The following is a 71,052-nucleotide window of genomic DNA, read 5'->3' as shown; positions in this document are numbered from 1 at the left end:
GGTCCGAGCCACACATCTCACCCCATCCTGGATTCCCCTAGGTCTCTAGTTTTCAGAAATGCACAGGTTTGGTAGGTTTCCCTAAGTGGCGGCTGAGCTACAGGCCAAAATCTACAGGTAGGCACTTTGCAAAAAACACCTCTGTTTTCTTTCAAAAAATTGGATGTGTCTTCGTTGCGCTTTGGGGCGTTTCCTGTCGCGGGCGCTAGGCCTACCCACACAAGTGAGGTATCATTTTTATCGGGAGACTTGGGGGAACGCTGGGTGGAAGGAAATTTGTGGCTCCTCTCAGATTCCAGAACTTTCTGCCACAGAAATGTGAGGAACATGTGTTTTTTTAGCCAAATTTTGAGGTTTGCAAAGGATTCTGCGTAACAGAACCTGGTCCGAGCCACACAACTCACCCCATCTTGGATTCCCCTAGGTCTCTAGTTTTCAGAAATGCACAGGTTTGGTAGGTTTCCCTAGGTGGCGGCTGAGCTACAGGCCAAAATCTACAGGTAGGCACTTTGCAAAAAACACCTCGGTTTTCTTTAAAAAAATTGGATGTGTCCTCGTTGCGCTTTGGGGCGTTTCCTGTCGCGGGCGCTAGGCCTACCCACACAAGTGAGGTATCATTTTTATCGGGAGACTTGGGGGAACGCTGGGTGGAAGGAAATTTGTGGCTCCTCTCAGATTCCAGAACTTTCTGCCACAGAAATGTGAGGAACATGTGTTTTTTTTAGCCAAATTTTGAGGTTTGCAAAGGATTCTGGGTAACAGAACCTGGTCCGAGCCACACAAGTTACCCCATCTTGGATTCCCCTTGGTCTCTAGTTTTCAGAAATGTGCAGGTTTGGTAGGTTTCCCTAGGTTCCGGCTGAGCTACAGGCCAAAATCTACAGGTAGGCACTTTGCAAAAAACACCTCTGTTTTCTTTCAAAAATGTGGATGTGTCCACGTTGCGCTTTGGGGCGTTTCCTGTCGCGGGCGCTAGGCCTACTCACACAAGTGAGGTATCATTTTTATCGGGAGACGTGGGGGAACGCTGGGTGGAAGGAAATTTGTGGCTCCTCTCAGATTCCAGAACTTTCTGCCACAGAAATGTGAGGACCATGTGTTTTTTTAGCCAAATTATGAGGTTTGCAAAGGATTCTGGGTAACAGAACCTGGTCCGAGCCACACAAGTCACCCCATCTTGGATTCCCCTAGTTCTCTAGTTTTCAGAAATGCACAGGTTTGGTAGGTTTCCCTAGGTGGCGGCTGAGCTAGAGGCCAAAATCTACAGGTAGGCACTTTGCAAAAAACACCTCTGTTTACTTTAAAAAAATTGGATGTGTCCTCGTTGCGCTTTGGGGCGTTTCCTGTCGCGGGCGCTAGGCCTACCCACACAAGTGAGGTATCATTTTTATCGGGAGACTTGGGGGAACGCTGGGTGGAAGGAAATTTGTGGCTCCTCTCAGATTCCAGAACTTTCTGCCACAGAAATGTGAGGAACATGTGTTTTTTTTAGCCAAATTTTGAGGTTTGCAAAGGATTCCTGGTAACAGAACCTGGTCCGAGCCACACAAGTTACCCCATCTTGGATTCCCCTAGGTCTCTAGTTTTCAGAAATGCGCAGGTTTGGTAGGTTTCCCTAGGTTCCGGCTGAGCTACAGGCCAAAATCTACAGGTAGGCACTTTGCAAAAAACACCTCTGTTTTCTTTCAAAAATGTGGATGTGTCCACGTTGCGCTTTGGGGCGTTTCCTGTCGCGGGCGCTAGGCTACTCACACAAGTGAGGTATCATTTTTATCGGGAGACGTGGGGGAACGTTGGGTGGAAGGAAATTTGTGGCTCCTCTCAGATTCCAGAACTTTCTGCCACAGAAATGTGAGGACCATGTGTTTTTTTAGCCAAATTATGAGGTTTGCAAAGGATTCTGGGTAACAGAACCTGGTCCGAGCCACACAAGTCACCCCATCTTGGATTCCCCTAGTTCTCTAGTTTTCAGAAATGCACAGGTTTGGTAGGTTTCCCTAGGTGGCGGCTGAGCTACAGGCCAAAATCTACAGGTAGGCACTTTGCAAAAAACACCTCTGTTTTCTTTCAAAAATGTGGATGTGTCCACGTTGCGCTTTGGGGCGTTTCCTGTCGCGGGCGCTAGGCCTACCCACACAAGTGAGGTATCATTTTTATCGGGAGACGTGGGGGAACGCTGGGTGGAAGGAAATTTGTGGCTCCTCTCAGATTCCAGAACTTTCTGCCACAGAAATGTGAGGAACATGTGTTTTTTTAGCCAAATTTTGAGGTTTGCAAAGGATTCTGCGTAACAGAACCTGGTCCGAGCCACACAAGTCACCCCATCTTGGACTCCCCTAGGTCTCTAGTTTTTAGAAATGCACAGGTTTGGTAGGTTTCCCTAGGTGCCGGCTGAGCTACAGGCCAAAATCTACAGGTAGGCACTTTGTAAAAAACACCTCTGTTTTCTTTCAAAAATGTGGATGTGTCCACGTTGCGCTTTGGGGCGTTTCCTGTCGCGGGCGCTAGGCCTACCCACACAAGTGAGGTATCATTTTTATCGGGAGACTTGGGGGAACGCTGGGTGGAAGGAAATTTGTGGCTCCTCTCAGATTCCAGAACTTTCTGCCACAGAAATGTGAGGAACATGTGTTTTTTTAGCCAAATTTTGAGGTTTGCAAAGGATTCTGCGTAACAGAACCTGGTCCGAGCCACACAACTCACCCCATCTTGGATTCCCCTAGGTCTCTAGTTTTCAGAAATGCACAGGTTTGGTAGGTTTCCCTAGGTGGCGGCTGAGCTACAGGCCAAAATCTACAGGTAGGCACTTTGCAAAAAACACCTCTGCTTTATTTAAAAAAATTGGATGTGTCCACGTTGCGCTTTGGGGCGTTTCCTATCGCGGGCGCTAGGCCTACCCACACAAGTGAGGTATCATTTTTATCGGGAGACTTGGGGGAACGCTGGGTGGAAGGAAATTTGTGGCTCCTCTCAGATTCCAGAACTTTCTGCCACAGAAATGTGAGGAACATGTGTTTTTTTAGCCAAATTTTGAGGTTTGCAAAGGATTCTGCGTAACAGAACCTGGTCCGAGCCACACAAGTCACCCCATCTTGGACTCCCCTAGGTCTCTAGTTTTTAGAAATGCACAGGTTTGGTAGGTTTCCCTAGGTGCCGGCTGAGCTACAGGCCAAAATCTACAGGTAGGCACTTTGCAAAAAACACCTCTGTTTTCTTTCAAAAATGTGGATGTGTCCACGTTGCGCTTTGGGGCGTTTCCTGTCGCGGGCGCTAGGCCTACCCACACAAGTGAGGTATCATTTTTATCGGGAGACGTGGGGGAACGCTGGGTGGAAGGAAATTTGTGGCTCCTCTCAGATTCCAGAACTTTCTGCCACAGAAATGTGAGGAACATGTGTTTTTTTAGCCAAATTTTGAGGTTTGCAAAGGATTCTGCGTAACAGAACCTGGTCCGAGCCACACAAGTCACCCCATCTTGGACTCCCCTAGGTCTCTAGTTTTTAGAAATGCACAGGTTTGGTAGGTTTCCCTAGGTGCCGGCTGAGCTACAGGCCAAAATCTACAGGTAGGCACTTTGCAAAAAACACCTCTGTTTTCTTTCAAAAATGTGGATGTGTCCACGTTGCGCTTTGGGGCGTTTCCTGTCGCGGGCGCTAGGCCTACCCACACAAGTGAGGTATCATTTTTATCGGGAGACGTGGGGGAACGCTGGGTGGAAGGAAATTTGTGGCTCCTCTCAGATTCCAGAACTTTCTGCCACAGAAATGTGATTAACATGTGTTTTTTTTAGCCAAATTTTGAGGTTTGCAAAGGATTCTGGGTAACACAACCAGGTCTGAGCTACACAAGTCACCCCATCTTGGATTCCCCTAGGTCTCTAGTTTTCAGAAATGCACAGGTTTGGTAGGTTTCCCTAGGTGGCGGCTGAGCTACAGGCCAAAATCTACAGGTAGGCACTTTGCAAAAAACACCTCTGTTTTCTTACAAAAATGTGGATGTGTCCACGTTGCGCTTTGGGGCGTTTCCTGTCGCGGGCGCTAGGCCTACCCACACAAGTGAGGTATCATTTTTATCGGGAGACGTGGGGGAACGCTGGGTGGAAGGAAATTTGTGGCTCCTCTCAGATTCCAGAACTTTCTGCCACAGAAATGTGAGGAACATGTGTTTTTTTAGCCAAATTTTGAGGTTTGCAAAGGATTCTGGGTAACAGAACCTGGTCCGAGTCACACAACTCACCCCATCTTGGATTCCCCTAGGTCTCTAGTTTTCAGAAATGCACAGGTTTGGTAGGTTTCCCTAGGTGGCGGCTGAGCTACAGGCCAAAATCTACAGGTAGGCACTTTGCAAAAAACACCTCTGTTCTCTTTCAAAAAATTGGATGTTCCACGTTGCGCTTTGGGGCGTTTCCTGTCGCGGGTGCTAGGCCTACCCACACAAGTGAGGTATCATTTTTATCGGGAGACTTGGGGGAACGCTGGGTGGAAGGAAATTTGTGGCTCCTCTCAGATTCCAGAACTTTCTGCCACAGAAATGTGAGGAAAATTGGATGTTCCACGTTGCGCTTTGGGGCGTTTCCTGTCGCGGGTGCTAGGCCTACCCACACAAGTGAGGTATCATTTTTATCGGGAGACTTGGGGGAACGCTGGGTGGAAGGAAATTTGTGGCTCCTCTCAGATTCCAGAACTTTCTGCCACAGAAATGTGAGGAACATGTGTTTTTTTAGCCAAATTTTGAGGTTTGCAAAGGATTCTCTGTAACAGAAACTGGTCCGAGCCACACATCTCACCCCATCCTGGATTCCCCTAGGTCTCTAGTTTTCAGAAATGCACAGGTTTGGTAGGTTTCCCTAGGTGGCGGCTGAGCTACAGGCCAAAATCTACAGGTAGGCACTTTGCAAAAAACACCTCTGTTTTCTTTCAAAAAATTGGATGTGTCTTCGTTGCGCTTTGGGGCGTTTCCTGTTGCGGGCGCTAGGCCTACCCACACAAGTGAGGTATCATTTTTATCGGGAGACTTGGGGGAACGCTGGGTGGAAGGAAATTTGTGGCTCCTCTCAGATTCCAGAACTTTCTGCCACAGAAATGTGAGGAACATGTGTTTTTTTAGCCAAATGTTAAGGTTTGCAAAGGATTCTGCGTAACAGAACCTGGTCCGAGCCACACAACTCACCCCATCTTGGATTCCCCTAGGTCTCTAGTTTTCAGAAATGCACAGGTTTGGTAGGTTTCCCTAGGTGGCGGCTGAGCTACAGGCCAAAATCTACAGGTAGGCACTTTGCAAAAAACACCTCGGTTTTCTTTAAAAAAATTGGATGTGTCCTCGTTGCGCTTTGGGGCGTTTCCTGTCGCGGGCGCTAGGCCTACCCACACAAGTGAGGTATCATTTTTATCGGGAGACTTGGGGGAACGCTGGGTGGAAGGAAATGTGTGGCTCCTCTCAGATTCCAGAACTTTCTGCCACAGAAATGTGAGGAACATGTGTTTTTTTTAGCCAAATTTTGAGGTTTGCAAAGGATTCTGGGTAACAGAACCTGGTCCGAGCCACACAAGTTACCCCATCTTGGATTCCCCTAGGTCTCTAGTTTTCAGAAATGCGCAGGTTTGGTAGGTTTCCCTAGGTTCCGGCTGAGCTACAGGCCAAAATCTACAGGTAGGCACTTTGCAAAAAACACCTCTGTTTTCTTTCAAAAATGTGGATGTGTCCACGTTGCGCTTTGGGGCGTTTCCTGTCGCGGGCGCTAGGCCTACTCACACAAGTGAGGTATCATTTTTATCGGGAGACGTGGGGGAACGCTGGGTGGAAGGAAATTTGTGGCTCCTCTCAGATTCCAGAACTTTCTGCCACAGAAATGTGAGGACCATGTGTTTTTTTAGCCAAATTATGAGGTTTGCAAAGGATTCTGGATAACAGAACCTGGTCCGAGCCACACAAGTCACCCCATCTTGGATTCCCCTAGTTCTCTAGTTTTCAGAAATGCACAGGTTTGGTAGGTTTCCCTAGGTGGCGGCTGAGCTAGAGGCCAAAATCTACAGGTAGGCACTTTGCAAAAAACACCTCTGTTTTCTTTAAAAAAATTGGATGTGTCCTCGTTGCGCTTTGGGGCGTTTCCTGTCGCGGGCGCTAGGCCTACCCACACAAGTGAGGTATCATTTTTATCGGGAGACTTGGGGGAACGCTGGGTGGAAGGAAATTTGTGGCTCCTCTCAGATTCCAGAACTTTCTGCCACAGAAATGTGAGGAACATGTGTTTTTTTTAGCCAAATTTTGAGGTTTGCAAAGGATTCTGGGTAACAGAACCTGGTCCGAGCCACACAAGTTACCCCATCTTGGATTCCCCTAGGTCTCTAGTTTTCAGAAATGCGCAGGTTTGGTAGGTTTCCCTAGGTTCCGGCTGAGCTACAGGCCAAAATCTACAGGTAGGCACTTTGCAAAAAACACCTCTGTTTTCTTTCAAAAATGTGGATGTGTCCACGTTGCGCTTTGGGGCGTTTCCTGTCGCGGGCGCTAGGCCTACTCACACAAGTGAGGTATCATTTTTATCGGGAGACGTGGGGGAACGCTGGGTGGAAGGAAATTTGTGGCTCCTCTCAGATTCCAGAACTTTCTGCCACAGAAATGTGAGGACCATGTGTTTTTTTAGCCAAATTATGAGGTTTGCAAAGGATTCTGGGTAACAGAACCTGGTCCGAGCCACACAAGTCACCCCATCTTGGATTCCCCTAGTTCTCTAGTTTTCAGAAATGCACAGGTTTGGTAGGTTTCCCTAGGTGGCGGCTGAGCTACAGGCCAAAATCTACAGGTAGGCACTTTGCAAAAAACACCTCTGTTTTCTTTCAAAAAATTGGATGTGTCCACGTTGCGCTTTGGGGCGCTTCCTATCGCGGGCGCTAGGCCTACCCACACAAGTGAGGTATCATTTTTATCGGGAGACTTGGGGGAACGCTGGGTGGAAGGAAATTTGTGGCTCCTCTCAGATTCCAGAACTTTCTGCCACAGAAATGTGAGGAACATGTGTTTTTTTAGACAAATTTTGAGGTTTGCAAAGGATTCTCTGTAACAGAAACTGGTCCGAGCCACACATCTCACCCCATCTTGGATTCCCCTAGGTCTCTAGTTTTCAGAAATGCACAGGTTTGGTAGGTTTCCCTAGGTGGCGGCTGAGCTACAGGCCAAAATCTACAGGTAGGCACTTTGCAAAAAACACCTCTGTTTTCTTTCAAAAAATTGGATGTGTCTTCGTTGCGCTTTGGGGCGTTTCCTGTCGCGGGCGCTAGGCCTACCCACACAAGTGAGGTATCATTTTTATCGGGAGACTTGGGGGAACGCTGGGTGGAAGGAAATTTGTGGCTCCTCTCAGATTCCAGAACTTTCTGCCACAGAAATGTGAGGAACATGTGTTTTTTTAGCCAAATTTTGAGGTTTGCAAAGGATTCTGCGTAACAGAACCTGGTCCGAGCCACACAACTCACCCCATCTTGGATTCCCCTAGGTCTCTAGTTTTCAGAAATGCACAGGTTTGGTAGGTTTCCCTAGGTGGCGGCTGAGCTACAGGCCAAAATCTACAGGTAGGCACTTTGCAAAAAACACCTCTGCTTTATTTAAAAAAATTGGATGTGTCCACGTTGCGCTTTGGGGCGTTTCCTATCGCGGGCGCTAGGCCTACCCACACAAGTGAGTTATCATTTTTATCGGGAGACTTGGGGGAACGCTGGGTGGAAGGAAATTTGTGGCTCCTCTCAGATTCCAGAACTTTCTGCCACAGAAATGTGAGGAACATGTGTTTTTTTAGCCAAATTTTGAGGTTTGCAAAGGATTCTGCGTAACAGAACCTGGTCCGAGCCACACAAGTCACCCCATCTTGGACTCCCCTAGGTCTCTAGTTTTTAGAAATGCACAGGTTTGGTAGGTTTCCCTAGGTGCCGGCTGAGCTACAGGCCAAAATCTACAGGTAGGCACTTTGCAAAAAACACCTCTGTTTTCTTTCAAAAATGTGGATGTGTCCACGTTGCGCTTTGGGGCGTTTCCTGTCGCGGGCGCTAGGCCTACCCACACAAGTGAGGTATCATTTTTATCGGGAGACGTGGGGGAACGCTGGGTGGAAGGAAATTTGTGGCTCCTCTCAGATTCCAGAACTTTCTGCCACAGAAATGTGAGGAACATGTGTTTTTTTAGCCAAATTTTGAGGTTTGCAAAGGATTCTGCGTAACAGAACCTGGTCCGAGCCACACAAGTCACCCCATCTTGGACTCCCCTAGGTCTCTAGTTTTTAGAAATGCACAGGTTTGGTATGTTTCCCTAGGTGCCGGCTGAGCTACAGGCCAAAATCTACAGGTAGGCACTTTGCAAAAAACACCTCTGTTTTCTTTCAAAAATGTGGATGTGTCCACGTTGCGCTTTGGGGCGTTTCCTGTCGCGGGCGCTAGGCCTACCCACACAAGTGAGGTATCATTTTTATCGGGAGACGTGGGGGAACGCTGGGTGGAAGGAAATTTGTGGCTCCTCTCAGATTCCAGAACTTTCTGCCACAGAAATGTGATTAACATGTGTTTTTTTTAGCCAAATTTTGAGGTTTGCAAAGGATTCTGGGTAACACAACCAGGTCTGAGCTACACAAGTCACCCCATCTTGGATTCCCCTAGGTCTCTAGTTTTCAGAAATGCACAGGTTTGGTAGGTTTCCCTAGGTGGCGGCTGAGCTACAGGCCAAAATCTACAGGTAGGCACTTTGCAAAAAACACCTCTGTTTTCTTTCAAAAATGTGGATGTGTCCACGTTGCGCTTTGGGGCGTTTCCTGTCGCGGGCGCTAGGCCTACCCACACAAGTGAGGTATCATTTTTATCGGGAGACGTGGGGGAACGCTGGGTGGAAGGACATTTGTGGCTCCTCTCAGATTCCAGAACTTTCTGCCACAGAAATGTGAGGAACATGTGTTTTTTTAGCCAAATTTTGAGGTTTGCAAAGGATTCTGGGTAACAGAACCTGGTCCGAGTCACACAACTCACCCCATCTTGGATTCCCCTAGGTCTCTAGTTTTCAGAAATGCACAGGTTTGGTAGGTTTCCCTAGGTGGCGGCTGAGCTACAGGCCAAAATCTACAGGTAGGCACTTTGCAAAAAACACCTCTGTTCTCTTTCAAAAAATTGGATGTTCCACGTTGCGCTTTGGGGCGTTTCCTGTCGCGGGCGCTAGGCCTACCCACACAAGTGAGGTATCATTTTTATCGGGAGACTTGGGGGAACGCTGGGTGGAAGGAAATTTGTGGCTCCTCTCAGATTCCAGAACTTTCTGCCACAGAAATGTGAGGAAAATGTGTTTTTTTAGCCAAATTTTGAGGTTTGCAAAGGATTCTGGGTAACAGAACCAGGTCTGAGCCACACAAGTCACCCCATCTTGGATTCCCCTAGGTCTCTAGTTTTCAGAAATGCACAGGTTTGGTAGGTTTCCCTAGGTGGCGGCTGAGCTACAGGCCAAAATCTACAGGTAGGCACTTTGCAAAAAACACCTCTGTTTTCTTTCAAAAAATTGGATGTGTCCACGTTGCGCTTTGGGGCGCTTCCTATCGCGGGCGCTAGGCCTACCCACACAAGTGAGGTATCATTTTTATCGGGAGACTTGGGGGAACGCTGGGTGGAAGGAAATTTGTGGCTCCTCTCAGATTCCAGAACTTTCTGCCACAGAAATGTGAGGAACATGTGTTTTTTTAGCCAAATTTTGAGGTTTGCAAAGGATTCTCTGTAACAGAAACTGGTCCGAGCCACACATCTCACCCCATCCTGGATTCCCCTAGGTCTCTAGTTTTCAGAAATGCACAGGTTTGGTAGGTTTCCCTAGGTGGCGGCTGAGCTACAGGCCAAAATCTACAGGTAGGCACTTTGCAAAAAACACCTCTGTTTTCTTTCAAAAAATTGGATGTGTCTTCGTTGCGCTTTGGGGCGTTTCCTGTCGCGGGCGCTAGGCCTACCCACACAAGTGAGGTATCATTTTTATCGGGAGACTTGGGGGAACGCTGGGTGGAAGGAAATTTGTGGCTCCTCTCAGATTCCAGAACTTTCTGCCACAGAAATGTGAGGAACATGTGTTTTTTTAGCCAAATTTTGAGGTTTGCAAAGGATTCTGCGTAACAGAACCTGGTCCGAGCCACACAACTCACCCCATCTTGGATTCCCCTAGGTCTCTAGTTTTCAGAAATGCACAGGTTTGGTAGGTTTCCCTAGATGGCGGCTGAGCTACAGGCAAAAATCTACAGGTAGGCACTTTGCAAAAAACACCTCGGTTTTCTTTAAAAAAATTGGATGTGTCCTTGTTGCGCTTTGGGGCGTTTCCTGTAGCGGGCGCTAGGCCTACCCACACAAGTGAGGTATCATTTTTATCGGGAGACTTGGGGGAACGCTGGGTGGAAGGAAATTTGTGGCTCCTCTCAGATTCCAGAACTTTCTGCCACAGAAATGTGAGGAACATGTGTTTTTTTTAGCCAAATTTTGAGGTTTGCAAAGGATTCTGGGTAACAGAACCTGGTCCGAGCCACACAAGTTACCCCATCTTGGATTCCCCTAGGTCTCTAGTTTTCAGAAATGCGCAGGTTTGGTAGGTTTCCCTAGGTTCCGGCTGAGCTACAGGCCAAAATCTACAGGTAGGCACTTTGCAAAAAACACCTCTGTTTTCTTTCAAAAATGTGGATGTGTCCACGTTGCGCTTTGGGGCGTTTCCTGTCGCGGGCGCTAGGCCTACTCACACAAGTGAGGTATCATTTTTATCGGGAGACGTGGGGGAACGCTGGGTGGAAGGAAATTTGTGGCTCCTCTCAGATTCCAGAACTTTCTGCCACAGAAATGTGAGGACCATGTGTTTTTTTAGCCAAATTATGAGGTTTGTAAAGGATTCTGGGTAACAGAACCTGGTCCGAGCCACACAAGTCACCCCATCTTGGATTCCCCTAGTTCTCTAGTTTTCAGAAATGCACAGGTTTGGTAGGTTTCCCTAGGTGGCGGCTGAGCTAGAGGCCAAAATCTACAGGTAGGCACGTTTGCAAAAAACACCTCTGTTTTCTTTAAAAAAATTGGATGTGTCCTCGTTGCGCTTTGGGGCGTTTCCTGTCGCGGGCGCTAGGCCTACCCACACAAGTGAGGTATCATTTTTATCGGGAGACTTGGGGGAACGCTGGGTGGAAGGAAATTTGTGGCTCCTCTCAGATTCCAGAACTTTCTGCCACAGAAATGTGAGGAACATGTGTTTTTTTTAGCCAAATTTTGAGGTTTGCAAAGGATTCTGGGTAACAGAACCTGGTCCGAGCCACACAAGTTACCCCATCTTGGATTCCCCTAGGTCTCTAGTTTTCAGAAATGCGCAGGTTTGGTAGGTTTCCCTAGGTTCCGGCTGAGCTAGAGGCCAAAATCTACAGGTAGGCACGTTTGCAAAAAACACCTCTGTTTTCTTTAAAAAAATTGGATGTGTCCTCGTTGCGCTTTGGGGCGTTTCCTGTCGCGGGCGCTAGGCCTACCCACACAAGTGAGGTATCATTTTTATCGGGAGACTTGGGGGAACGCTGGGTGGAAGGAAATTTGTGGCTCCTCTCAGATTCCAGAACTTTCTGCCACAGAAATGTGAGGAACATGTGTTTTTTTAGCCAAATTTTGAGGTTTGCAAAGGATTCTGCGTAACAGAACCTGGTCCGAGCCACACAACTCACCCCATCTTGGATTCCCCTAGGTCTCTAGTTTTCAGAAATGCACAGGTTTGGTAGGTTTCCCTAGGTGGCGGCTGAGCTACAGGCCAAAATCTACAGGTAGGCACTTTGCAAAAAACACCTCTGTTTTCTTTCAAAAATGTGGATGTGTCCACGTTGCGCTTTGGGGCGTTTCCTGTCGCGGGCGCTAGGCCTACCCACACAAGTGAGGTATCATTTTTATCGGGAGACTTGGGGGAACGCTGGGTGGAAGGAAATTTGTGGCTCCTCTCAGATTCCAGAACTTGTTACCACAGAAATGTGAGGAACATGTGATTTTTTAGCCAAATTTTGAGGTTTGCAAAGGATTCTGGGTAACAGTACCTGGTCCGAGCCACACAAGTCACCCCATTTTGGATTCCCCTAGGTCTCTAGTTTTCAGAAATGCACAGGTTTGGTATGTTTCCCTAGGTGCCGGCTGAGCTACAGGCCAAAATCTACAGGTAGGCACTTTGCAAAAAACACCTCTGTTTTCTTTCAAAATATTGTATGTGTCCACGTTGCGCTTTGGGGCATTTCCTGTCGCGGGCGCTAGGCCTACCCACACAAGTGAGGTATCATTTTTATCGGGAGACTTGGGGGAACGCTGGGTGGAAGGAAATTTGTGGCTCCTCTCAGATTCCAGAACTTTCTGCCACAGAAATGTGAGGAAAATGTGTTTTTTTAGCCAAGTTTTGAGGTTTGCAAAGGATTCTGGGTAACAGAACCAGGTCTGAGCCACACAAGTCACCCCATCTTGGATTCCCCTAGGTCTCTAGTTTTCAGAAATGCACAGGTTTGGTAGGTTTCCCTAGGTGGCGGCTGAGCTACAGGCCAAAATCTACAGGTAGGCACTTTGCAAAAAACACCTCTGCTTTATTTCAAAAAATTGGATGTGTCCACGTTGCGCTTTGGGGAGTTTCCTATCGCGGGCGCTAGGCCTACCCACACAAGTGAGGTATCATTTTTATCGGGAGACTTGGGGGAACGCTGGGTGGAAGGAAATTTGTGGCTCCTCTCAGATTCCAGAACTTTCTGCCACAGAAATGTGAGGAACATGTGTTTTTTTAGCCAAATTTTGAGGTTTGCAAAGGATTCTGTGTAACAGAACCTGGTCCGAGCCACACAAGTCACCCCATCTTGGACTCCCCTAGGTCTCTAGTTTTTAGAAATGCACAGGTTTGGTAGGTTTCCCTAGGTGCCGGCTGAGCTACAGGCCAAAATCTACAGGTAGGCACTTTGCAAAAAACACCTCTGTTTTCTTTAAAAAATGTGGATGTGTCCACGTTGCGCTTTGGGGCGTTTCCTGTCGCGGGCGCTAGGCCTACCCACACAAGTGAGGTATCATTTTTATCGGGAGACGTGGGGGAACGCTGGGTGGAAGGAAATTTGTGGCTCCTCTCAGATTCCAGAACTTTCTGCCACAGAAATGTGAGGAACATGTGTTTTTTTTAGCCAAATTTTGAGGTTTGCAAAGGATTCTGGGTAACACAACCAGGTCTGAGCTACACAAGTCACCCCATCTTGGATTCCCCTAGGTCTCTAGTTTTCAGAAATGCACAGGTTTGGTAGGTTTCCCTAGGTGGCGGCTGAGCTACAGGCCAAAATCTACAGGTAGGCACTTTGCAAAAAACACCTCTGTTTTCTTTCAAAAATGTGGATGTGTCCACGTTGCGCTTTGGGGCGTTTCCTGTCGCGGGCGCTAGGCCTACCCACACAAGTGAGGTATCATTTTTATCGGGAGACGTGGGGGAACGCTGGGTGGAAGGAAATTTGTGGCTCCTCTCAGATTCCAGAACTTTCTGCCACAGAAATGTGGGGAACATGTGTTTTTTTAGCCAAATTTTGAGGTTTGCAAAGGATTCTGGGTAACAGAACCTGGTCCGAGTCACACAACTCACCCCATCTTGGATTCCCCTAGGTCTCTAGTTTTCAGAAATGCACAGGTTTGGAAGGTTTCCCTAGGTGACGGCTGAGCTACAGGCCAAAATCTACAGGTAGGCACTTTGCAAAAAACACCTCTGTTTTCTTTCAAAAAATTGGATGTTCCACGTTGCGCTTTGGGGTGTTTCCTGTCGCGGGCGCTAGGCCTACCCACACAAGTGAGGTATCATTTTTATCGGGAGACTTGGGGGAACGCTGGGTGGAAGGAAATTTGTGGCTCCTCTCAGATTCCAGAACTTTTTGCCACAGAAATGTGAGGAAAATGTGTTTTTTTAGCCAAATTTTGAGGTTTGCAAAGGATTCTGGGTAACAGAACCAGGTCTGAGCCACACAAGTCACCCCATCTTGGATTCCCCTAGGTCTCTAGTTTTCAGAAATGCACAGGTTTGGTAGGTTTCCCTAGGTGGCGGCTGAGCTACAGGCCAAAATCTACAGGTAGGCACTTTGCAAAAAACACCTCTGTTTTCTTTCAAAAAATTGGATGTGTCCACGTTGCGCTTTGGGGCGCTTCCTATCGCGGGCGCTAGGCCTACCCACACAAGTGAGGTATCATTTTTATCGGGAGACTTGGGGGAACGCTGGGTGGAAGGAAATTTGTGGCTCCTCTCAGATTCCAGAACTTTCTGCCACAGAAATGTGAGGAACATGTGTTTTTTTAGCCAAATTTTGAGGTTTGCAAAGGATTCTCTGTAACAGAAACTGGTCCGAGCCACACATCTCACCCCATCTTGGATTCCCCTAGGTCTCTAGTTTTCAGAAATGCACAGGTTTGGTAGGTTTCCCTAGGTGGCGGCTGAGCTACAGGCCAAAATCTACAGGTAGGCACTTTGCAAAAAACACCTCTGTTTTCTTTCAAAAATGTGGATGTGTCCACGTTGCGCTTTGGGGCGTTTCCTGTCGCGGGCGCTAGGCCTACCCACACAAGTGAGGTATCATTTTTATCGGGAGACTTGGGGGAACGCTGGGTGGAAGGAAATTTGTGGCTCCTCTCAGATTCCAGAACTTGTTACCACAGAAATGTGAGGAACATGTGATTTTTTAGCCAAATTTTGAGGTTTGCAAAGGATTCTGGGTAACAGTACCTGGTCCGAGCCACACAAGTCACCCCATTTTGGATTCCCCTAGGTCTCTAGTTTTCAGAAATGCACAGGTTTGGTATGTTTCCCTAGGTGCCGGCTGAGCTACAGGCCAAAATCTACAGGTAGGCACTTTGCAAAAAACACCTCTGTTTTCTTTCAAAATATTGTATGTGTCCACGTTGCGCTTTGGGGCATTTCCTGTCGCGGGCGCTAGGCCTACCCACACAAGTGAGGTATCATTTTTATCGGGAGACTTGGGGGAACGCTGGGTGGAAGGAAATTTGTGGCTCCTCTCAGATTCCAGAACTTTCTGCCACAGAAATGTGAGGAAAATGTGTTTTTTTAGCCAAGTTTTGAGGTTTGCAAAGGATTCTGGGTAACAGAACCAGGTCTGAGCCACACAAGTCACCCCATCTTGGATTCCCCTAGGTCTCTAGTTTTCAGAAATGCACAGGTTTGGTAGGTTTCCCTAGGTGGCGGCTGAGCTACAGGCCAAAATCTACAGGTAGGCACTTTGCAAAAAACACCTCTGCTTTATTTCAAAAAATTGGATGTGTCCACGTTGCGCTTTGGGGCGTTTCCTATCGCGGGCGCTAGGCCTACCCACACAAGTGAGGTATCATTTTTATCGGGAGACTTGGGGGAACGCTGGGTGGAAGGAAATTTGTGGCTCCTCTCAGATTCCAGAACTTTCTGCCACAGAAATGTGAGGAACATGTGTTTTTTTAGCCAAATTTTGAGGTTTGCAAAGGATTCTGCGTAACAGAACCTGGTCCGAGCCACACAAGTCACCCCATCTTGGACTCCCCTAGGTCTCTAGTTTTTAGAAATGCACAGGTTTGGTAGGTTTCCCTAGGTGCCGGCTGAGCTACAGGCCAAAATCTACAGGTAGGCACTTTGCAAAAAACACCTCTGTTTTCTTTAAAAAATGTGGATGTGTCCACGTTGCGCTTTGGGGCGTTTCCTGTCGCGGGCGCTAGGCCTACCCACACAAGTGAGGTATCATTTTTATCGGGAGACGTGGGGGAACGCTGGGTGGAAGGAAATTTGTGGCTCCTCTCAGATTCCAGAACTTTCTGCCACAGAAATGTGAGGAACATGTGTTTTTTTAGCCAAATTTTGAGGTTTGCAAAGGATTCTGTGTAACAGAACCTGGTCCGAGCCACACAAGTCACCCCATCTTGGACTCCCCTAGGTCTCTAGTTTTTAGAAATGCACAGGTTTGGTAGGTTTCCCTAGGTGCCGGCTGAGCTACAGGCCAAAATCTACAGGTAGGCACTTTGCAAAAAACACCTCTGTTTTCTTTAAAAAATGTGGATGTGTCCACGTTGCGCTTTGGGGCGTTTCCTGTCGCGGGCGCTAGGCCTACCCACACAAGTGAGGTATCATTTTTATCGGGAGACGTGGGGGAACGCTGGGTGGAAGGAAATTTGTGGCTCCTCTCAGATTCCAGAACTTTCTGCCACAGAAATGTGAGGAACATGTGTTTTTTTTAGCCAAATTTTGAGGTTTGCAAAGGATTCTGGGTAACACAACCAGGTCTGAGCTACACAAGTCACCCCATCTTGGATTCCCCTAGGTCTCTAGTTTTCAGAAATGCACAGGTTTGGTAGGTTTCCCTAGGTGGCGGCTGAGCTACAGGCCAAAATCTACAGGTAGGCACTTTGCAAAAAACACCTCTGTTTTCTTTCAAAAATGTGGATGTGTCCACGTTGCGCTTTGGGGCGTTTCCTGTCGCGGGCGCTAGGCCTACCCACACAAGTGAGGTATCATTTTTATCGGGAGACGTGGGGGAACGCTGGGTGGAAGGAAATTTGTGGCTCCTCTCAGATTCCAGAACTTTCTGCCACAGAAATGTGGTGAACATGTGTTTTTTTAGCCAAATTTTGAGGTTTGCAAAGGATTCTGGGTAACAGAACCTGGTCCGAGTCACACAACTCACCCCATCTTGGATTCCCCTAGGTCTCTAGTTTTCAGAAATGCACAGGTTTGGTAGGTTTCCCTAGGTGACGGCTGAGCTACAGGCCAAAATCTACAGGTAGGCACTTTGCAAAAAACACCTCTGTTTTCTTTCAAAAAATTGGATGTTCCACGTTGCGCTTTGGGGTGTTTCCTGTCGCGGGCGCTAGGCCTACCCACACAAGTGAGGTATCATTTTTATCGGGAGACTTGGGGGAACGCTGGGTGGAAGGAAATTTGTGGCTCCTCTCAGATTCCAGAACTTTCTGCCACAGAAATGTGAGGAAAATGTGTTTTTTTAGCCAAATTTTGAGGTTTGCAAAGGATTCTGGGTAACAGAACCAGGTCTGAGCCACACAAGTCACCCCATCTTGGATTCCCCTAGGTCTCTAGTTTTCAGAAATGCACAGGTTTGGTAGGTTTCCCTAGGTGGCGGCTGAGCTACAGGCCAAAATCTACAGGTAGGCACTTTGAAAAAAACACCTCTGTTTTCTTTCAAAAAATTGGATGTGTCCACGTTGCGCTTTGGGGCGCTTCCTATCGCGGGCGCTAGGCCTACCCACACAAGTGAGGTATCATTTTTATCGGGAGACTTGGGGGAACGCTGGGTGGAAGGAAATTTGTGGCTCCTCTCAGATTCCAGAACTTTCTGCCACAGAAATGTGAGGAACATGTGTTTTTTTAGCCAAATTTTGAGGTTTGCAAAGGATTCTCTGTAACAGAAACTGGTCCGAGCCACACATCTCACCCCATCTTGGATTCCCCTAGGTCTCTAGTTTTCAGAAATGCACAGGTTTGGTAGGTTTCCCTAGGTGGCGGCTGAGCTACAGGCCAAAATCTACAGGTAGGCACTTTGCAAAAAACACCTCTGTTTTTTTTCAAAAAATTGGATGTGTCTTCGTTGCGCTTTGGGGCGTTTCCTGTCGCGGGCGCTAGGCTTACCCACACAAGTGAGGTATCATTTTTATCGGGAGACTTGGGGGAACGCTGGGTGGAAGGAAATTTGTGGCTCCTCTCAGATTCCAGAACTTTCTGCCACAGAAATGTGAGGAACATGTGTTTTTTTAGCCAAATTTTGAGGTTTGCAAAGGATTCTGCGTAACAGAACCTGGTCCGAGCCACACAACTCACCCCATCTTGGATTCCCCTAGGTCTCTAGTTTTCAGAAATGCACAGGTTTGGTAGGTTTCCCTAGGTGGCGGCTGAGCTACAGGCCAAAATCTACAGGTAGGCACTTTGCAAAAAACACCTCTGTTTTCTTTCAAAAAATTGGATGTGTCCTCGTTGCGCTTTGGGGCGTTTCCTGTCGCGGGCGCTAGGCCTACCCACACAAGTGAGGTATCATTTTTATCGGGAGACTTGGGGGAACGCTGGGTGGAAGGAAATTTGTGGCTCCTCTCAGATTCCAGAACTTTCTGCCACAGAAATGTGAGGACCATGTGTTTTTTTAGCCAAATTATGAGGTTTGCAAAGGATTCTGGGTAACAGAACCTGGTCCGAGCCACACAAGTCACCCCATCTTGGATTCCCCTAGTTCTCTAGTTTTCAGAAATGCACAGGTTTGGTAGGTTTCCCTAGGTGGCGGCTGAGCTAGAGGCCAAAATCTACAGGTAGGCACTTTGCAAAAAACACCTCTGTTTTCTTTCCAAAAATTGGATGTGTCCACGTTGCGCTTTGGGGCGTTTCCTGTCGCGGGCGCTAGGCCTACCCACACAAGTGAGGTATCATTTTTATCGGGAGACTTGGGGGAACGCTGGGTGGAAGGAAATTTGTGGCTCCTCTCAGATTCCAGAACTTTTTGCCACAGAAATGTGAGGAAAATGTGTTTTTTTAGCCAAATTTTGAGGTTTGCAAAGGATTCTGGGTAACAGAACCAGGTCTGAGCCACACAAGTCATCCCATCTTGGATTCCCCTAGGTCTCTAGTTTTCAGAAATGCACAGGTTTGGTAGGTTTCCCTAGGTGGCGGCTGAGCTACAGGCCAAAATCTACAGGTAGGCACTTTGCAAAAAACACCTCTGTTTTCTTTCAAAAAATTGGATGTGTCCACGTTGCGCTTTGGGGCGCTTCCTATCGCGGGCGCTAGGCCTACCCACACAAGTGAGGTATCATTTTTATCGGGAGACTTGGGGGAACGCTGGGTGGAAGGAAATTTGTGGCTCCTCTCAGATTCCAGAACTTTCTGCCACAGAAATGTGAGGAACATGTGTTTTTTTAGCCAAATTTTGAGGTTTGCAAAGGATTCTCTGTAACAGAAACTGGTCCGAGCCACACATCTCACCCCATCTTGGATTCCCCTAGGTCTCTAGTTTTCAGAAATGCACAGGTTTGGTAGGTTTCCCTAGGTGGCGGCTGAGCTACAGGCCAAAATCTACAGGTAGGCACTTTGCAAAAAACACCTCTGTTTTCTTTCAAAAAATTGGATGTGTCTTCGTTGCGCTTTGGGGCGTTTCCTGTCGCGGGCGCTAGGCCTACCCACACAAGTGAGGTATCATTTTTATCGGGAGACTTGGGGGAACGCTGGGTGGAAGGAAATTTGTGGCTCCTCTCAGATTCCAGAACTTTCTGCCACAGAAATGTGAGGAACATGTGTTTTTTTAGCCAAATTTTGAGGTTTGCAAAGGATTCTGCGTAACAGAACCTGGTCCGAGCCACACAAGTCACCCCATCTTGGACTCCCCTAGGTCTCTAGTTTTTAGAAATGCACAGGTTTGGTAGGTTTCCCTAGGTGCCGGCTGAGCTACAGGCCAAAATCTACAGGTAGGCACTTTGCAAAAAACACTTCTGTTTTCTTTCAAAAATGTGGATGTGTCCACGTTGCGCTTTGGGGCATTTCCTGTCGCGGGCGCTAGGCCTACTCACACAAGTGAGGTATCATTTTTATCGGGAGACGTGCGAGAACGCTGGGTGGAAGGAAATTTGTGGCTCCTCTCAGATTCCAGAACTTTCTGCCATAGAAATGTGAGGACCATGTGTTTTTTTAGCCAAATTATGAGGTTTGCAAAGGATTCTGGGTAACAGAACCTGGTCCGAGCCACACAAGTCACCCCATCTTGGATTCCCCTAGTTCTCTAGTTTTCAGAAATGCACAGGTTTGGTAGGTTTCCCTAGGTGGCGGCTGAGCTAGAGGCCAAAATCTACAGGTAGGCACTTTGCAAAAAACACCTTTGTTTTCTTTCAAAAAATTGGATGTGTCCACGTTGCGCTTTGGGGCGTTTCCTGTCGCGGGTGCTAGGCCTACCCACACAAGTGAGGTATCATTTTTATCGGGAGACTTGGGGGAACGCTGGGTGGAAGGAAATTTGTGGCTCCTCTCAGATTCCAGAACTTGTTGCCACAGAAATGTGAGGAACATGTGATTTTTTAGCCAAATTTTGAGGTTTGCAAAGGATTCTGGGTAACAGTACCTGGTCCGAGCCACACAGTCACCCCATTTTGGATTTCCCTAGGTCTCTAGTTTTCAGAAATGCACAGGTTTGGTATGTTTCCCTAGGTGCCGGCTGAGCTACAGGCCAAAATCTACAGGTAGGCACTTTCCAAAAAACACCTCTGTTTTCTTTCAAAATATTGTATGTGTCCATGTTGCGCTTTGGGGCATTTCCTGTCGCGGGCGCTAGGCCTACCCACACAAGTGAGGTATCATTTTTATCGGGAGACTTGGGGGAACGCTGGGTGGAAGGAAATTTGTGGCTCCTCTCAGATTCCAGAACTTTCTGCCACAGAAATGTGAGGAAAATGTGTTTTTTTAGCCAAGTTTTGAGGTTTGCAAAGGATTCTGGGTAACAGAACCAGGTCTGAGCCACACAAGTCACCCCATCTTGGATTCCCCTAGGTCTCTAGTTTTCAGAAATGCACAGGTTTGGTAGGTTTCCCTAGGTGGCGGCTGAGCTACAGGCCAAAATCTACAGGTAGGCACTTTGCAAAAAACACCTCTGTTTTATTTCAAAAAATTGGATGTGTCCACGTTGCGCTTTGGGGCGTTTCCTATCGCGGGCGCTAGGCCTACCCACACAAGTGAGGTATCATTTTTATCGGGAGACTTGGGGGAACGCTGGGTGGAAGGAAATTTGTGTCTCCTCTCAGATTCCAGAACTTTCTGCCACAGAAATGTGAGGAACATGTGTTTTTTTAGCCAAATTTTGAGGTTTGCAAAGGATTCTGGGTAACAGAACCTGGTCCGAGCCACACAAGTCACCCCATCTTGGATTCCCCTAGTTCTCTAGTTTTCAGAAATGCACAGATTTGGTAGGTTTCCCTAGGGGGCGGCTGAGCTAGAGGCCAAAATCTACAGGTAGGCACTTTGCAAAAAACACCTCTGTTTTCTTTCAAAAAATTGGATGTGTCCACGTTGCGCTTTGGGGCGTTTCTTGTCGCGGGTGCTAGGCCTACCCACACAAGTGAGGTATCATTTTTATCAGGAGACTTGGGGGAACGCTGGGTGGAAGAAAATTTGTGGCTCCTCTCAGATTCCAGAACTTTCTGCCACAGAAATGTGAGGAAAATGTGTTTTTTTTAGCCAAGTTTTGAGGTTTGCAAAGGATTCTGGGTAACAGAACCAGGTCTGAGCTACACAAGTCACCCCATCTTGGATTCCCCTAGGTCTCTAGTTTTCAGAAATGCACAGGTTTGGTAGGTTTCCCTAGGTGGCGGCTGAGCTACAGGCCAAAATCTACAGGTAGGCACTTTGCAAAAAACACCTTTGTTTTCTTTTAAAAAATTGGATGTGTCCACGTTGCGCTTTGGGGCGTTTCCTGTCGCGGGTGCTAGGCCTACCCACACAAGTGAGGTATCATTTTTATCGGGAGACTTGGGGGAACGCTGGGTGGAAGGAAATTTGTGGCTCCTCTCAGATTCCAGAACTTGTTGCCACAGAAATGTGAGGAACATGTGATTTTTTAGCCAAATTTTGAGGTTTGCAAAGGATTCTGGGTAACAGTACCTGGTCCGAGCCACACAAGTCACCCCAATTTGGATTCCCCTAGGTCTCTAGTTTTCAGAAATGCACAGGTTTGGTATGTTTCCCTAGGTGCCGGCTGAGCTACAGGCCAAAATCTACAGGTAGGCACTTTGCAAAAAACACCTCTGTTTTCTTTCAAAATATTGTATGTGTCCACGTTGCGCTTTGGGGCATTTCCTGTCGCGGGCGCTAGGCCTACCCACACAAGTGAGGTATCATTTTTATCGGGAGACTTGGGGGAACGCTGGGTGGAAGGAAATTTGTGGCTCCTCTCAGATTCCAGAACTTTCTGCCACAGAAATGTGAGGAAAATGTGTTTTTTTAGCCAAGTTTTGAGGTTTGCAAAGGATTCTGGGTAACAGAACCAGGTCTGAGCCACACAAGTCACCCCATCTTGGATTCCCCTAGGTCTCTAGTTTTCAGAAATGCACAGGTTTGGTAGGTTTCCCTACGTGGCGGCTGAGCTACAGGCCAAAATCTACAGGTAGGCACTTTGCAAAAAACACCTCTGCTTTATTTTAAAAAATTGGATGTGTCCACGTTGCGCTTTGGGGCGTTTCCTATCGCGGGCGCTAGGCCTACCTACACAAGTGAGGTATCATTTTTATCGGGAGACTTGGGGGAACGCTGGGTGGAAGGAAATTTGTGGCTCCTCTCAGATTCCAGAACTTTCTGCCACAGAAATGTGAGGAACATGTGTTTTTTTAGCCAAATTTTGAGGTTTGCAAAGGATTCTGCGTAACAGAACCTGGTCCGAGCCACACAAGTCACCCCATCTTGGACTCCCCTAGGTCTCTAGTTTTTAGAAATGCACAGGTTTGGTAGGTTTCCCTAGGTGCCGGCTGAGCTACAGGCCAAAATCTACAGGTAGGCACTTTGCAAAAAACACCTCTGTTTTCTTTCAAAAATGTGGATGTTTCCACGTTGCGCTTTGGGACGTTTCCTGTCGCGGGCGCTAGGCCTACCCACACAAGTGAGGTATCATTTTTATCGGGAGACGTGGGGGAACGCTGGGTGGAAGGAAATTTGTGGCTCCTCTCAGATTCCAGAACTTTCTGCCACAGAAATGTGAGGAACATGTGTTTTTTTAGCCAAATTTTGAGGTTTGCAAAGGATTCTGCGTAACAGAACCTGGTCCGAGCCACACAAGTCACCCCATCTTGGACTCCCCTAGGTCTCTAGTTTTTAGAAATGCACAGGTTTGGTAGGTTTCCCTAGGTGCCGGCTGAGCTACAGGCCAAAATCTACAGGTAGGCACTTTGCAAAAAACACCTCTGTTTTCTTTCAAAAATGTGGATGTGTCCACGTTGCGCTTTGGGGCGTTTCCTGTCGCGGGCGCTAGGCCTACCCACACAAGTGAGGTATCATTTTTATCGGGAGACGTGGGGGAACGCTGGGTGGAAGGAAATTTGTGGCTCCTCTCAGATTCCAGAACTTTCTGCCACAGAAATGTGAGGAACATGTGTTTTTTTTAGCCAAATTTTGAGGTTTGCAAAGGATTCTGGGTAACACAACCAGTTCTGAGCTACACAAGTCACCCCATCTTGGATTCCCCTAGGTCTCTAGTTTTCAGAAATGCACAGGTTTGGTAGGTTTCCCTAGGTGGCGGCTGAGCTACAGGCCAAAATCTACAGGTAGGCACTTTGCAAAAAACACATCTGTTTTCTTTCAAAAATGTGGATGTGTCCACGTTGCGCTTTGGGGCGTTTCCTGTCGCGGGCGCTAGGCCTACCCACACAAGTGAGGTATCATTTTTATCGGGAGACGTGGGGGAACGCTGGGTGGAAGGAAATTTGTGGCTCCTCTCAGATTCCAGAACTTTCTGCCACAGAAATGTGAGGAACATGTGTTTTGTTAGCCAAATTCTGAGGTTTGCAAAGGATTCTGGGTAACAGAACCTGGTCCGAGTCACACAACTCACCCCATCTTTCATTCCCCTAGGTCTCTAGTTTTCAGAAATGCACAGGTTTGGTAGGTTTCCCTAGGTGGCGGCTGAGCTACAGGCCAAAATCTACAGGTAGGCACTTTACAAAAAACACCTCTGTTTTCTTTCAAAAAATTGGATGTGTCCACGTTGCGCTTTGGGGCGCTTCCTATCGCGGGCGCTAGGCCTACCCACACAAGTGAGGTATCATTTTTATCGGGAGACTTGGGGGAACGCTGGGTGGAAGGAAATTTGTGGCTCCTCTCAGATTCCAGAACTTTCTGCCACAGAAATGTGAGGAACATGTGTTTTTTTAGCCAAATTTTGAGGTTTGCAAAGGATTCTCTGTAACAGAAACTGGTCCGAGCCACACATCTCACCCCATCTTGGATTCCCCTAGGTCTCTAGTTTTCAGAAATGCACAGGTTTGGTAGGTTTCCCTAGGTGGCGGCTGAGCTACAGGCCAAAATCTACAGGTAGGCACTTTGCAAAAAACACCTCTGTTTTCTTTCAAAAAATTGGATGTGTCTTCGTTGCGCTTTGGGGCGTTTCCTGTCGCGGGCACTAGGCCTACCCACACAAGTGAGGTATCATTTTTATCGGGAGACTTGGGGGAACGCTGGGTGGAAGGAAATTTGTGGCTCCTCTCAGATTCCAGAACTTTCTGCCACAGAAATGTGAGGAACATGTGTTTTTTTAGCCAAATTTTGAGGTTTGCAAAGGATTCTGCGTAACAGAACCTGGTCCGAGCCACACAACTCACCCCATTTTGGATTCCCCTAGGTCTCTAGTTTTCAGAAATGCACAGGTTTGGTAGGTTTCCCTAGGTGGCGGCTGAGCTACAGGCCAAAATCTACAGGTAGGCACTTTGCAAAAAACACCTCTGCTTTATTTAAAAAAATTGGATGTGTCCACGTTGCGCTTTGGGGCGTTTCCTATCGCGGGCGCTAGGCCTACCCACACAAGTGAGGTATCATTTTTATCGGGAGACTTGTGGGAACGCAGGGTGGAAGGAAATTTGTGGCTCCTCTCAGATTCCAGAACTTTCTGCCACAGAAATGTGAGGAACATGTGTTTTTTTAGCCAAATTTTGAGGTTTGCAAAGGATTCTGCGTAACAGAACCTGGTCCGAGCCACACAAGTCACCCCATCTTGGACTCCCCTAGGTCTCTAGTTTTTAGAAATGCACAGGTTTGGTAGGTTTCCCTAGGTGCCGGCTGAGCTACAGGCCAAAATCTACAGGTAGGCACTTTGCAAAAAACACCTCTGTTTTCTTTCAAAAATGTGGATGTGTCCACGTTGCGCTTTGGGGCGTTTCCTGTCGCGGGCGTTAGGCCTACCCACACAAGTGAGGTATCATTTTTATCGGGAGACGTGGGGGAACGCTGGGTGGAAGGAAATTTGTGGCTCCTCTCAGATTCCAGAACTTTCTGCCACAGAAATGTGATTAACATGTGTTTTTTTTAGCCAAATTTTGAGGTTTGCAAAGGATTCTGGGTAACACAACCAGGTCTGAGCTACACAAGTCACCCCATCTTGGATTCCCCTAGGTCTCTAGTTGTCAGAAATGCACAGGTTTGGTAGGTTTCCCTAGGTGGCGGCTGAGCTACAGGCCAAAATCTACAGGTAGGCACTTTGCAAAAAACACCTCTGTTTTCTTTCAAAAATGTGGATGTGTCCACGTTGCGCTTTGGGGCGTTTCCTGTCGCGGGCGCTAGGCCTACCCACACAAGTGAGGTATCATTTTTATCGGGAGACGTGGGGGAACGCTGGGTGGAAGGAAATTTGTGGCTCCTCTCAGATTCCAGAACTTTCTGCCACAGAAATGTGAGGAACATGTGTTTTTTTAGCCAAATTTTGAGGTTTGCAAAGGATTCTGGGTAACAGAACCTGGTCCGAGTCACACAACTCACCCCATCTTGGATTCCCCTAGGTCTCTAGTTTTCAGAAATGCACAGGTTTGGTAGGTTTCCCTAGGTGGCGGCTGAGCTACAGGCCAAAATCTACTGGTAGGCACTTTGCAAAAAACACCTCTGTTTTCTTTCAAAAAATTGGATGTTCCACGTTGCGCTTTGGGGCGTTTCCTGTCGCGGGCGCTAGGCCTACCCACACAAGTGAGGTATCATTTTCATCGGGAGACTTGGGGGAACGCTGGGTGGAAGGAAATTTGTGGCTCCTCTCAGATTCCAGAACTTTCTGCCACAGAAATGTGAGGAAAATGTGTTTTTTTAGCCAAATTTTGAGGTTTGCAAAGGATTCTGGGTAACAGAACCAGGTCTGAGCCACACAAGTCACCCCATCTTGGATTCCCCTAGGTCTCTAGTTTTCAGAAATGCACAGGTTTGGTATGTTTCCCTAGGTGCCGGCTGAGCTACAGGCCAAAATCTACAGGTAGGCACTTTGCAAAAAACACCTCTGTTTTCTTTCAAAATATTGTATGTGTCCACGTTGCGCTTTGGGGCATTTCCTGTCGCGGGCGCTAGGCCTACCCACACAAGTGAGGTATCATTTTTATCGGGAGACTTGGGGGAACGCTGGGTGGAAGGAAATTTGTGGCTCCTCTCAGATTCCAGAACTTTCTGCCACAGAAATGTGAGGAAAATGTGTTTTTTTAGCCAAGTTTTGAGGTTTGCAAAGGATTCTGGGTAACAGAACCAGGTCTGAGCCACACAAGTCACCCCATCTTGGATTCCCCTAGGTCTCTAGTTTTCAGAAAGGCACAGGTTTGGTAGGTTTCCCTAGGTGGCGGCTGAGCTACAGGCCAAAATCTACAGGTAGGCACTTTGCAAAAAACACCTCTGTTTTATTTCAAAAAATTGGATGTGTCCACGTTGCGCTTTGGGGCGTTTCCTATCGCGGGCGCTAGGCCTACCCACACAAGTGAGGTATCATTTTTATCGGGAGACTTGGGGGAACGCTGGGTGGAAGGAAATTTGTGGCTCCTCTCAGATTCCAGAACTTTCTGCCACAGAAATGTGAGGAACATGTGTTTTTTTAGCCAAATTTTGAGGTTTGCAAAGGATTCTGCGTAACAGAACCTGGTCCGAGCCACACAAGTCACCCCATCTTGGACTCCCCTAGGTCTCTAGTTTTTAGAAATGCACAGGTTTGGTAGGTTTCCCTATGTGCCGGCTGAGCTACAGGCCAAAATCTACAGGTAGGCACTTTGCAAAAAACACCTCTGTTTTCTTTCAAAAATGTGGATGTGTCCACGTTGCGCTTTGGGGCGTTTCCTGTCGCGGGCGCTAGGCCTACCCACACAAGTGAGGTACCATTTTTATCGGGAGACGTGGGGGAACGCTGGGTGGAAGGAAATTTGTGGCTCCTCTCAGATTCCAGAACTTTCTGCCACAGAAATGTGAGGAACATGTGTTTTTTTTAGCCAAATTTTGAGGTTTGCAAAGGATTCTGGGTAACAGAACCTGGTCCGAGCCACACAAGTTACCCCATCTTGGATTCCCCTAGGTCTCTAGTTTTCAGAAATGCGCAGGTTTGGTAGGTTTCCCTAGGTTCCGGCTGAGCTACAGGCCAAAATCTACAGGTAGGCACTTTGCAAAAAACACCTCTGTTTTCTTTCAAAAATGTGGATGTGTCCACGTTGCGCTTTGGGGCGTTTCCTGTCGTGGGCGCTAGGCCTACTCACACAAGTGATTTATCATTTTTATCGGGAGACGTGGGGGAACGCTGGGTGGAAGGAAATTTGTGGCTCCTCTCAGATTCCAGAACTTTCTGCCACAGAAATGTGAGGACCATGTGTTTTTTTAGCCAAATTATGAGGTTTGCAAAGGATTCTGGGTAACAGAACCTGGTCCGAGCCACACAAGTCACCCCATCTTGGATTCCCCTAGTTCTCTAGTTTTCAGAAATGCACAGATTTGGTAGGTTTCCCTAGGGGGCGGCTGAGCTAGAGGCCAAAATCTACAGGTAGGCACTTTGCAAAAAACACCTCTGTTTTCTTTCAAAAAATTGGATGTGTCCACGTTGCGCTTTGGGGCGTTTCTTGTCGCGGGTGCTAGGCCTACCCACACAAGTGAGGTATCATTTTTATCAGGAGACTTGGAGGAACGCTGGGTGGAAGAAAATTTGTGGCTCCTCTCAGATTCCAGAACTTTCTGCCACAGAAATGTGAGGAAAATGTGTTTTTTTTAGCCAAGTTTTGAGGTTTGCAAAGGATTCTGGGTAACAGAACCAGGTCTGAGCTACACAAGTCACCCCATCTTGGATTCCCCTAGGTCTCTAGTTTTCAGAAATGCACAGGTTTGGTAGGTTTCCCTAGGTGGCGGCTGAGCTACAGGCCAAAATCTACAGGTAGGCACTTTGCAAAAAACACCTCTGTTTTCTTTAAAAAAATTGGATGTGTCCACGTTGCGCTTTGGGGCGTTTCCTGTCGCGGGTGCTAGGCCTACCCACACAAGTGAGGTATCATTTTTATCGGGAGACTTGGGGGAACGCTGGGTGGAAGGAAATTTGTGGCTCCTCTCAGATTCCAGAACTTGTTGCCACAGAAATGTGAGGAACATGTGATTTTTTAGCCAAATTTTGAGGTTTGCAAAGGATTCTGGGTAACAGTACCTGGTCCGAGCCACACAAGTCACCCCATTTTGGATTCCCCTAGGTCTCTAGTTTTCAGAAATGCACAGGTTTGGTATGTTTCCCTAGGTGCCGGCTGAGCTACAGGCCAAAATCTACAGGTAGGCACTTTGCAAAAAACACCTCTGTTTTCTTTCAAAATATTGTATGTGTCCACGTTGCGCTTTGGGGCATTTCCTGTCGCGGGCGCTAGGCCTACCCACACAAGTGAGGTATCATTTTTATCGGGAGACTTGGGGGAACGCTGGGTCGAAGGAAATTTGTGGCTCCTCTCAGATTCCAGAACTTTCTGCCACAGAAATGTGAGGAAAATGTGTTTTTTTAGCCAAGTTTTGAGGTTTGCAAAGGATTCTGGGTAACAGAACCAGGTCTGAGCCACACAAGTCACCCCATCTTGGATTCCCCTAGGTCTCTAGTTTTCAGAAATGCACAGGTTTGGTAGGTTTCCCTAGGTGGCGGCTGAGCTACAGGCCAAAATCTACAGGTAGGCACTTTGCAAAAAACACCTCTGCTTTATTTAAAAAAATTGGATGTGTCCACGTTGCGCTTTGGGGCGTTTCCTGTCGCGGGCGCTAGGCCTACCCACACAAGTGAGGTATCATTTTTATCGGGAGACGTGGGGGAACGCTGGGTGGAAGGAAATTTGTGGCTCCTCTCAGATTCCAGAACTTTCTGCCACAGAAATGTGAGGAACATGTGTTTTTTTAGCCAAATTTTGAGGTTTGCAAAGGATTCTCTGTAACAGAAACTGGTCCGAGCCACACATCTCACCCCATCTTGGATTCCCCTAGGTCTCTAGTTTTCAGAAATGCACAGGTTTGGTAGGTTTCCCTAGGTGGCGGCTGAGCTACAGGCCAAAATCTACAGGTAGGCACTTTGCAAAAAACACCTCTGTTTTCTTTCAAAAAATTGGATGTGTCTTCGTTGCGCTTTGGGGCTTATCCTGTCGCGGGCGCTAGGCCTACCCACACAAGTGAGGTATCATTTTTATCGGGAGACTTGGGGGAACGCTGGGTGGAAGGAAATTTGTGGCTCCTCTCAGATTCCAGAACTTTCTGCCACAGAAATGTGAGGAACATGTGTTTTTTTAGCCAAATTTTGAGGTTTGCAAAGGATTCTGCGTAACAGAACCTGGTCCGAGCCACACAACTCACCCCATCTTGGATTCCCCTAGGTCTCTAGTTTTCAGAAATGCACAGGTTTGGTAGGTTTCCCTAGGTGGCGGCTGAGCTACAGGCCAAAATCTACAGGTAGGCACTTTGAAAAAACACCTCTGTTTTCTTTCAAAAAATTGGATGTGTCCTCGTTGCGCTTTGGGGCGTTTCCTGTCGCGGGCGCTAGGCCTACCCACACAAGTGAGGTATCATTTTTATCGGGAGACTTGGGGGAACGCTGGGTGGAAGGAAATTTGTGGCTCCTCTCTGATTCCAGAACTTTCTGCCACAGAAATGTGAGGAACATGTGTTTTTTTTAGCCAAATTATGAGGTTTGCAAAGGATTCTGGGTAACAGAACCTGGTCCGAGCCACACAAGTTACCCCATCTTGGATTCCCCTAGGTCTCTAGTTTTCAGAAATGCGCAGGTTTGGTAGGTTTCCCTAGGTGGCCGCTGAGCTACAGGCCAAAATCTACAGGTAGGCACTTTGCAAAAAACACCTCTGTTTTCTTTCAAAAAATTGGATGTTCCACGTTGCGCTTTGGGGCGTTTCCTGTCGCGGGCGCTAGGCCTACCCACACAAGTGAGGTATCATTTTCATCGGGAGACTTGGGGGAACGCTGGGTGGAAGGAAATTTGTGGCTCCTCTCAGATTCCAGAACTTTCTGCCACAGAAATGTGAGGAAAATGTGTTTTTTTAGCCAAATTTTGAGGTTTGCAAAGGATTCTAGGTAACAGAACCAGGTCTGAGCCACACAAGTCACCCCATCTTGGATTCCCCTAGGTCTCTAGTTTTCAGAAATGCACAGGTTTGGTAGGTTTCCCTAGGTGGCGGCTGAGCTACAGGCCAAAATCTACAGGTAGGCACTTTGCAAAAAACACCTCTGTTTTCTTTCAAAAAATTGGATGTGTCCACGTTGCGCTTTGGGGCGCTTCCTATCGCGGGCGCTAGGCCAACCCACACAAGTGAGGTATCATTTTTATCGGGAGACTTGGGGGAACGCTGGGTGGAAGGAAATTTGTGGCTCCTCTCAGATTCCAGAACTTTCTGCCATAGAAATGTGAGGACCATGTGTTTTTTTAGCCAAATTATGAGGTTTGCAAAGGATTCTGGGTAACAGAACCTGGTCCGAGCCACACAAGTCACCCCATCTTGGATTCCCCTAGTTCTCTAGTTTTCAGAAATGCACAGGTTTGGTAGGTTTCCCTAGGTGGCGGCTGAGCTAGAGGCCAAAATCTACAGGTAGGCACTTTGCAAAAAACACCTTTGTTTTCTTTCAAAAAATTGGATGTGTCCACGTTGCGCTTTGGGGCGTTTCCTGTCGCGGGTGCTAGGCCTACCCACACAAGTGAGGTATCATTTTTATCGGGAGACTTGGGGGAACGCTGGGTGGAAGGAAATTTGTGGCTCCTCTCAGATTCCAGAACTTGTTGCCACAGAAATGTGAGGAACATGTGATTTTTTAGCCAAATTTTGAGGTTTGCAAAGGATTCTGGGTAACAGTACCTGGTCCGAGCCACACAGTCACCCCATTTTGGATTTCCCTAGGTCTCTAGTTTTCAGAAATGCACAGGTTTGGTATGTTTCCCTAGGTGCCGGCTGAGCTACAGGCCAAAATCTACAGGTAGGCACTTTCCAAAAAACACCTCTGTTTTCTTTCAAAATATTGTATGTGTCCATGTTGCGCTTTGGGGCATTTCCTGTCGCGGGCGCTAGGCCTACCCACACAAGTGAGGTATCATTTTTATCGGGAGACTTGGGGGAACGCTGGGTGGAAGGAAATTTGTGGCTCCTCTCAGATTCCAGAACTTTCTGCCACAGAAATGTGAGGAAAATGTGTTTTTTTAGCCAAGTTTTGAGGTTTGCAAAGGATTCTGGGTAACAGAACCAGGTCTGAGCCACACAAGTCACCCCATCTTGGATTCCCCTAGGTCTCTAGTTTTCAGAAATGCACAGGTTTGGTAGGTTTCCCTAGGTGGCGGCTGAGCTACAGGCCAAAATCTACAGGTAGGCACTTTGCAAAAAACACCTCTGTTTTATTTCAAAAAATTGGATGTGTCCACGTTGCGCTTTGGGGCGTTTCCTATCGCGGGCGCTAGGCCTACCCACACAAGTGAGGTATCATTTTTATCGGGAGACTTGGGGGAACGCTGGGTGGAAGGAAATTTGTGTCTCCTCTCAGATTCCAGAACTTTCTGCCACAGAAATGTGAGGAACATGTGTTTTTTTAGCCAAATTTTGAGGTTTGCAAAGGATTCTGGGTAACAGAACCTGGTCCGAGCCACACAAGTCACCCCATCTTGGATTCCCCTAGTTCTCTAGTTTTCAGAAATGCACAGATTTGGTAGGTTTCCCTAGGGGGCGGCTGAGCTAGAGGCCAAAATCTACAGGTAGGCACTTTGCAAAAAACACCTCTGTTTTCTTTCAAAAAATTGGATGTGTCCACGTTGCGCTTTGGGGCGTTTCTTGTCGCGGGTGCTAGGCCTACCCACACAAGTGAGGTATCATTTTTATCAGGAGACTTGGGGGAACGCTGGGTGGAAGAAAATTTGTGGCTCCTCTCAGATTCCAGAACTTTCTGCCACAGAAATGTGAGGAAAATGTGTTTTTTTTAGCCAAGTTTTGAGGTTTGCAAAGGATTCTGGGTAACAGAACCAGGTCTGAGCTACACAAGTCACCCCATCTTGGATTCCCCTAGGTCTCTAGTTTTCAGAAATGCACAGGTTTGGTAGGTTTCCCTAGGTGGCGGCTGAGCTACAGGCCAAAATCTACAGGTAGGCACTTTGCAAAAAACACCTTTGTTTTCTTTTAAAAAATTGGATGTGTCCACGTTGCGCTTTGGGGCGTTTCCTGTCGCGGGTGCTAGGCCTACCCACACAAGTGAGGTATCATTTTTATCGGGAGACTTGGGGGAACGCTGGGTGGAAGGAAATTTGTGGCTCCTCTCAGATTCCAGAACTTGTTGCCACAGAAATGTGAGGAACATGTGATTTTTTAGCCAAATTTTGAGGTTTGCAAAGGATTCTGGGTAACAGTACCTGGTCCGAGCCACACAAGTCACCCCAATTTGGATTCCCCTAGGTCTCTAGTTTTCAGAAATGCACAGGTTTGGTATGTTTCCCTAGGTGCCGGCTGAGCTACAGGCCAAAATCTACAGGTAGGCACTTTGCAAAAAACACCTCTGTTTTCTTTCAAAATATTGTATGTGTCCACGTTGCGCTTTGGGGCATTTCCTGTCGCGGGCGCTAGGCCTACCCACACAAGTGAGGTATCATTTTTATCGGGAGACTTGGGGGAACGCTGGGTGGAAGGAAATTTGTGGCTCCTCTCAGATTCCAGAACTTTCTGCCACAGAAATGTGAGGAAAATGTGTTTTTTTAGCCAAGTTTTGAGGTTTGCAAAGGATTCTGGGTAACAGAACCAGGTCTGAGCCACACAAGTCACCCCATCTTGGATTCCCCTAGGTCTCTAGTTTTCAGAAATGCACAGGTTTGGTAGGTTTCCCTACGTGGCGGCTGAGCTACAGGCCAAAATCTACAGGTAGGCACTTTGCAAAAAACACCTCTGCTTTATTTTAAAAAATTGGATGTGTCCACGTTGCGCTTTGGGGCGTTTCCTATCGCGGGCGCTAGGCCTACCTACACAAGTGAGGTATCATTTTTATCGGGAGACTTGGGGGAACGCTGGGTGGAAGGAAATTTGTGGCTCCTCTCAGATTCCAGAACTTTCTGCCACAGAAATGTGAGGAACATGTGTTTTTTTAGCCAAATTTTGAGGTTTGCAAAGGATTCTGCGTAACAGAACCTGGTCCGAGCCACACAAGTCACCCCATCTTGGACTCCCCTAGGTCTCTAGTTTTTAGAAATGCACAGGTTTGGTAGGTTTCCCTAGGTGCCGGCTGAGCTACAGGCCAAAATCTACAGGTAGGCACTTTGCAAAAAACACCTCTGTTTTCTTTCAAAAATGTGGATGTTTCCACGTTGCGCTTTGGGACGTTTCCTGTCGCGGGCGCTAGGCCTACCCACACAAGTGAGGTATCATTTTTATCGGGAGACGTGGGGGAACGCTGGGTGGAAGGAAATTTGTGGCTCCTCTCAGATTCCAGAACTTTCTGCCACAGAAATGTGAGGAACATGTGTTTTTTTAGCCAAATTTTGAGGTTTGCAAAGGATTCTGCGTAACAGAACCTGGTCCGAGCCACACAAGTCACCCCATCTTGGACTCCCCTAGGTCTCTAGTTTTTAGAAATGCACAGGTTTGGTAGGTTTCCCTAGGTGCCGGCTGAGCTACAGGCCAAAATCTACAGGTAGGCACTTTGCAAAAAACACCTCTGTTTTCTTTCAAAAATGTGGATGTGTCCACGTTGCGCTTTGGGGCGTTTCCTGTCGCGGGCGCTAGGCCTACCCACACAAGTGAGGTATCATTTTTATCGGGAGACGTGGGGGAACGCTGGGTGGAAGGAAATTTGTGGCTCCTCTCAGATTCCAGAACTTTCTGCCACAGAAATGTGAGGAACATGTGTTTTTTTTAGCCAAATTTTGAGGTTTGCAAAGGATTCTGGGTAACACAACCAGTTCTGAGCTACACAAGTCACCCCATCTTGGATTCCCCTAGGTCTCTAGTTTTCAGAAATGCACAGGTTTGGTAGGTTTCCCTAGGTGGCGGCTGAGCTACAGGCCAAAATCTACAGGTAGGCACTTTGCAAAAAACACATCTGTTTTCTTTCAAAAATGTGGATGTGTCCACGTTGCGCTTTGGGGCGTTTCCTGTCGCGGGCGCTAGGCCTACCCACACAAGTGAGGTATCATTTTTATCGGGAGACGTGGGGGAACGCTGGGTGGAAGGAAATTTGTGGCTCCTCTCAGATTCCAGAACTTTCTGCCACAGAAATGTGAGGAACATGTGTTTTGTTAGCCAAATTCTGAGGTTTGCAAAGGATTCTGGGTAACAGAACCTGGTCCGAGTCACACAACTCACCCCATCTTTCATTCCCCTAGGTCTCTAGTTTTCAGAAATGCACAGGTTTGGTAGGTTTCCCTAGGTGGCGGCTGAGCTACAGGCCAAAATCTACAGGTAGGCACTTTACAAAAAACACCTCTGTTTTCTTTCAAAAAATTGGATGTGTCCACGTTGCGCTTTGGGGCGCTTCCTATCGCGGGCGCTAGGCCTACCCACACAAGTGAGGTATCATTTTTATCGGGAGACTTGGGGGAACGCTGGGTGGAAGGAAATTTGTGGCTCCTCTCAGATTCCAGAACTTTCTGCCACAGAAATGTGAGGAACATGTGTTTTTTTAGCCAAATTTTGAGGTTTGCAAAGGATTCTCTGTAACAGAAACTGGTCCGAGCCACACATCTCACCCCATCTTGGATTCCCCTAGGTCTCTAGTTTTCAGAAATGCACAGGTTTGGTAGGTTTCCCTAGGTGGCGGCTGAGCTACAGGCCAAAATCTACAGGTAGGCACTTTGCAAAAAACACCTCTGTTTTCTTTCAAAAAATTGGATGTGTCTTCGTTGCGCTTTGGGGCGTTTCCTGTCGCGGGCACTAGGCCTACCCACACAAGTGAGGTATCATTTTTATCGGGAGACTTGGGGGAACGCTGGGTGGAAGGAAATTTGTGGCTCCTCTCAGATTCCAGAACTTTCTGCCACAGAAATGTGAGGAACATGTGTTTTTTTAGCCAAATTTTGAGGTTTGCAAAGGATTCTGCGTAACAGAACCTGGTCCGAGCCACACAACTCACCCCATTTTGGATTCCCCTAGGTCTCTAGTTTTCAGAAATGCACAGGTTTGGTAGGTTTCCCTAGGTGGCGGCTGAGCTACAGGCCAAAATCTACAGGTAGGCACTTTGCAAAAAACACCTCTGCTTTATTTAAAAAAATTGGATGTGTCCACGTTGCGCTTTGGGGCGTTTCCTATCGCGGGCGCTAGGCCTACCCACACAAGTGAGGTATCATTTTTATCGGGAGACTTGTGGGAACGCAGGGTGGAAGGAAATTTGTGGCTCCTCTCAGATTCCAGAACTTTCTGCCACAGAAATGTGAGGAACATGTGTTTTTTTAGCCAAATTTTGAGGTTTGCAAAGGATTCTGCGTAACAGAACCTGGTCCGAGCCACACAAGTCACCCCATCTTGGACTCCCCTAGGTCTCTAGTTTTTAGAAATGCACAGGTTTGGTAGGTTTCCCTAGGTGCCGGCTGAGCTACAGGCCAAAATCTACAGGTAGGCACTTTGCAAAAAACACCTCTGTTTTCTTTCAAAAATGTGGATGTGTCCACGTTGCGCTTTGGGGCGTTTCCTGTCGCGGGCGTTAGGCCTACCCACACAAGTGAGGTATCATTTTTATCGGGAGACGTGGGGGAACGCTGGGTGGAAGGAAATTTGTGGCTCCTCTCAGATTCCAGAACTTTCTGCCACAGAAATGTGATTAACATGTGTTTTTTTTAGCCAAATTTTGAGGTTTGCAAAGGATTCTGGGTAACACAACCAGGTCTGAGCTACACAAGTCACCCCATCTTGGATTCCCCTAGGTCTCTAGTTTTCAGAAATGCACAGGTTTGGTAGGTTTCCCTAGGTGGCGGCTGAGCTACAGGCCAAAATCTACAGGTAGGCACTTTGCAAAAAACACCTCTGTTTTCTTTCAAAAATGTGGATGTGTCCACGTTGCGCTTTGGGGCGTTTCCTGTCGCGGGCGCTAGGCCTACCCACACAAGTGAGGTATCATTTTTATCGGGAGACGTGGGGGAACGCTGGGTGGAAGGAAATTTGTGGCTCCTCTCAGATTCCAGAACTTTCTGCCACAGAAATGTGAGGAACATGTGTTTTTTTAGCCAAATTTTGAGGTTTGCAAAGGATTCTGGGTAACAGAACCTGGTCCGAGTCACACAACTCACCCCATCTTGGATTCCCCTAGGTCTCTAGTTTTCAGAAATGCACAGGTTTGGTAGGTTTCCCTAGGTGGCGGCTGAGCTACAGGCCAAAATCTACTGGTAGGCACTTTGCAAAAAACACCTCTGTTTTCTTTCAAAAAATTGGATGTTCCACGTTGCGCTTTGGGGCGTTTCCTGTCGCGGGCGCTAGGCCTACCCACACAAGTGAGGTATCATTTTCATCGGGAGACTTGGGGGAACGCTGGGTGGAAGGAAATTTGTGGCTCCTCTCAGATTCCAGAACTTTCTGCCACAGAAATGTGAGGAAAATGTGTTTTTTTAGCCAAATTTTGAGGTTTGCAAAGGATTCTGGGTAACAGAACCAGGTCTGAGCCACACAAGTCACCCCATCTTGGATTCCCCTAGGTCTCTAGTTTTCAGAAATGCACAGGTTTGGTATGTTTCCCTAGGTGCCGGCTGAGCTACAGGCCAAAATCTACAGGTAGGCACTTTGCAAAAAACACCTCTGTTTTCTTTCAAAATATTGTATGTGTCCACGTTGCGCTTTGGGGCATTTCCTGTCGCGGGCGCTAGGCCTACCCACACAAGTGAGGTATCATTTTTATCGGGAGACTTGGGGGAACGCTGGGTGGAAGGAAATTTGTGGCTCCTCTCAGATTCCAGAACTTTCTGCCACAGAAATGTGAGGAAAATGTGTTTTTTTAGCCAAGTTTTGAGGTTTGCAAAGGATTCTGGGTAACAGAACCAGGTCTGAGCCACACAAGTCACCCCATCTTGGATTCCCCTAGGTCTCTAGTTTTCAGAAAGGCACAGGTTTGGTAGGTTTCCCTAGGTGGCGGCTGAGCTACAGGCCAAAATCTACAGGTAGGCACTTTGCAAAAAACACCTCTGTTTTATTTCAAAAAATTGGATGTGTCCACGTTGCGCTTTGGGGCGTTTCCTATCGCGGGCGCTAGGCCTACCCACACAAGTGAGGTATCATTTTTATCGGGAGACTTGGGGGAACGCTGGGTGGAAGGAAATTTGTGGCTCCTCTCAGATTCCAGAACTTTCTGCCACAGAAATGTGAGGAACATGTGTTTTTTTAGCCAAATTTTGAGGTTTGCAAAGGATTCTGCGTAACAGAACCTGGTCCGAGCCACACAAGTCACCCCATCTTGGACTCCCCTAGGTCTCTAGTTTTTAGAAATGCACAGGTTTGGTAGGTTTCCCTATGTGCCGGCTGAGCTACAGGCCAAAATCTACAGGTAGGCACTTTGCAAAAAACACCTCTGTTTTCTTTCAAAAATGTGGATGTGTCCACGTTGCGCTTTGGGGCGTTTCCTGTCGCGGGCGCTAGGCCTACCCACACAAGTGAGGTACCATTTTTATCGGGAGACGTGGGGGAACGCTGGGTGGAAGGAAATTTGTGGCTCCTCTCAGATTCCAGAACTTTCTGCCACAGAAATGTGAGGAACATGTGTTTTTTTTAGCCAAATTTTGAGGTTTGCAAAGGATTCTGGGTAACAGAACCTGGTCCGAGCCACACAAGTTACCCCATCTTGGATTCCCCTAGGTCTCTAGTTTTCAGAAATGCGCAGGTTTGGTAGGTTTCCCTAGGTTCCGGCTGAGCTACAGGCCAAAATCTACAGGTAGGCACTTTGCAAAAAACACCTCTGTTTTCTTTCAAAAATGTGGATGTGTCCACGTTGCGCTTTGGGGCGTTTCCTGTCGTGGGCGCTAGGCCTACTCACACAAGTGATTTATCATTTTTATCGGGAGACGTGGGGGAACGCTGGGTGGAAGGAAATTTGTGGCTCCTCTCAGATTCCAGAACTTTCTGCCACAGAAATGTGAGGACCATGTGTTTTTTTAGCCAAATTATGAGGTTTGCAAAGGATTCTGGGTAACAGAACCTGGTCCGAGCCACACAAGTCACCCCATCTTGGATTCCCCTAGTTCTCTAGTTTTCAGAAATGCACAGATTTGGTAGGTTTCCCTAGGGGGCGGCTGAGCTAGAGGCCAAAATCTACAGGTAGGCACTTTGCAAAAAACACCTCTGTTTTCTTTCAAAAAATTGGATGTGTCCACGTTGCGCTTTGGGGCGTTTCTTGTCGCGGGTGCTAGGCCTACCCACACAAGTGAGGTATCATTTTTATCAGGAGACTTGGAGGAACGCTGGGTGGAAGAAAATTTGTGGCTCCTCTCAGATTCCAGAACTTTCTGCCACAGAAATGTGAGGAAAATGTGTTTTTTTTAGCCAAGTTTTGAGGTTTGCAAAGGATTCTGGGTAACAGAACCAGGTCTGAGCTACACAAGTCACCCCATCTTGGATTCCCCTAGGTCTCTAGTTTTCAGAAATGCACAGGTTTGGTAGGTTTCCCTAGGTGGCGGCTGAGCTACAGGCCAAAATCTACAGGTAGGCACTTTGCAAAAAACACCTCTGTTTTCTTTAAAAAAATTGGATGTGTCCACGTTGCGCTTTGGGGCGTTTCCTGTCGCGGGTGCTAGGCCTACCCACACAAGTGAGGTATCATTTTTATCGGGAGACTTGGGGGAACGCTGGGTGGAAGGAAATTTGTGGCTCCTCTCAGATTCCAGAACTTGTTGCCACAGAAATGTGAGGAACATGTGATTTTTTAGCCAAATTTTGAGGTTTGCAAAGGATTCTGGGTAACAGTACCTGGTCCGAGCCACACAAGTCACCCCATTTTGGATTCCCCTAGGTCTCTAGTTTTCAGAAATGCACAGGTTTGGTATGTTTCCCTAGGTGCCGGCTGAGCTACAGGCCAAAATCTACAGGTAGGCACTTTGCAAAAAACACCTCTGTTTTCTTTCAAAATATTGTATGTGTCCACGTTGCGCTTTGGGGCATTTCCTGTCGCGGGCGCTAGGCCTACCCACACAAGTGAGGTATCATTTTTATCGGGAGACTTGGGGGAACGCTGGGTCGAAGGAAATTTGTGGCTCCTCTCAGATTCCAGAACTTTCTGCCACAGAAATGTGAGGAAAATGTGTTTTTTTAGCCAAGTTTTGAGGTTTGCAAAGGATTCTGGGTAACAGAACCAGGTCTGAGCCACACAAGTCACCCCATCTTGGATTCCCCTAGGTCTCTAGTTTTCAGAAATGCACAGGTTTGGTAGGTTTCCCTAGGTGGCGGCTGAGCTACAGGCCAAAATCTACAGGTAGGCACTTTGCAAAAAACACCTCTGCTTTATTTAAAAAAATTGGATGTGTCCACGTTGCGCTTTGGGGCGTTTCCTGTCGCGGGCGCTAGGCCTACCCACACAAGTGAGGTATCATTTTTATCGGGAGACGTGGGGGAACGCTGGGTGGAAGGAAATTTGTGGCTCCTCTCAGATTCCAGAACTTTCTGCCACAGAAATGTGAGGAACATGTGTTTTTTTAGCCAAATTTTGAGGTTTGCAAAGGATTCTCTGTAACAGAAACTGGTCCGAGCCACACATCTCACCCCATCTTGGATTCCCCTAGGTCTCTAGTTTTCAGAAATGCACAGGTTTGGTAGGTTTCCCTAGGTGGCGGCTGAGCTACAGGCCAAAATCTACAGGTAGGCACTTTGCAAAAAACACCTCTGTTTTCTTTCAAAAAATTGGATGTGTCTTCGTTGCGCTTTGGGGCTTATCCTGTCGCGGGCGCTAGGCCTACCCACACAAGTGAGGTATCATTTTTATCGGGAGATTTGGGGGAACGCTGGGTGGAAGGAAATTTGTGGCTCCTCTCAGATTCCAGAACTTTCTGCCACAGAAATGTGAGGAACATGTGTTTTTTTAGCCAAATTTTGAGGTTTGCAAAGGATTCTGCGTAACAGAACCTGGTCCGAGCCACACAACTCACCCCATCTTGGATTCCCCTAGGTCTCTAGTTTTCAGAAATGCACAGGTTTGGTAGGTTTCCCTAGGTGGCGGCTGAGCTACAGGCCAAAATCTACAGGTAGGCACTTTGAAAAAACACCTCTGTTTTCTTTCAAAAAATTGGATGTGTCCTCGTTGCGCTTTGGGGCGTTTCCTGTCGCGGGCGCTAGGCCTACCCACACAAGTGAGGTATCATTTTTATCGGGAGACTTGGGGGAACGCTGGGTGGAAGGAAATTTGTGGCTCCTCTCTGATTCCAGAACTTTCTGCCACAGAAATGTGAGGAACATGTGTTTTTTTTAGCCAAATTATGAGGTTTGCAAAGGATTCTGGGTAACAGAACCTGGTCCGAGCCACACAAGTTACCCCATCTTGGATTCCCCTAGGTCTCTAGTTTTCAGAAATGCGCAGGTTTGGTAGGTTTCCCTAGGTGGCCGCTGAGCTACAGGCCAAAATCTACAGGTAGGCACTTTGCAAAAAACACCTCTGTTTTCTTTCAAAAAATTGGATGTTCCACGTTGCGCTTTGGGGCGTTTCCTGTCGCGGGCGCTAGGCCTACCCACACAAGTGAGGTATCATTTTCATCGGGAGACTTGGGGGAACGCTGGGTGGAAGGAAATTTGTGGCTCCTCTCAGATTCCAGAACTTTCTGCCACAGAAATGTGAGGAAAATGTGTTTTTTTAGCCAAATTTTGAGGTTTGCAAAGGATTCTAGGTAACAGAACCAGGTCTGAGCCACACAAGTCACCCCATCTTGGATTCCCCTAGGTCTCTAGTTTTCAGAAATGCACAGGTTTGGTAGGTTTCCCTAGGTGGCGGCTGAGCTACAGGCCAAAATCTACAGGTAGGCACTTTGCAAAAAACACCTCTGTTTTCTTTCAAAAAATTGGATGTGTCCACGTTGCGCTTTGGGGCGCTTCCTATCGCGGGCGCTAGGCCAACCCACACAAGTGAGGTATCATTTTTATCGGGAGACTTGGGGGAACGCTGGGTGGAAGGAAATTTGTGGCTCCTCTCAGATTCCAGAACTTTCTGCCACAGAAATGTGAGGAACATGTGTTTTTTTAGCCAAATTTTGAGGTTTGCAAAGGATTCTCTGTAACAGAAACTGGTCCGAGCCACACATCTCACCCCATCTTGGATTCCCCTAGGTCTCTAGTTTTCAGAAATGCACAGGTTTGGTAGGTTTCCCTAGGTGGCGGCTGAGCTACAGGCCAAAATCTACAGGTAGGCACTTTGCAAAAAACACCTCTGTTTTCTTTCAAAAAATTGGATGTGTCTTCGTTGCGCTTTGGGGCGTTTCCTGTCGCGGGCGCTAGGCCTACCCACACAAGTGAGGTATCATTTTTATCGGGAGACTTGGGGGAACGCTGGGTGGAAGGAAATTTGTGGCTCCTCTCAGATTCCAGAACTTTCTGCCACAGAAATGTGAGGAACATGTGTTTTTTTAGCCAAATTTTGAGGTTTGCAAAGGATTCTGCGTAACAGAAACTGGTCCGAGCCACACAACTCACCCCATCTTGGATTCCCCTAGGTCTCTAGTTTTCAGAAATGCACAGGTTTGGTAGGTTTCCCTAGGTGGCGGCTGAGCTACAGGCCAAAATCTACAGGTAGGCACTTTGCAAAAAACACCTCTGTTTTCTTTCAAAAAATTGGATGTGTCCTCGTTGCGCTTTGGGGCGTTTCCTGTCGCGGGCGCTAGGCCTACCCACACAAGTGAGGTATCATTTTTATCGGGAGACTTGGGGGAACGCTGGGTGGAAGGAAATTTGTGGCTCCTCTCTGATTCCAGAACTTTCTGCCACAGAAATGTGAGGAACATGTGTTTTTTTTAGCCAAATTTTGAGGTTTGCAAAGGATTCTGGGTAACAGAACCTGGTCCGAGCCACACAAGTTACCCCATCTTGGATTCCCCTAGGTCTCTAGTTTTCAGAAATGCGCAGGTTTGGTAGGTTTCCCTAGGTTCCGGCTGAGCTACAGGCCAAAATCTACAGGTAGGCACTTTGCAAAAAACACCTCTGTTTTCTTTCAAAAATGTGGATGTGTCCACGTTGCGCTTTGGGGCGTTTCCTGTCGCGGGCGCTAGGCCTACTCACACAAGTGAGGTATCATTTTTATCGGGAGACGTGGGGGAACGCTGGGTGGAAGGAAATTTGTGGCTCCTCTCAGATTCCAGAACTTTCTGCCACAGAAATGTGAGGACCATGTGTTTTTTTAGCCAAATTATGAGGTTTGCAAAGGATTCTGGGTAACAGAACCTGGTCCGAGCCACACAAGTCACCCCATCTTGGATTCCCCTAGTTCTCTAGTTTTCAGAAATGCACAGGTTTGGTAGGTTTCCCTAGGTGGCGGCTGAGCTAGAGGCCAAAATCTACAGGTAGGCACTTTGCAAAAAACACCTCTGTTTTCTTTCAAAAAATTGGATGTGTCCACGTTGCGCTTTGGGGCGTTTCCTGTCGCGGGTGCTAGGCCTACCCACACAAGTGAGGTATCATTTTTATCGGGAGACTTGGGGGAACGCTGGGTGGAAGAAAATTTGTGGCTCAACTCAGATTCCAGAACTTTCTGCCACAGAAATGTGAGGAAAATGTGTTTTTTTAGCCAAGTTTTGAGGTTTGCAAAGGATTCTGGGTAACAGAACCAGGTCTGAGCTACACAAGTCACCCCATCTTGGATTCCCCTAGGTCTCTAGTTTTCAGAAATGCACAGGTTTGGTAGGTTTCCCTAGGTGGCGGCTGAGCTACAGGCCAAAATCTACAGGTAGGCACTTTGCAAAAAACACCTCTGTTTTCTTTCAAAAATGTGGATGTGTCCACGTTGCGCTTTGGGGCGTTTCCTGTCGCGGGCGCTAGGCCTACCCACACAAGTGAGGTATCATTTTTATCGGGAGACGTGGGGGAACGCTGGGCGGAAGGAAATTTGTGGCTCCTCTCAGATTCCAGAACTTTCTGCCACAGAAATGTGAGGAACATGTGTTTTTTTAGCCAAATTTTGAGGTTTGCAAAGGATTCTGGGTAACAGAACCTGGTCCGAGTCACACAACTCACCCCATCTTGGATTCCCCTAGGTCTCTAGTTTTCAGAAATGCACAGGTTTGGTAGGTTTCCCTAGGTGGCGGCTGAGCTACAGGCCAAAATCTACAGGTAGGCACTTTGCAAAAAACACCTCTGTTTTCTTTCAAAAAATTGGATGTTCCATGTTGCGCTTTGGGGCGTTTCCTGTCGCGGGCGCTAGGCCTACCCACACAAGTGAGGTATCATTTTTATCGGGAGACTTGGGGAACGCTGGGTGGAAGGAAATTTGTGGCTCCTCTCAGATTCCGGAACTTTCTGCCACAGAAATGTGAGGAAAATGTGTTTTTTTAGCCAAATTTTGAGGTTTGCAAAGGATTCTGGGTAACAGAACCAGGTCTGAGCCACACAAGTCACCCCATCATGGATTCCCCTAGGTCTCTAGTTTTCAGAAATGCACAGGTTTGGTAGGTTTCCCTAGGTGGCGGCTGAGCTACAGGCCAAAATCTACAGGTAGGCACTTTGCAAAAAACACCTCTGTTTTCTTTCAAAAAATTGGATGTGTCCACGTTGCGCTTTGGGGCGCTTCCTATCGCGGGCGCTAGGCCTACCCAAATAAGTGAGGTATCATTTTTATCGGGAGACTTGGGGGAACGCTGGGTGGAAGGAAATTTGTGGCTCCTCTCAGATTCCAGAACTTTCTGCCACAGAAATGTGAGGAACATGTGTTTTTTTAGCCAAATTTTGAGGTTTGCAAAGGATTCTCTGTAACAGAACCTGGTCCGAGCCACACAAGTCACCCCATCTTGGACTCCCCTAGGTCTCTAGTTTTTAGAAATGCACAGGTTTGGTAGGTTTCCCTAGGTGCCGGCTGAGCTACAGGCCAAAATCTACAGGTAGGCACTTTGCAAAAAACACCTCTGTTTTCTTTCAAAAATGTGGATGTGTCCACGTTGCGCTTTGGGGCGTTTCCTGTCGCGGGCGCTAGGCCTACCCACACAAGTGAGGTATCATTTTTATCGGGAGACATGGGGGAACGCTGGGTGGAAGGAAATGTGTGGCTCCTCTCAGATTCCAGAACTTTCTGCCACAGAAATGTGAGGAACATGTGTTTTTTTTAGCCAAATTTTGAGGTTTGCAAAGGATTCTGGGTAACAGAACCAGGTCTGAGCTACACAAGTCACCCCATCTTGGATTCCCCTAGGTCTCTAGTTTTCAGAAATGCACAGGTTTGGTAGGTTTCCCTAGGTGGCGGCTGAGCTACAGGCCAAAATCTACAGGTAGGCACTTTGCAAAAAACACCTCTGTTTTCTTTCAAAAATGTGGATGTGTCCACGTTGCGCTTTGGGGTGTTTCCTGTCGCGGGCGCTAGGCCTACCCACACAAGTGAGGTATCATTTTTATCGGGAGACGTGGGGGAACGCTGGGTGGAAGGAAATTTGTGGCTCCTCTCAGATTCCAGAACTTTCTGCCACAGAAATGTGAGGAACATGTGTTTTTTTAGCCAAATTTTGAGGTTTGCAAAGGATTCTGGGTAACAGAACCTGGTCCGAGTCACACAACTCACCCCATCTTGGATTCCCCTAGGTCTCTAGTTTTCAGAAATGCACAGGTTTGGTAGGTTTCCCTAGGTGGCGGCTGAGCTACAGGCCAAAATCTACAGGTAGGCACTTTGCAAAAAACACCTCTGTTTTCTTTCAAAAAATTGGATATTCCACGTTGCGCTTTGGGGCGTTTCCTGTCGTGGGCGCTAGGCCTACCCACACAAGTGAGGTATCATTTTTATCGGGAGACTTGGGGGAACGCTGGGTGGAAGGAAATTTGTGGCTCCTCTCAGATTCCGGAACTTTCTGCCACAGAAATGTGAGGAAAATGTGTTTTTTTAGCCAAATTTTGAGGTTTGCAAAGGATTCTGGGTAACAGAACCAGGTCTGAGCCACACAAGTCACCCCATCATGGATTCCCCTAGGTCTCTAGTTTTCAGAAATGCACAGGTTTGGTAGGTTTCCCTAGGTGGCGGCTGAGCTACAGGCCAAAATCTACAGGTAGGCACTTTGCAAAAAACACCTCTGTTTTCTTTCAAAAAATTGGATGTGTCCACGTTGCGCTTTGGGGCGCTTCCTATCGCGGGCGCTAGGCCTACCCAAATAAGTGAGGTATCATTTTTATCGGGAGACTTGGGGGAACGCTGGGTGGAAGGAAATTTGTGGCTCCTCTCAGATTCCAGAACTTTCTGCCACAGAAATGTGAGGAACATGTGTTTTTTTAGCCAAATTTTGAGGTTTGCAAAGGATTCTCTGTAACAGAACCTGGTCCGAGCCACACAAGTCACCCCATCTTGGACTCCCCTAGGTCTCTAGTTTTTAGAAATGCACAGGTTTGGTAGGTTTCCCTAGGTGCCGGCTGAGCTACAGGCCAAAATCTACAGGTAGGCACTTTGCAAAAAACACCTCTGTTTTCTTTCAAAAATGTGGATGTGTCCACGTTGCGCTTTGGGGCGTTTCCTGTCGCGGGCGCTAGGCCTACCCACACAAGTGAGGTATCATTTTTATCGGGAGACATGGGGGAACGCTGGGTGGAAGGAAATTTGTGGCTCCTCTCAGATTCCAGAACTTTCTGCCACAGAAATGTGAGGAACATGTGTTTTTTTTAGCCAAATTTTGAGGTTTGCAAAGGATTCTGGGTAACAGAACCAGGTCTGAGCTACACAAGTCACCCCATCTTGGATTCCCCTAGGTCTCTAGTTTTCAGAAATGCACAGGTTTGGTAGGTTTCCCTAGGTGGCGGCTGAGCTACAGGCCAAAATCTACAGGTAGGCACTTTGCAAAAAACACCTCTGTTTTCTTTCAAAAATGTGGATGTGTCTACGTTGCGCTTTGGGGCGTTTCCTGTCGTGGGCGCTAGGCCTACCCACACAAGTGAGGTATCATTTTTATCGGGAGACTTGGGGGAACGCTGGGTGGAAGGAAATTTGTGGCTCCTCTCAGATTCCAGAACTTTCTGCCACAGAAATGTGAGGAACATGTGTTTTTTTAGCCAAATTTTGAGGTTTGCAAAGGATTCTGGGTAACAGAACCTGGTCCGAGTCACACAACTCACCCCATCTTGGATTCCCCTAGGTCTCTAGTTTTCAGAAATGCACAGGTTTGGTAGGTTTCCCTAGGTGGCGGCTGAGCTACAGGCCAAAATCTACAGGTAGGCACTTTGCAAAAAACACCTCTGTTTTCTTTCAAAAAATTGGATGTTCCATGTTGCGCTTTGGGGCGTTTCCTGTCGCGGGCGCTAGGCCTACCCACACAAGTGAGGTATCATTTTTATCGGGAGACTTGGGGAACGCTGGGTGGAAGGAAATTTGTGGCTCCTCTCAGATTCCAGAACTTTCTGCCACAGAAATGTGAGGAAAATGTGTTTTTTTAGCCAAATTTTGAGGTTTGCAAAGGATTCTGGGTAACAGAACAAGGTCTGAGCCACACAAGTCACCCCTTCTTGGATTCCCCTAGGTCTCTAATTTTCAGAAATGCACAGGTTTGGTAGGTTTCCCTAGGTGGCGGCTGAGCTACAGGCCAAAATCTACAGGTAGGCACTTTGCAAAAAACACCTCTGTTTTCTTTCAAAAAATTGGATGTGTCCACGTTGCGCTTTGGGGCGTTTCCTATCGCGGGCGCAAGGCCTACCCAAACAAGTGAGGTATCATTTTTATCGGGAGACTTGGGGGAACGCTGGGTGGAAGGAAATTTGTGGCTCCTCTCAGATTCCAGAACTTTCTGCCACAGAAATGTGAGGAACATGTGTTTTTTTAGCCAAATTTTGAGGTTTGCAAAGGATTCTCTGTAACAGAAACTGGTCCGAGCCACACATCTCACCCCATCTTGGATTCCCCTAGGTCTCTAGTTTTCAGAAATGCACAGGTTTGGTAGGTTTCCCTAGGTGGCGGCTGAGCTACAGGCCAAAATCTACAGGTAGGCACTTTGCAAAAAACACCTCTGTTTTCTTTCAAAAAATTGGATGTGTCTTCGTTGCGCTTTGGGGCGTTTCCTGTCGCAGGCGCTAGGCCTACCCACACAAGTGAGGTATCATTTTTATCGGGAGACTTGGGGGAACGCTGGGTGGAAGGAAATTTGTGGCTCCTCTCAGATTCCAGAACTTTCTGCCACAGAAATGTGAGGAACATGTGTTTTTTTAGCCAAATTTTGAGGTTTGCAAAGGATTCTGCGTAACAGAACCTGGTCCGAGCCACACAAGTCACCCCATCTTGGACTCCCCTAGGTCTCTAGTTTTTAGAAATGCACAGGTTTGGTAGGTTTCCCTAGGTGCCGGCTGAGCTACAGGCCAAAATCTACAGGTAGGCACTTTGCAAAAAACACCTCTGTTTTCTTTCAAAAATGTGGATGTGTCCACGTTGCGCTTTGGGGCGTTTCCTGTCGCGGGCGCTAGGCCTACTCACACAAGTGAGGTATCATTTTTATCGGGAGACGTGGGGGAACGCTGGGTGGAAGGAAATTTGTTGCTCCTCTCAGATTCCAGAACTTTCTGCCACAGAAATGTGAGGACCATGTGTTTTTTGTTAGCCAAATTATGAGGTTTGCAAAGGATTCTGGGTAACAGAACCTGGTCCGAGCCACACAAGTCACCCCATCTTGGATTCCCCTAGTTCACTAGTTTTCAGAAATGCACAGGTTTGGTAGGTTTCCCTAGGTGGCGGCTGAGCTAGAGGCCAAAATCTACAGGTAGGCACTTTGCAAAGAACACCTCTGTTTTCTTTCAAAAAATTGGATGTGTCCACGTTGCGCTTTGGGGCGTTTCCTGTCGCGGGTGCTAGGCCTACCCACACAAGTGAGGTATCATTTTTATCGGGAGACTTGGGGGAACGCTGGGTTGAAGGAAATTTGTGGCTCCTCTCAGATTCCAGAACTTGTTGCCACAGAAATGTGAGGAACATGTGATTTTTTAGCCAAATTTTGAGGTTTGCAAAGGATTCTGGGTAACAGAACCTGGTCCGAGTCACACAACTCACCCCATCTTGGATTCCCCTAGGTCTCTAGTTTTCAGAAATGCACAGGTTTGGTAGGTTTCCCTAGGTGGCGGCTGAGCTACAGGCCAAAATCTACAGGTAGGCACTTTGCAAAAAACACCTCTGTTTTCTTTCAAAAAATTGGATATTCCACGTTGCGCTTTGGGGCGTTTCCTGTCGCAGGCGCTAGGCCTACCCACACAAGTGAGGTATCATTTTTATCGGGAGACTTGGGGGAACGCTGGGTGGAAGGAAATTTGTGGCTCCTCTCAGATTCCAGAACTTTCTGCCACAGAAATGTGAGGAACATGTGTTTTTTTAGCCAAATTTTGAGGTTTGCAAAGGATTCTGCGTAACAGAACCTGGTCCGAGCCACACAAGTCACCCCATCTTGGACTCCCCTAGGTCTCTAGTTTTTAGAAATGCACAGGTTTGGTAGGTTTCCCTAGGTGCCGGCTGAGCTACAGGCCAAAATCTACAGGTAGGCACTTTGCAAAAAACACCTCTGTTTTCTTTCAAAAATGTGGATGTGTCCACGTTGCGCTTTGGGGCGTTTCCTGTCGCGGGCGCTAGGCCTACTCACACAAGTGAGGTATCATTTTTATCGGGAGACGTGGGGGAACGCTGGGTGGAAGGAAATTTGTGGCTCCTCTCAGATTCCAGAAGTTTCTGCCACAGAAATGTGAGGACCATGTGTTTTTTTAGCCAAATTATGAGGTTTGCAAAGGATTCTGGGTAACAGAACCTGGTCCGAGCCACACAAGTCACCCCATCTTGGATTCCCCTAGTTCTCTAGTTTTCAGAAATGCACAGGTTTGGTAGGTTTCCCTAGGTGGCGGCTGAGCTAGAGGCCAAAATCTACAGGTAGGCACTTTGCAAAGAACACCTCTGTTTTCTTTCAAAAAATTGGATGTGTCCACGTTGCGCTTTGGGGCGTTTCCTGTCGCGGGTGCTAGGCCTACCCACACAAGTGAGGTATCATTTTTATCGGGAGACTTGGGGGAACGCTGGGTTGAAGGAAATTTGTGGCTCCTCTCAGATTCCAGAGCTTGTTGCCACAGAAATGTGAGGAACATGTGATTTTTTAGCCAAATTTTGAGGTTTGCAAAGGATTCTGGGTAACAGAACCTGGTCCGAGCCACATAAGTCACCCCATTTTGGATTCCCCTAGGTCTCTAGTTTTCAGAAATGCACAGGTTTGGTATGTTTCCCTAGGTGCCGGCTGAGCTACAGGCCAAAATCTACAGGTAGGCACTTTGCAAAAAACACCTCTGTTTTCTTTCAAAATATTGGATGTGTCCCCGTTGCGCTTTGGGGCGTTTCCTGTCGTGGGCGCTAGGCCTACCCACACAAGTGAGGTATCATTTTTATCGGGAGACTTGGGGGAACGCTGGGTGGAAGGAAATTTGTGGCTCCTCTCAGATTCCAGAACTTTCTGCCACAGAAATGTGAGGACCATGTGTTTTTTTAGCCAAATTATGAGGTTTGCAAAGGATTCTGGGTAACAGAACCTGGTCCGAGCCACACAAGTCACCCCATCTTGGATTCCCCTAGTTCTCTAGTTTTCAGAAATGCACAGGTTTGGTAGGTTTCCCTAGGTGGCGGCTGAGCTAGAGGCCAAAATCTACAGGTAGGCACTTTGCAAAAAACACCTTTGTTTTCTTTCAAAAAATTGGATGTGTCCACGTTGCGCTTTGGGGCGTTTCCTGTCGTGGGCGCTAGGCCTACCCACACAAGTGAGGTATCATTTTTATCGGGAGACTTGGGGGAACGCTGGGTGGAAGGAAATTTGTGGCTCCTCTCAGATTCCAGAACTTTCTGCCACAGAAATGTGAGGAACATGTGTTTTTTTAGCCAAATTTTGAGGTTTGCAAAGGATTCTGGGTAACAGAACCTGGTCCGAGTCACACAACTCACCCCATCTTGGATTCCCCTAGGTCTCTAGTTTTCAGAAATGCACAGGTTTGGTAGGTTTCCCTAGGTGGCGGCTGAGCTACAGGCCAAAATCTACAGGTAGGCACTTTGCAAAAAACACCTCTGTTTTCTTTCAAAAAATTGGATGTTCCATGTTGCGCTTTGGGGCGTTTCCTGTCGCGGGCGCTAGGCCTACCCACACAAGTGAGGTATCATTTTTATCGGGAGACTTGGGGAACGCTGGGTGGAAGGAAATTTGTGGCTCCTCTCAGATTCCAGAACTTTCTGCCACAGAAATGTGAGGAAAATGTGTTTTTTTAGCCAAATTTTGAGGTTTGCAAAGGATTCTGGGTAACAGAACAAGGTCTGAGCCACACAAGTCACCCCTTCTTGGATTCCCCTAGGTCTCTAGTTTTCAGAAATGCACAGGTTTGGTAGGTTTCCCTAGGTGGCGGCTGAGCTACAGGCCAAAATCTACAGGTAGGCACTTTGCAAAAAACACCTCTGTTTTCTTTCAAAAAATTGGATGTGTCCACGTTGCGCTTTGGGGCGTTTCCTATCGCGGGCGCAAGGCCTACCCAAACAAGTGAGGTATCATTTTTATCGGGAGACTTGGGGGAACGCTGGGTGGAAGGAAATTTGTGGCTCCTCTCAGATTCCAGAACTTTCTGCCACAGAAATGTGAGGAACATGTGTTTTTTTAGCCAAATTTTGAGGTTTGCAAAGGATTCTCTGTAACAGAAACTGGTCCGAGCCACACATCTCACCCCATCTTGGATTCCCCTAGGTCTCTAGTTTTCAGAAATGCACAGGTTTGGTAGGTTTCCCTAGGTGGCGGCTGAGCTACAGGCCAAAATCTACAGGTAGGCACTTTGCAAAAAACACCTCTGTTTTCTTTCAAAAAATTGGATGTGTCTTCGTTGCGCTTTGGGGCGTTTCCTGTCGCAGGCGCTAGGCCTACCCACACAAGTGAGGTATCATTTTTATCGGGAGACTTGGGGGAACGCTGGGTGGAAGGAAATTTGTGGCTCCTCTCAGATTCCAGAACTTTCTGCCACAGAAATGTGAGGAACATGTGTTTTTTTAGCCAAATTTTGAGGTTTGCAAAGGATTCTGCGTAACAGAACCTGGTCCGAGCCACACAAGTCACCCCATCTTGGACTCCCCTAGGTCTCTAGTTTTTAGAAATGCACAGGTTTGGTAGGTTTCCCTAGGTGCCGGCTGAGCTACAGGCCAAAATCTACAGGTAGGCACTTTGCAAAAAACACCTCTGTTTTCTTTCAAAAATGTGGATGTGTCCACGTTGCGCTTTGGGGCGTTTCCTGTCGCGGGCGCTAGGCCTACTCACACAAGTGAGGTATCATTTTTATCGGGAGACGTGGGGGAACGCTGGGTGGAAGGAAATTTGTTGCTCCTCTCAGATTCCAGAACTTTCTGCCACAGAAATGTGAGGACCATGTGTTTTTTGTTAGCCAAATTATGAGGTTTGCAAAGGATTCTGGGTAACAGAACCTGGTCCGAGCCACACAAGTCACCCCATCTTGGATTCCCCTAGTTCACTAGTTTTCAGAAATGCACAGGTTTGGTAGGTTTCCCTAGGTGGCGGCTGAGCTAGAGGCCAAAATCTACAGGTAGGCACTTTGCAAAGAACACCTCTGTTTTCTTTCAAAAAATTGGATGTGTCCACGTTGCGCTTTGGGGCGTTTCCTGTCGCGGGTGCTAGGCCTACCCACACAAGTGAGGTATCATTTTTATCGGGAGACTTGGGGGAACGCTGGGTTGAAGGAAATTTGTGGCTCCTCTCAGATTCCAGAACTTGTTGCCACAGAAATGTGAGGAACATGTGATTTTTTAGCCAAATTTTGAGGTTTGCAAAGGATTCTGGGTAACAGAACCTGGTCCGAGCCACATAAGTCACCCCATCTTGGATTCCCCTAGGTCTCTAGTTTTCAGAAATGCACAGGTTTGGTATGTTTCCCTAGGTGCCGGCTGAGCTACAGGCCAAAATCTACAGGTAGGCACTTTGCAAAAAACACCTCTGTTTTCTTTCAAAATATTGGATGTGTCCCCGTTGCGCTTTGGGGCGTTTCCTGTCGTGGGCGCTAGGCCTACCCACACAAGCGAGGTATCATTTTTATCGGGAGACTTGGGGGAACGCTGGGTGGAAGGAAATTTGTGGCTCCTCTCAGATTCCAGAACTTTCTGCCACAGAAATGTGAGGACCATGTGTTTTTTCAGCCAAATTATGAGGTTTGCAAAGGATTCTGGGTAACAGAACCTGGTCCGAGCCACACAAGTCACCCCATCTTGGATTCCCCTAGTTCTCTAGTTTTCAGAAATGCACAGGTTTGGTAGTTTTCCCTAGGTGGCGGCTGAGCTAGAGGCCAAAATCTACAGGTAGGCACTTTGCAAAAAACACCTTTGTTTTCTTTCAAAAAATTGGATGTGTCCACGTTGCGCTTTGGGGCGTTTCCTGTCGTGGGCGCTAGGCCTACCCACACAAGTGAGGTATCATTTTTATCGGGAGACTTGGGGAACGCTGGGTGGAAGGAAATTTGTGGCTCCTCTCAGATTCCAGAACTTTCTGCCACAGAAATGTGAGGAACATGTGTTTTTTTAGCCAAATTTTGAGGTTTGCAAAGGATTCTGGGTAACAGAACCTAGTCCGAGTCACACAACTCACCCCATCTTGGATTCCCCTAGGTCTCTAGTTTTCAGAAATGCACAGGTTTGGTAGGTTTCCCTAGGTGGCGGCTGAGCTACAGGCCAAAATCTACAGGTAGGCACTTTGCAAAAAACACCTCTGTTTTCTTTAAAAAAATTGGATGTTCCATGTTGCGCTTTGGGGCGTTTCCTGTCGCGGGCGCTAGGCCTACCCACACAAGTGAGGTATCATTTTTATCGGGAGACTTGGGGAACGCTGGGTGGAAGGAAATTTGTGGCTCCTCTCAGATTCCAGAACTTTCTGCCACAGAAATGTGAGGAAAATGTGTTTTTTTAGCCAAATTTTGAGGTTTGCAAAGGATTCTGGGTAACAGAACCAGGTCTGAGCCACACAAGTCACCCCATCTTGGATTCCCCTAGGTCTCTAGTTTTCAGAAATGCACAGGTTTGGTAGGTTTCCCTAGGTGGCGGCTGAGCTACAGGCCAAAATCTACAGGTAGGCACTTTGCAAAAAACACCTCTGTTTTCTTTCAAAAAATTGGATGTGTCCACGTTGCGCTTTGGGGCGCTTCCTATCGCGGGCGCTAGGCCTACCCACACAAGTGAGGTATCATTTTTATCGGGAGACTTGGGGGAACGCTGGGTGGAAGGAAATTTGTGGCTCCTCTCAGATTCCAGAACTTTCTGCCACAGAAATGTGAGGAACATGTGTTTTTTTAGCCAAATTTTGAGGTTTGCAAAGGATTCTCTGTAACAGAAACTGGTCCGAGCCACACATCTCACCCCATCTTGGATTCCCCTAGGACTCTAGTTTTCAGAAATGCACAGGTTTGGTAGGTTTCCCTAGGTGGCGGCTGAGCTACAGGCCAAAATCTACAGGTAGGCACTTTGCAAAAAACACCTCTGTTTTCTTTCAAAAAATTGGATGTGTCTTCGTTGCGCTTTGGGGCGTTTCCTGTCGCAGGCGCTAGGCCTACCCACACAAGTGAGGTATCATTTTTATCGGGAGACTTGGGGGAACGCTGGGTGGAAGGAAATTTGTGGCTCCTCTCAGATTCCAGAACTTTCTGCCACAGAAATGTGAGGAACATGTGTTTTTTTAGCCAAATTTTGAGGTTTGCAAAGGATTCTGCGTAACAGAACCTGGTCCGAGCCACACAAGTCACCCCATCTTGGACTCCCCTAGGTCTCTAGTTTTTAGAAATGCACAGGTTTGGTAGGTTTCCCTAGGTGCCGGCTGAGCTACAGGCCAAAATCTACAGGTAGGCACTTTGCAAAAAACACCTCTGTTTTCTTTCAAAAATGTGGATGTGTCCACGTTGCGCTTTGGGGCGTTTCCTGTCGCGGGCGCTAGGCCTACTCACACAAGTGAGGTATAATTTTTATCGGGAGACGTGGGGGAACGCTGGGTGGAAGGAAATTTGTGGCTCCTCTCAGATTCCAGAACTTTCTGCCACAGAAATGTGAGGACCATGTGTATTTTTAGCCAAATTATGAGGTTTGCAAAGGATTCTGGGTAACAGAACCTGGTCCGAGCCACACAAGTCACCCCATCTTGGATTCCCCTAGTTCACTAGTTTTCAGAAATGCACAGGTTTGGTAGGTTTCCCTAGGTGGCGGCTGAGCTAGAGGCCAAAATCTACAGGTAGGCACTTTGCAAAGAACACCTCTGTTTTCTTTCAAAAAATTGGATGTGTCCACGTTGCGCTTTGGGGCGCTTCCTATCGCGGGCGCTAGGCCTACCCACACAAGTGAGGTATCATTTTTATCGGGAGACTTGGGGAACGCTGGGTGGAAGGAAATTTGTGGCTCCTCTCAGATTCCAGAACTTTCTGCCACAGAAATGTGAGGAAAATGTGTTTTTTTAGCCAAATTTTGAGGTTTGCAAAGGATTCTGGGTAACAGAACCAGGTCTAGGCCACACAAGTCACCCCATCTTGGATTCCCCTAGGTCTCTAGTTTTCAGAAATGCACAGGTTTGGTAGGTTTCCCTAGGTGGCGGCTGAGCTACAGGCCAAAATCTACAGGTAGGCACTTTGCAAAAAACACCTCTGTTTTCTTTCAAAAAATTGGATGTGTCCACGTTGCGCTTTGGGGCGCTTCCTATCGCGGGCGCTAGGCCTACCCACACAAGTGAGGTATCATTTTTATCGGGAGACTTGGGGGAACGCTGGGTGGAAGGAAATTTGTGGCTCCTCTCAGATTCCAGAACTTTCTGCCACAGAAATGTGAGGAACATGTGTTTTTTTAGCCAAATTTTGAGGTTTGCAAAGGATTCTCTGTAACAGAAACTGGTCCGAGCCACACATCTCACCCCATCTTGGATTCCCCTAGGACTCTAGTTTTCAGAAATGCACAGGTTTGGTAGGTTTCCCTAGGTGGCGGCTGAGCTACAGGCCAAAATCTACAGGTAGGCACTTTGCAAAAAACACCTCTGTTTTCTTTAAAAAAATTGGATGTGTCTTCGTTGCGCTTTGGGGCGTTTCCTGTCGCAGGCGCTAGGCCTACCCACACAAGTGAGGTATCATTTTTATCGGGAGACTTGGGGGAACGCTGGGTGGAAGGAAATTTGTGGCTCCTCTCAGATTCCAGAACTTTCTGCCACAGAAATGTGAGGAACATGTGTTTTTTTAGCCAAATTTTGAGGTTTGCAAAGGATTCTCTGTAACAGAAACTGGTCCGAGCCACACATCTCACCCCATCTTGGATTCCCCTAGGTCTCTAGTTTTCAGAAATGCACAGGTTTGGTATGTTTCCCTAGGTGCCGGCTGAGCTACAGGCCAAAATCTACAGGTAGGCACTTTGCAAAAAACACCTCTGTTTTCTTTCAAAATATTGGATGTGTCCCCGTTGCGCTTTGGGGCGTTTCCTGTCGTGGGCGCTAGGCCTACCCACACAAGTGAGGTATCATTTTTATCGGGAGACTTGGGGGAACGCTGGGTGGAAGGAAATTTGTGGCTCCTCTCAGATTCCAGAACTTTCTGCCACAGAAATGTGAGGACCATGTGTTTTTTTAGCCAAATTATGAGGTTTGCAAAGGATTCTGGGTAACAGAACCTGGTCCGAGCCACACAAGTCACCCCATCTTGGATTCCCCTAGTTCTCTAGTTTTCAGAAATGCACAGGTTTGGTAGGTTTCCCTAGGTGGCGGCTGAGCTACAGGCCAAAATCTACAGGTAGGCACTTTGCAAAAAACACCTTTGTTTTCTTTCAAAAAATTGGATGTGTCCACGTTGCGCTTTGGGGCGTTTCCTGTCGTGGGCGCTAGGCCTACCCACACAAGTGAGGTATCATTTTTATCGGGAGACTTGGGGGAACGCTGGGTGGAAGGAAATTTGTGGCTCCTCTCAGATTCCAGAACTTTCTGCCACAGAAATGTGAGGAACATGTGTTTTTTTAGCCAAATTTTGAGGTTTGCAAAGGATTCTGGGTAACAGAACCTGGTCCGAGTCACACAACTCACCCCATCTTGGATTCCCCTAGGTCTCTAGTTTTCAGAAATGCACAGGTTTGGTAGGTTTCCCTAGGTGGCGGCTGAGCTACAGGCCAAAATCTACAGGTAGGCACTTTGCAAAAAACACCTCTGTTTTCTTTCAAAAAATTGGATGTTCCATGTTGCGCTTTGGGGCGTTTCCTGTCGCGGGCGCTAGGCCTACCCACACAAGTGAGGTATCATTTTTATCGGGAGACTTGGGGAACGCTGGGTGGAAGGAAATTTGTGGCTCCTCTCAGATTCCAGAACTTTCTGCCACAGAAATGTGAGGAAAATGTGTTTTTTTAGCCAAATTTTGAGGTTTGCAAAGGATTCTGGGTAACAGAACAAGGTCTGAGCCACACAAGTCACCCCTTCTTGGATTCCCCTAGGTCTCTAATTTTCAGAAATGCACAGGTTTGGTAGGTTTCCCTAGGTGGCGGCTGAGCTACAGGCCAAAATCTACAGGTAGGCACTTTGCAAAAAACACCTCTGTTTTCTTTCAAAAAATTGGATGTGTCCACGTTGCGCTTTGGGGCGTTTCCTATCGCGGGCGCAAGGCCTACCCAAACAAGTGAGGTATCATTTTTATCGGGAGACTTGGGGGAACGCTGGGTGGAAGGAAATTTGTGGCTCCTCTCAGATTCCAGAACTTTCTGCCACAGAAATGTGAGGAACATGTGTTTTTTTAGCCAAATTTTGAGGTTTGCAAAGGATTCTCTGTAACAGAAACTGGTCCGAGCCACACATCTCACCCCATCTTGGATTCCCCTAGGTCTCTAGTTTTCAGAAATGCACAGGTTTGGTAGGTTTCCCTAGGTGGCGGCTGAGCTACAGGCCAAAATCTACAGGTAGGCACTTTGCAAAAAACACCTCTGTTTTCTTTCAAAAAATTGGATGTGTCTTCGTTGCGCTTTGGGGCGTTTCCTGTCGCAGGCGCTAGGCCTACCCACACAAGTGAGGTATCATTTTTATCGGGAGACTTGGGGGAACGCTGGGTGGAAGGAAATTTGTGGCTCCTCTCAGATTCCAGAACTTTCTGCCACAGAAATGTGAGGAACATGTGTTTTTTTAGCCAAATTTTGAGGTTTGCAAAGGATTCTGCGTAACAGAACCTGGTCCGAGCCACACAAGTCACCCCATCTTGGACTCCCCTAGGTCTCTAGTTTTTAGAAATGCACAGGTTTGGTAGGTTTCCCTAGGTGCCGGCTGAGCTACAGGCCAAAATCTACAGGTAGGCACTTTGCAAAAAACACCTCTGTTTTCTTTAAAAAATGTGGATGTGTCCACGTTGCGCTTTGGGGCGTTTCCTGTCGCGGGCGCTAGGCCTACTCACACAAGTGAGGTATCATTTTTATCGGGAGACGTGGGGGAACGCTGGGTGGAAGGAAATTTGTTGCTCCTCTCAGATTCCAGAACTTTCTGCCACAGAAATGTGAGGACCATGTGTTTTTTGTTAGCCAAATTATGAGGTTTGCAAAGGATTCTGGGTAACAGAACCTGGTCCGAGCCACACAAGTCACCCCATCTTGGATTCCCCTAGTTCACTAGTTTTCAGAAATGCACAGGTTTGGTAGGTTTCCCTAGGTGGCGGCTGAGCTAGAGGCCAAAATCTACAGGTAGGCACTTTGCAAAGAACACCTCTGTTTTCTTTCAAAAAATTGGATGTGTCCACGTTGCGCTTTGGGGCGTTTCCTGTCGCGGGTGCTAGGCCTACCCACACAAGTGAGGTATCATTTTTATCGGGAGACTTGGGGGAACGCTGGGTTGAAGGAAATTTGTGGCTCCTCTCAGATTCCAGAACTTGTTGCCACAGAAATGTGAGGAACATGTGATTTTTTAGCCAAATTTTGAGGTTTGCAAAGGATTCTGGGTAACAGAACCTGGTCCGAGTCACACAACTCACCCCATCTTGGATTCCCCTAGGTCTCTAGTTTTCAGAAATGCACAGGTTTGGTAGGTTTCCCTAGGTGGCGGCTGAGCTACAGGCCAAAATCTACAGGTAGGCACTTTGCAAAAAACACCTCTGTTTTCTTTCAAAAAATTGGATATTCCACGTTGCGCTTTGGGGCGTTTCCTGTCGCAGGCGCTAGGCCTACCCACACAAGTGAGGTATCATTTTTATCGGGAGACTTGGGGGAACGCTGGGTGGAAGGAAATTTGTGGCTCCTCTCAGATTCCAGAACTTTCTGCCACAGAAATGTGAGGAACATGTGTTTTTTTAGCCAAATTTTGAGGTTTGCAAAGGATTCTGCGTAACAGAACCTGGTCCGAGCCACACAAGTCACCCCATCTTGGACTCCCCTAGGTCTCTAGTTTTTAGAAATGCACAGGTTTGGTAGGTTTCCCTAGGTGCCGTCTGAGCTACAGGCCAAAATCTACAGGTAGGCACTTTGCAAAAAACACCTCTGTTTTCTTTCAAAAATGTGGATGTGTCCACGTTGCGCTTTGGGGCGTTTCCTGTCGCGGGCGCTAGGCCTACTCACACAAGTGAGGTATCATTTTTATCGGGAGACGTGGGGGAACGCTGGGTGGAAGGAAATTTGTGGCTCCTCTCAGATTCCAGAAGTTTCTGCCACAGAAATGTGAGGACCATGTGTTTTTTTAGCCAAATTATGAGGTTTGCAAAGGATTCTGGGTAACAGAACCTGGTCCGAGCCACATAAGTCACCCCATTTTGGATTCCCCTAGGTCTCTAGTTTTCAGAAATGCACAGGTTTGGTATCTTTCCCTAGGTGCCGGCTGAGCTACAGGCCAAAATCTACAGGTAGGCACTTTGCAAAAAACACCTCTGTTTTCTTTCAAAATATTGGATGTGTCCCCGTTGCGCTTTGGGGCGTTTCCTGTCGTGGGCGCTAGGCCTACCCACACAAGTGAGGTATCATTTTTATCGGGAGACTTGGGGGAACGCTGGGTGGAAGGAAATTTGTGGCTCCTCTCAGATTCCAGAACTTTCTGCCACAGAAATGTGAGGACCATGTGTTTTTTTAGCCAAATTATGAGGTTTGCAAAGGATTCTGGGTAACAGAACCTGGTCCGAGCCACACAAGTCACCCCATCTTGGATTCCCCTAGTTCTCTAGTTTTCAGAAATGCACAGGTTTGGTAGGTTTCCCTAGGTGGCGGCTGAGCTAGAGGCCAAAATCTACAGGTAGGCACTTTGCAAAAAACACCTTTGTTTTCTTTCAAAAAATTGGATGTGTCCACGTTGCGCTTTGGGGCGTTTCCTGTCGTGGGCGCTAGGCCTACCCACACAAGTGAGGTATCATTTTTATCGGGAGACTTGGGGGAACGCTGGGTGGAAGGAAATTTGTGGCTCCTCTCAGATTCCAGAACTTTCTGCCACAGAAATGTGAGGAACATGTGTTTTTTTAGCCAAATTTTGAGGTTTGCAAAGGATTCTGGGTAACAGAACCTGGTCCGAGTCACACAACTCACCCCATCTTGGATTCCCCTAGGTCTCTAGTTTTCAGAAATGCACAGGTTTGGTAGGTTTCCCTAGGTGGCGGCTGAGCTACAGGCCAAAATCTACAGGTAGGCACTTTGCAAAAAACACCTCTGTTTTCTTTCAAAAAATTGGATGTTCCATGTTGCGCTTTGGGGCGTTTCCTGTCGCGGGCGCTAGGCCTACCCACACAAGTGAGGTATCATTTTTATCGGGAGACTTGGGGAACGCTGGGTGGAAGGAAATTTGTGGCTCCTCTCAGATTCCAGAACTTTCTGCCACAGAAATGTGAGGAAAATGTGTTTTTTTAGCCAAATTTTGAGGTTTGCAGAGGATTCTGGGTAACAGAACCAGGTCTGAGCCACACAAGTCACCCCATCTTGGATTCCCCTAGGTCTCTAGTTTTCAGAAATGCACAGGTTTGGTAGGTTTCCCTAGGTGGCGGCTGAGCTACAGGCCAAAATCTACAGGTAGGCACTTTGCAAAAAACACCTCTGTTTTCTTTCAAAAAATTGGATGTGTCCACGTTGCGCTTTGGGGCGCTTCCTATCGCGGGCGCTAGGCCTACCCACACAAGTGAGGTATCATTTTTATCGGGAGACTTGGGGGAACGCTGGGTGGAAGGAAATTTGTGGCTCCTCTCAGATTCTAGAACTTTCTGCCACAGAAATGTGAGGAACATGTGTTTTTTTAGCCAAATTTTGAGGTTTGCAAAGGATTCTGCGTAACAGAACCTGGTCCGAGCCACACAAGTCACCCCATCTTGGTCTCCCCTAGGTCTCTAGTTTTTAGAAATGCACAGGTTTGGTAGGTTTCCCTAGGTGCCGGCTGAGCTACAGGCCAAAATCTACAGGTAGGCACTTTGCAAAAAACACCTCTGTTTTCTTTCAAAAATGTGGATGTGTCCACGTTGCGCTTTGGGGCGTTTCCTGTCGCGGGCGCTAGGCCTACCCACACAAGTGAGGTATCATTTTTATCGGGAGACGTGGGGGAACGCTGGGTGGAAGGAAATTTGTGGCTCCTCTCAGATTCCAGAACTTTCTGCCACAGAAATGTGAGGAACATGTGTTTTTTTAGCCAAATTTTGAGGTTTGCAAAGGATTCTGGGTAACAGAACCTGGTCCGAGTCACACAACTCACCCCATCTTGGATTCCCCTAGGTCTCTAGTTTTCAGAAATGCACAGGTTTGGTAGGTTTCCCTAGGTGGCGGCTGAGCTACAGGCCAAAATCTACAGGTAGGCACTTTGCAAAAAACACCTCTGTTTTCTTTCAAAAAATTGGATATTCCACGTTGCGCTTTGGGGCGTTTCCTGTCGCGGGCGCTAGGCCTACCCACACAAGTGAGGTATCATTTTTATCGGGAGACTTGGGGAATGCTGGGTGGAAGGAAATTTGTGGCTCCTCTCAGATTCCAGAACTTTCTGCCACAGAAATGTGAGGAAAATGTGTTTTTTTAGCCAAATTTTGAGGTTTGCAAAGGATTCTGGGTAACAGAACAAGGTCTGAGCCACACAAGTCACCCCTTCTTGGATTCCCCTAGGTCTCTAGTTTTCAGAAATGCACAGGTTTGGTAGGTTTCCCTAGGTGGCGGCTGAGCTACAGGCCAAAATCTACAGGTAGGCACTTTGCAAAAAACACCTCTGTTTTCTTTAAAAAAATTGGATGTGTCCACGTTGCGCTTTGGGGCGTTTCCTATTGCGGGCGCTAGGCCTACCCACACAAGTGAGGTATCATTTTTATCGGGAGACTTGGGGGAACGCTGGGTGGAAGGAAATTTGTGGCTCCTCTCAGATTCCAGAACTTTCTGCCACAGAAATGTGAGGAACATGTGTTTTTTTAGCCAAATTTTGAGGTTTGCAAAGGATTCTCTGTAACAGAAACTGGTCCGAGCCACACATCTCACCCCATCTTGGATTCCCCTAGGTCTCTAGTTTTCAGAAATGCACAGGTTTGGTAGGTTTCCCTAGGTGGCGGCTGAGCTACAGGCCAAAATCTACAGGTAGGCACTTTGCAAAAAACACCTCTGTTTTCTTTAAAAAAATTGGATGTGTCTTCGTTGCGCTTTGGGGCGTTTCCTGTCGCAGGCGCTAGGCCTACCCACACAAGTGAGGTATCATTTTTATCGGGAGACTTGGGGGAACGCTGGGTGGAAGGAAATTTGTGGCTCCTCTCAGATTCCAGAACTTTCTGCCACAGAAATGTGAGGAACATGTGTTTTTTTAGCCAAATTTTGAGGTTTGCAAAGGATTCTCTGTAACAGAAACTGGTCCGAGCCACACATCTCACCCCATCTTGGATTCCCCTAGGTCTCTAGTTTTCAGAAATGCACAGGTTTGGTAGGTTTCCCTAGGTGGCGGCTGAGCTACAGGCCAAAATCTACAGGTAGGCACTTTGCAAAAAACACCTCTGTTTTCTTTCAAAAAATTGGATGTGTCTTCGTTGCGCTTTGGGGCGTTTCCTGTCGCAGGCGCTAGGCCTACCCACACAAGTGAGGTATCATTTTTATCGGGAGACTTGGGGGAACGCTGGGTGGAAGGAAATTTGTGGCTCCTCTCAGATTCCAGAACTTTCTGCCACAGAAATGTGAGGAACATGTGTTTTTTTAGCCAAATTTTGAGGTTTGCAAAGGATTCTGCGTAACAGAACCTGGTCCGAGCCACACAAGTCACCCCATCTTGGACTCCCCTAGGTCTCTAGTTTTTAGAAATGCACAGGTTTGGTAGGTTTCCCTAGGTGCCGGCTGAGCTACAGGCCAAAATCTACAGGTAGGCACTTTGCAAAAAACACCTCTGTTTTCTTTCAAAAATGTGGATGTGTCCACGTTGCGCTTTGGGGCGTTTCCTGTCGCGGGCGCTAGGCCTACTCACACAAGTGAGGTATCATTTTTATCGGGAGACGTGGGGGAACGCTGGGTGGAAGGAAATTTGTTGCTCCTCTCAGATTCCAGAACTTTCTGCCACAGAAATGTGAGGACCATGTGTTTTTTGTTAGCCAAATTATGAGGTTTGCAAAGGATTCTGGGTAACAGAACCTGGTCCGAGCCACACAAGTCACCCCATCTTGGATTCCCCTAGTTCACTAGTTTTCAGAAATGCACAGGTTTGGTAGGTTTCCCTAGGTGGCGGCTGAGCTAGAGGCCAAAATCTACAGGTAGGCACTTTGCAAAGAACACCTCTGTTTTCTTTCAAAAAATTGGATGTGTCCACGTTGCGCTTTGGGGCGTTTCCTGTCGCGGGTGCTAGGCCTACCCACACAAGTGAGGTATCATTTTTATCGGGAGACTTGGGGGAACGCTGGGTTGAAGGAAATTTGTGGCTCCTCTCAGATTCCAGAACTTGTTGCCACAGAAATGTGAGGAACATGTGATTTTTTAGCCAAATTTTGAGGTTTGCAAAGGATTCTGGGTAACAGAACCTGGTCCGAGCCACATAAGTCACCCCATCTTGGATTCCCCTAGGTCTCTAGTTTTCAGAAATGCACAGGTTTGGTATGTTTCCCTAGGTGCCGGCTGAGCTACAGGCCAAAATCTACAGGTAGGCACTTTGCAAAAAACACCTCTGTTTTCTTTCAAAATATTGGATGTGTCCCCGTTGCGCTTTGGGGCGTTTCCTGTCGTGGGCGCTAGGCCTACCCACACAAGCGAGGTATCATTTTTATCGGGAGACTTGGGGGAACGCTGGGTGGAAGGAAATTTGTGGCTCCTCTCAGATTCCAGAACTTTCTGCCACAGAAATGTGAGGACCATGTGTTTTTTCAGCCAAATTATGAGGTTTGCAAAGGATTCTGGGTAACAGAACCTGGTCCGAGCCACACAAGTCACCCCATCTTGGATTCCCCTAGTTCTCTAGTTTTCAGAAATGCACAGGTTTGGTAGTTTTCCCTAGGTGGCGGCTGAGCTAGAGGCCAAAATCTACAGGTAGGCACTTTGCAAAAAACACCTTTGTTTTCTTTCAAAAAATTGGATGTGTCCACGTTGCGCTTTGGGGCGTTTCCTGTCGTGGGCGCTAGGCCTACCCACACAAGTGAGGTATCATTTTTATCGGGAGACTTGGGGGAACGCTGGGTGGAAGGAAATTTGTGGCTCCTCTCAGATTCCAGAACTTTCTGCCACAGAAATGTGAGGAACATGTGTTTTTTTAGCCAAATTTTGAGGTTTGCAAAGGATTCTGGGTAACAGAACCTAGTCCGAGTCACACAACTCACCCCATCTTGGATTCCCCTAGGTCTCTAGTTTTCAGAAATGCACAGGTTTGGTAGGTTTCCCTAGGTGGCGGCTGAGCTACAGGCCAAAATCTACAGGTAGGCACTTTGCAAAAAACACCTCTGTTTTCTTTAAAAAAATTGGATGTTCCATGTTGCGCTTTGGGGCGTTTCCTGTCGCGGGCGCTAGGCCTACCCACACAAGTGAGGTATCATTTTTATCGGGAGACTTGGGGAACGCTGGGTGGAAGGAAATTTGTGGCTCCTCTCAGATTCCAGAACTTTCTGCCACAGAAATGTGAGGAAAATGTGTTTTTTTAGCCAAATTTTGAGGTTTGCAAAGGATTCTGGGTAACAGAACCAGGTCTGAGCCACACAAGTCACCCCATCTTGGATTCCCCTAGGTCTCTAGTTTTCAGAAATGCACAGGTTTGGTAGGTTTCCCTAGGTGGCGGCTGAGCTACAGGCCAAAATCTACAGGTAGGCACTTTGCAAAAAACACCTCTGTTTTCTTTCAAAAAATTGGATGTGTCCACGTTGCGCTTTGGGGCGCTTCCTATCGCGGGCGCTAGGCCTACCCACACAAGTGAGGTATCATTTTTATCGGGAGACTTGGGGGAACGCTGGGTGGAAGGAAATTTGTGGCTCCTCTCAGATTCCAGAACTTTCTGCCACAGAAATGTGAGGAACATGTGTTTTTTTAGCCAAATTTTGAGGTTTGCAAAGGATTCTCTGTAACAGAAACTGGTCCGAGCCACACATCTCACCCCATCTTGGATTCCCCTAGGACTCTAGTTTTCAGAAATGCACAGGTTTGGTAGGTTTCCCTAGGTGGCGGCTGAGCTACAGGCCAAAATCTACAGGTAGGCACTTTGCAAAAAACACCTCTGTTTTCTTTCAAAAAATTGGATGTGTCTTCGTTGCGCTTTGGGGCGTTTCCTGTCGCAGGCGCTAGGCCTACCCACACAAGTGAGGTATCATTTTTATCGGGAGACTTGGGGGAACGCTGGGTGGAAGGAAATTTGTGGCTCCTCTCAGATTCCAGAACTTTCTGCCACAGAAATGTGAGGAACATGTGTTTTTTTAGCCAAATTTTGAGGTTTGCAAAGGATTCTGCGTAACAGAACCTGGTCCGAGCCACACAAGTCACCCCATCTTGGACTCCCCTAGGTCTCTAGTTTTTAGAAATGCACAGGTTTGGTAGGTTTCCCTAGGTGCCGGCTGAGCTACAGGCCAAAATCTACAGGTAGGCACTTTGCAAAAAACACCTCTGTTTTCTTTCAAAAATGTGGATGTGTCCACGTTGCGCTTTGGGGCGTTTCCTGTCGCGGGCGCTAGGCCTACTCACACAAGTGAGGTATAATTTTTATCGGGAGACGTGGGGGAACGCTGGGTGGAAGGAAATTTGTGGCTCCTCTCAGATTCCAGAACTTTCTGCCACAGAAATGTGAGGACCATGTGTTTTTTTAGCCAAATTATGAGGTTTGCAAAGGATTCTGGGTAACAGAACCTGGTCCGAGCCACACAAGTCACCCCATCTTGGATTCCCCTAGTTCACTAGTTTTCAGAAATGCACAGGTTTGGTAGGTTTCCCTAGGTGGCGGCTGAGCTAGAGGCCAAAATCTACATGTAGGCACTTTGCAAAGAACACCTCTGTTTTCTTTCAAAAAATTGGATGTGTCCACGTTGCGCTTTGGGGCGCTTCCTATCGCGGGCGCTAGGCCTACCCACACAAGTGAGGTATCATTTTTATCGGGAGACTTGGGGAACGCTGGGTGGAAGGAAATTTGTGGCTCCTCTCAGATTCCAGAACTTTCTGCCACAGAAATGTGAGGAAAATGTGTTTTTTTAGCCAAATTTTGAGGTTTGCAAAGGATTCTGGGTAACAGAACCAGGTCTAGGCCACACAAGTCACCCCATCTTGGATTCCCCTAGGTCTCTAGTTTTCAGAAATGCACAGGTTTGGTAGGTTTCCCTAGGTGGCGGCTGAGCTACAGGCCAAAATCTACAGGTAGGCACTTTGCAAAAAACACCTCTGTTTTCTTTCAAAAAATTGGATGTGTCCACGTTGCGCTTTGGGGCGCTTCCTATCGCGGGCGCTAGGCCTACCCACACAAGTGAGGTATCATTTTTATCGGGAGACTTGGGGGAACGCTGGGTGGAAGGAAATTTGTGGCTCCTCTCAGATTCCAGAACTTTCTGCCACAGAAATGTGAGGAACATGTGTTTTTTTAGCCAAATTTTGAGGTTTGCAAAGGATTCTCTGTAACAGAAACTGGTCCGAGCCACACATCTCACCCCATCTTGGATTCCCCTAGGACTCTAGTTTTCAGAAATGCACAGGTTTGGTAGGTTTCCCTAGGTGGCGGCTGAGCTACAGGCCAAAATCTACAGGTAGGCACTTTGCAAAAAACACCTCTGTTTTCTTTAAAAAAATTGGATGTGTCTTCGTTGCGCTTTGGGGCGTTTCCTGTCGCAGGCGCTAGGCCTACCCACACAAGTGAGGTATCATTTTTATCGGGAGACTTGGGGGAACGCTGGGTGGAAGGAAATTTGTGGCTCCTCTCAGATTCCAGAACTTTCTGCCACAGAAATGTGAGGAACATGTGTTTTTTTAGCCAAATTTTGAGGTTTGCAAAGGATTCTGCGTAACAGAACCTGGTCCGAGCCACACAAGTCACCCCATCTTGGACTCCCCTAGGTCTCTAGTTTTTAGAAATGCACAGGTTTGGTAGGTTTCCCTAGGTGCCGGCTGAGCTACAGGCCAAAATCTACAGGTAGGCACTTTGCAAAAAACACCTCTGTTTTCTTTCAAAAATGTGGATGTGTCCACGTTGCGCTTTGGGGCGTTTCCTGTCGCGGGCGCTAGGCCTACTCACACAAGTGAGGTATCATTTTTATCGGGAGACGTGGGGGAACGCTGGGTGGAAGGAAATTTGTGGCTCCTCTCAGATTCCAGAACTTTCTGCCACAGAAATGTGAGGACCATGTGTTTTTTTAGCCAAATTATGAGGTTTGCAAAGGATTCTGGGTAACAGAACCTGGTCCGAGCCACACAAGTCACCCCATCTTGGATTCCCCTAGTTCACTAGTTTTCAGAAATGCACAGGTTTGGTAGGTTTCCCTAGGTGGCGGCTGAGCTAGAGGCCAAAATCTACAGGTAGGCACTTTGCAAAGAACACCTCTGTTTTCTTTCAAAAAATTGGATGTGTCCACGTTGCGCTTTGGGGCGTTTCCTGTCGCGGGTGCTAGGCCTACCCACACAAGTGAGGTATCATTTTTATCGGGAGACTTGGGGGAACGCTGGGTTGAAGGAAATTTGTGGCTCCTCTCAGATTCCAGAACTTGTTGCCACAGAAATGTGAGGAACATGTGATTTTTTAGCCAAATTTTGAGGTTTGCAAAGGATTCTGGGTAACAGAACCTGGTCCGAGCCACATAAGTCACCCCATTTTGGATTCCCCTAGGTCTCTAGTTTGCAGAAATGCACAGGTTTGGTATGTTTCCCTAGGTGCCGGCTGAGCTACAGGCCAAAATCTACAGGTAGGCACTTTGCAAAAAACACCTCTGTTTTCTTTCAAAATATTGGATGTGTCCCCGTTGCGCTTTGGGGCGTTTCCTGTCGTGGGCGCTAGGCCTACCCACACAAGTGAGGTATCATTTTTATCGGGAGACTTGGGGGAACGCTGGGTGGAAGGAAATTTGTGGCTCCTCTCAGATTCCAGAACTTTCTGCCACAGAAATGTGAGGACCATGTGTTTTTTTTAGCCAAATTATGAGGTTTGCAAAGGATTCTGGGTAACAGAACCTGGTCCGAGCCACACAAGTCACCCCATCTTGGATTCCCCTAGTTCTCTAGTTTTCAGAAATGCACAGGTTTGGTAGGTTTCCCTAGGTGGCGGCTGAGCTAGAGGCCAAAATCTACAGGTAGGCACTTTGCAAAAAACACCTTTGTTTTCTTTCAAAAAATTGGATGTGTCCACGTTGCGCTTTGGGGCGTTTCCTGTCGTGGGCGCTAGGCCTACCCACACAAGTGAGGTATCATTTTTATCGGGAGACTTGGGGGAACGCTGGGTGGAAGGAAATTTGTGGCTCCTCTCAGATTCCAGAACTTTCTGCCACAGAAATGTGAGGAACATGTGTTTTTTTAGCCAAATTTTGAGGTTTGCAAAGGATTCTGGGTAACAGAACCTGGTCCGAGTCACACAACTCACCCCATCTTGGATTCCCCTAGGTCTCTAGTTTTCAGAAATGCACAGGTTTGGTAGGTTTCCCTAGGTGGCGGCTGAGCTACAGGCCAAAATCTACAGGTAGGCACTTTGCAAAAAACACCTCTGTTTTCTTTCAAAAAATTGGATGTTCCATGTTGCGCTTTGGGGCGTTTCCTGTCGCGGGCGCTAGGCCTACCCACACAAGTGAGGTATCATTTTTATCGGGAGACTTGGGGAACGCTGGGTGGAAGGAAATTTGTGGCTCCTCTCAGATTCCAGAACTTTCTGCCACAGAAATGTGAGGAAAATGTGTTTTTTTAGCCAAATTTTGAGGTTTGCAGAGGATTCTGGGTAACAGAACCAGGTCTGAGCCACACAAGTCACCCCATCTTGGATTCCCCTAGGTCTCTAGTTTTCAGAAATGCACAGGTTTGGTAGGTTTCCCTAGGTGGCGGCTGAGCTACAGGCCAAAATCTACAGGTAGGCACTTTGCAAAAAACACCTCTGTTTTCTTTCAAAAAATTGAATGTGTCCACGTTGCGCTTTGGGGCGCTTCCTATCGCGGGCGCTAGGCCTACCCACACAAGTGAGGTATCATTTTTATCGGGAGACTTGGGGGAACGCTGGGTGGAAGGAAATTTGTGGCTCCTCTCAGATTCTAGAACTTTCTGCCACAGAAATGTGAGGAACATGTGTTTTTTTAGCCAAATTTTGAGGTTTGCAAAGGATTCTGCGTAACAGAACCTGGTCCGAGCCACACAAGTCACCCCATCTTGGTCTCCCCTAGGTCTCTAGTTTTTAGAAATGCACAGGTTTGGTAGGTTTCCCTAGGTGCCGGCTGAGCTACAGGCCAAAATCTACAGGTAGGCACTTTGCAAAAAACACCTCTGTTTTCTTTCAAAAATGTGGATGTGTCCACGTTGCGCTTTGGGGCGTTTCCTGTCGCGGGCGCTAGGCCTACCCACACAAGTGAGGTATCATTTTTATCGGGAGACGTGGGGGAACGCTGGGTGGAAGGAAATTTGTGGCTCCTCTCAGATTCCAGAACTTTCTGCCACAGAAATGTGAGGAACATGTGTTTTTTTAGCCAAATTTTGAGGTTTGCAAAGGATTCTGGGTAACAGAACCTGGTCCGAGTCACACAACTCACCCCATCTTGGATTCCCCTAGGTCTCTAGTTTTCAGAAATGCACAGGTTTGGTAGGTTTCCCTAGGTGGCGGCTGAGCTACAGGCCAAAATCTACAGGTAGGCACTTTGCAAAAAACACCTCTGTTTTCTTTCAAAAAATTGGATATTCCACGTTGCGCTTTGGGGCGTTTCCTGTCGCGGGCGCTAGGCCTACCCACACAAGTGAGGTATCATTTTTATCGGGAGACTTGGGGAATGCTGGGTGGAAGGAAATTTGTGGCTCCTCTCAGATTCCAGAACTTTCTGCCACAGAAATGTGAGGAAAATGTGTTTTTTTAGCCAAATTTTGAGGTTTGCAAAGGATTCTGGGTAACAGAACAAGGTCTGAGCCACACAAGTCACCCCTTCTTGGATTCCCCTAGGTCTCTAGTTTTCAGAAATGCACAGGTTTGGTAGGTTTCCCTAGGTGGCGGCTGAGCTACAGGCCAAAATCTACAGGTAGGCACTTTGCAAAAAACACCTCTGTTTTCTTTAAAAAAATTGGATGTGTCCACGTTGCGCTTTGGGGCGTTTCCTATTGCGGGCGCTAGGCCTACCCACACAAGTGAGGTATCATTTTTATCGGGAGACTTGGGGGAACGCTGGGTGGAAGGAAATTTGTGGCTCCTCTCAGATTCCAGAACTTTCTGCCACAGAAATGTGAGGAACATGTGTTTTTTTAGCCAAATTTTGAGGTTTGCAAAGGATTCTCTGTAACAGAAACTGGTCCGAGCCACACATCTCACCCCATCTTGGATTCCCCTAGGTCTCTAGTTTTCAGAAATGCACAGGTTTGGTAGGTTTCCCTAGGTGGCGGCTGAGCTACAGGCCAAAATCTACAGGTAGGCACTTTGCAAAAAACACCTCTGTTTTCTTTAAAAAAATTGGATGTGTCTTCGTTGCGCTTTGGGGCGTTTCCTGTCGCAGGCGCTAGGCCTACCCACACAAGTGAGGTATCATTTTTATCGGGAGACTTGGGGGAACGCTGGGTGGAAGGAAATTTGTGGCTCCTCTCAGATTCCAGAACTTTCTGCCACAGAAATGTGAGGAACATGTGTTTTTTTAGCCAAATTTTGAGGTTTGCAAAGGATTCTCTGTAACAGAAACTGGTCCGAGCCACACATCTCACCCCATCTTGGATTCCCCTAGGTCTCTAGTTTTCAGAAATGCACAGGTTTGGTAGGTTTCCCTAGGTGGCGGCTGAGCTACAGGCCAAAATCTACAGGTAGGCACTTTGCAAAAAACACCTCTGTTTTCTTTAAAAAAATTGGATGTGTCTTCGTTGCGCTTTGGGGCGTTTCCTGTCGCAGGCGCTAGGCCTACCCACACAAGTGAGGTATCATTTTTATCGGGAGACTTGGGGGAACGCTGGGTGGAAGGAAATTTGTGGCTCCTCTCAGATTCCAGAACTTTCTGCCACAGAAATGTGAGGAACATGTGTTTTTTTAGCCAAATTTTGAGGTTTGCAAAGGATTCTGCGTAACAGAACCTGGTCCGAGCCACACAAGTCACCCCATCTTGGACTCCCCTAGGTCTCTAGTTTTTAGAAATGCACAGGTTTGGTAGGTTTCCCTAGGTGCCGGCTGAGCTACAGGCCAAAATCTACAGGTAGGCACTTTGCAAAAAACACCTCTGTTTTCTTTCAAAAATGTGGATGTGTCCATGTTGCGCTTTGGGGCGTTTCCTGTCGCGGGCGCTAGGCCTACTCACACAAGTGAGGTATCATTTTTATCGGGAGACGTGGGGGAACGCTGGGTGGAAGGAAATTTGTGGCTCCTCTCAGATTCCAGAACTTTCTGCCACAGAAATGTGAGGACCATGTGTTTTTTTAGCCAAATTATGAGGTTTGCAAAGGATTCTGGGTAACAGAACCTGGTCCGAGCCACACAAGTCACCCCATCTTGGA

Source organism: Pleurodeles waltl, chromosome 2_2, assembly GCF_031143425.1.
Source record: "Pleurodeles waltl isolate 20211129_DDA chromosome 2_2, aPleWal1.hap1.20221129, whole genome shotgun sequence".
In the NCBI taxonomy this organism is placed as follows: Eukaryota; Metazoa; Chordata; class Amphibia; order Caudata; family Salamandridae; genus Pleurodeles; species Pleurodeles waltl.
This window is presented reverse-complemented; position numbering follows the sequence as displayed.